General features: G+C 42.5%; 1 protein-coding gene across 1 annotated transcript in view; it reads left to right on the forward strand.

Annotated features, from left to right (window-relative positions):
* The window catches only part of LOC135705587 (uncharacterized), a 561-nt gene extending 390 nt beyond the window's left edge, over positions 1-171 (forward strand). Inside the window, exon 1 of the mRNA XM_065227359.1 lies at positions 1-171. This exon is cut by the window's left edge and continues 390 nt beyond it. Within this exon, the coding sequence (XP_065083431.1) occupies positions 1-171 (171 nt within the window).
* The last annotated feature ends 71918 nt before the right edge of the window (positions 172-72089 follow it).

Raw genomic sequence — 72089 nt, forward strand, 5'->3', positions numbered from 1 at the left:
GTTTTCCGTAACCTGCCGAAGGATATATACACTTTCGTATACGCCGACGATATTGTCCCCGTCACCGTGGGCAGAACACCGAAGGCCTTGAGACGGAAGCTTAAAGCGGCGGTCAATGCTGTAGTAAGAGCTCAACCGGATTTCAACTCTCCGCGGAAAAAAGCGCCGTAACGCACATCTGCAGTTCTAATCACCGTATCATCCCCAGCACGATCACTATCAACGGTAAAACAGTTCCTTTCCGGAAGACAATTAAGATTCTCGGCGTACGCATTGACAGACACCTTACCTTCAAAAACTATTTCCTGGAGGTCAAAGAGAACTGTAAAACGCGGATAAATTTACTAAAGACGCTCTCCAAAGAGCATCGCAGCAACAATCGAGATATAAGACTGCGAGTCGCAAAAGCCATCATCCACAGCAGGCTCCTCTACGGAATTGAGCTTACCTGTAACGCTTCCAATCATCTAACTATAATCCTCGGTTCAGTATACAACAGCTCGCTTCGAATTATATCTGGACTTCTGCCATCCACACCCGCCATCTCCACCTGCATTGAGGTCGGGGAATTGCCTTTCGTCTTCTGTCTAACCACCACCCTATGCAAAAGAGCCGTTTGCTTTCTATAGAGAACCGCTCCCTGCCCCGGAAATGTCTATCTCCTTGACGAGGCTAATCGACACCTGCGTCAAATATCAAACCAGGAGCTACCCCCAGGACTAGAAATTGGGCCGCTCCACAAGTGCGCTACGACAAAACCAATAAAAACAGAACAGAAAAACACCGTTGTTAAACTACAAACCATAAAATACGCTAACCATGCGATCCGTTTCACCGATGGCTCTAAGGCACAAGGGCGCGTAGGCACGAGCATGACTGAAGGAACTTCATTCCAGCACTACCGTCTTCCGGATATTTGCTCGGCTTTTTCCGCTGAGGCCGCAGCTATTACCCTAGCAACGTCTAGTCCATCCACCGGTCCAGTAGTAATTTTTTCCGACTCCGCCAGCGTTCTATCAACTTTATGCAGCCCGACCGCAAGGCATCCCTGGATTCAAGAGATACAGAACAGAATCAATAACAAAATCGTACTCGTTTGGATTCCGGGACACTGTGGAATCATAGGTAACGAAACGGCAAACCAACTAGCCGCGTCTGGAAGATACGCTCCTTTTCTAACACGTGAAGTCCCCGGACAGGACATCAAACGATGGGTTTCAAGTACGGTTCGCGCAGCCTGGGTGGCCGAGTGGAACAGTCTTAGACATTAGAAAATCAAAGGTGATACGCATAAATGGGAGGACCTTCCCATTCTAAAAGACCAAATAAAAGTTTCAAGATTCCGCACTGGCCATGCGCGTTTCTCACACAACATGGGAGACAGTAGAAACTTCAGAACACTGTGTGAGATTTGTCAAACGCGACTTTCCGTTGAACACGCCATCATCGAATGCCCTGCCTACCAATCCCATCGGAAGCTCCATGGTATCCCCAATAGCATTAGGAACGCCTTACAAAATGACAAATCCTCCACATCGGCTCTTATCTGTTTCCTAAAAGACACTCAATTATACGACCAAATATGATCCCGAAAAAAAAATCTAAGTAAGGACAGCACACCATACGGCCCCACAGAAACTGCCACAAACCAATGCTACAACTCCCACACACGATGAACACCCTGCTTTCAACAACGGACATGATCTGGGACGAACAACAATACTTAACATGGCAACGACCCGGCTTTCCGACAGAAACAACGTAAAAAACCCAAATATCTAATTACTGTATTATCGTAACAATTACTCAGGGGGGCCTCAAACGCCCTCTTCTATGAGATAACCGGAGATGAATCAGCCTGCGGCTGAAAATCTCAATAATAAAAAAACAAAAAAAAAGATCCAAGATTTTAGATATTGAGAGAATGAATATTAACTGAACTCGTTTTGGAGGCTAAACAACCTATAATTGAAGCACTCATCAGCAACACTCCTTACATAAATACCAAATTCCATTGAAAGCATGGACATAATTTAAAACTTTTGAAGTAAAACGGCACGTTCCTTCATTATGAATAGTTTGGTGTACCATAGCGGTAAGACCGCTTTGGATAATGAGTAAAATTGGAGTAAATTTTGAGTAACTCTGGGTAACTCGAGTTGCTCAATATTCAATGTCGAGGTGACATAGCAACCTGTTTGTTTTGTGTGCATTCCACAATTCAAGCATAACTTTTCAAAAGGAGGTAAGTCGCAAAAATAAACAAATCGAGTTTTCCCTCTATCCGGTTGTAAATTTCATGCTTTACTCTATAGTAGTTGCGAAACAAAGTTTAATTACTTAATCATCGAAGAAAAAATAAATTTAATTACCAACCTATGTGTTCTTCTTTCAATGTTTTGAAAAAGGTTTAGATACACCCTATTGCCGTCAATATGACGCAACTGTCAAACATTAAAAATAACACGCAAACCACAGATAAGCCAACAGTGAAACGTCACATGTGCAAATGAAAATCGAAAATTTGAATCAGCAGTTGCGTCGTGCTGCTTCCGAATAAATTTAAAATGGAACAACTCACTACCTGATATTAGATCCCGGTATTTTAAACTTCAGTTATCCTCTTGTTCCAGATAACCTGCTCCTGACTAAGGATCTCCTTCTCCGTTTCTCAAAATGACGAATTTCTTTGTGAGAGTTAGCAGACCGACGTATTTCTGCTTCCAAATAAAAACTGGTGTATCTGACGCAGGTGTAAAACGATCTGTCAAATCGACGCATCTCACAAGGTGTATATAACAACTAAGGTACTATAACGACGAATCAATCAAGGTGTATGTGGGAAGTTCAGAACCAAAAGGGTGTGTCTTTTAATTTTATCAAAATTGCTATTAATGTATGCAAAAACCCAACATTTTTCATAATAATCATAAACCACAATCCTGTATGTAACTTTTGACAGCAACAGATCGTGAAAAATAACTAAAACTTTTAAATAGGATTTAATAATATAGTCTGAATATTGCTACCCCATTTTTCTCATTTGCTGTCAAATGTTGCATACGTCCTTTTGAAAAGTTATGCTTGAATTGTCAAGCAAAGATGTTTGCCGAGGAAAATCTTATCATTGGATGGCGATTATATTAGTAGGATTTTTCTAGTTAACATGGAGTAGTGACACAATTTATCAAAGTGATGATACAAACGGTTATTGAACACAGTTATTTAGCACTCCATTGCGAGCATTTTGGCAGATTGCATAGACACGAAAAAGATTATAGGTGGGGGTTATTCGACTTTTGCCACTGGTGAAGTGATTAAAGTCACGTCGTGGTGACGCGTTTCTCCATTTGATTTACACAGAGAGTCACATCACCACGACATGACTTTTCTCACTTGACTGTAATGACTGTATTGTCTTAAAACTGATCGAAGATTTTACTGATGAGACTTTTTCGCTTCTTTCCCAAATGCACCGTACCATCACAATTCAGTCGTGATTTCTGAGGGTAATGTCAAGGAAATTTATTTTAAATAAAACCTTTCCTCTTAGTTTATACCGGGATTGATATATTTGTTCACTTTGAATTGCAGCTCACTCACGATTTCGGATTAGTGGTGTGGCAATAAAATGTTGAAATTTATAATTGAAAGACCACACCGTTTGCCGAAAACTTAAGGCGACCCGTCATAAAGCACACCAAATACGAACTCGTTTTTCGTACCAGGCCTTCTCCGGATCATTTCGGAAATACATATTCCTGATTTTTCAACTGTGTTGTCCTACCATTGTTCTAAGACTACGCTTATAAGAGTAATTCATGCTGAAAAGAAATACACATGGATTATTGAGTATTTGTTTGCAAGAATACAAAACTGGAATAAATAATTACTCTGGCAGCTTATGTTCGTTTATACAGATTTAATTTTATTTTTTTTTACGAATGCGAAACTACTATGATTACTTTTGAGTAATTATGAGTTACTCAAATTTACTCGCTGTGAAAATATTAACTCTGAGTGCAGCCGTCTTGCCCGCTGATGTGTCTGGCGAATCCCCAGGAGTACGCGTACCCCAGGTTGAGAAACGCTGTTTTAAAAAATTGAGCTCACGAGGTATGAAGCAATCCACTAGAAAAACAAATCTTCCATGTCGAGCAATATCGATTATTAGAAATGAGGAAACAAGTTGATAAATTGACCCGCCCTAGAATTCTTTCTCCCCGATTGTCCACTGTCATTGTTGGGATACATTTTTTCCTCTCTCTATCCCACATGCTGCCCAACAACAATCGAACTATCGGCTAGCACAACGGTCGTCGTCCGTGTCGTCCTCGTCATCATCAGCATCATCAATCTGTGGGTGCCTACTAGGATTGACTCGAGAAAAAAAGGACAACGCGCCACACCACACCGCTATCAACCGCCTGCTATGGACCTATCTGAGGTGCGTGAGAAATGAAGCGATAATTGTTGTTATTTTGTAGCTCTATGATGATCCTTTTGTTTGTGCCCTGGCAGGATCAGGTTGTGTCCCTTTTGTCGGTGCGATTCGATCCGTTTCGGATGATTCGAAGTTGGTTTTTTCTTCTTCTTCTTAGAGTTTTCATTCGTCAAAGTGTGGAAGATAAATGATACGCAGAGCAGAGAGACGTTCTGGCTTTTTATGGGATTTTATCGGTGACGGTTACAAGTGTTACGAGCTTGTCGACAAAGTGCAACCGGCTGCTGCTGGATTCCGAGAAGCTAGCTGTAAAGTTTGAATTTATTAGAACGGTGACTTTTCCCAGCGGATGACAAGTTTCGGGTTTTCTCACGATCTGCTCCCACCACGCGCGGTCCGGATGACCTGAGCGATAAAAATCTCTAATTTAATTAGACGTCCATCTCCAGCGGGGCGCTAAAGAGTTGAAGAGTTCAAAAAAGGGCGCCCGAGCGTTTCCGTACTTGGCTACCGGTGCTGGCTCATTATTCATCCAAATTACCCGGGACAGTAAAGTACGCGCCATCCTACGAAGGTGGACGATGAGGTGAGGGTGAGTGGGGGAGGAACTGTGTCTTGTACTTTACTGTTAATGAAGGTTTCAATTGAACCACTCGACCTGAACCCGCGTGCACGCGCACTCTGGCCGGCAGCTGCTTGGAAGGGCCGAAGGTTAGGTCGTAAAAAAACATCACATGCGTAATTAGATGAGCCACTCGAGGAGACTACTTGAAGCGCTTTGTCGATCCAAATCGTACCCAATAGGTCGTCCTAAAGCAGCGGTATTGTGATCACCTGGCGGGCACCTACAACCCACAACCGAACCAAACGATCGCGATGCGGTGTGGGATAGATGACTTTGTTTGATAGTTCCGCTTGTACGAACTGGCCGGGGCTGAAGTTGGTGAACCTTTTTTTTTTTGGTTTCCAAGCGGAATTGGCTTTTCCGCACTGATGCCACGTCGATTGCGGCGACTTCGAGTGAGCACGCTGTACACTTTGTGTGCCATCTCCAAGATCTAAAGAGGGGGAAGGTAAACGGAAAGAGGGTGGTAATTGCTTCGACACGAGAAGGGGGGTAATTAAGAAGTAACGTTATTGACAAGCTGCTTCTGTTGTTGCTCAGAGCGTACCTGCCTAGTTGTTGTTTTATTTTTGCGCGCAAATCCATCAACGGGTTATTAGAGATTCGAAAAAAAAAAACAAAAGGCTAGCAGTGTTTGGGAAGCGTGCAAATGGGACAACACTGTCGTAAATCTGGAGGTTTATTGGAGGCTTCGTCCCGGACGTTTTTCGACGGAGTCGAAGGGGGCTAAGTGGGGTCACTAGCCGCATTTCTTTCAAGCAGCTTTTCTAGCAATTTGATTGATACAGCTACATGTGTCGTGTTGAAAATGGTTTGTGCTTGGATCAGACGCGCGTACACGCGTGGGGTAGGTTTTTGGGTGAATGGAGTAATTGTTTAGACTATGAATGCCATCGACTTATTTGATGATCAATCAATTTTGTATATTTTGAGTCGACCTCATAATTTGATGATCTGCAGTTCTTCAGCTCTTAAGATCTTCTTTCAAGAATGTGTCCTTACTATGTTTCTTTAGTTAAGAGACTTTTAGTCTTGGCATGAGTACTTACGGGTTCAATATGAGGGTCTCTTGTTGCGACAACCACTGGGTCGTGACTGGGAGATTGTGCGACCGGGCGTTCCCTCTTCTTGGTAGAATGACAGATCATATCAGGAGTGTCAACCGTTGAAATTAAAATCAGAGGTGTTTTTCTAAGCACCACGTTAACTTCAAACACAAAGTGAAATTCACCTGCTTGTGGAATTATTTAATATTTCTATGAACCTTCTTTGCCTTAAATTAGTAAGAGAATAGTGTGCTAGATTGGTATGATGTAAAGATTATAAATCCGTAAGCCGTTAACATTATTACATTCAAAATTTGATTTAATTAGCTTCCTAAGTAGAAAACCAAATAATTGGAATCTGAATTCGTTATCCTAATGTCAAAATCGAATCAATTTTTTTTATTGCTGCATGATGAAATCTGATGCGAAGTATTGAAATCTGATTAAAAAAATCAATGGCAAATTTTTTCACCTCATAAAAGTTCACAATACGATGTTTCGTTGAAGCATGTCTTGTGTTTTTAACGTAGGACTACGTCTGTGATTTCTATATGGGGGTACACTTTGTGAAAACCGAAAATGGAACATGTAACAAAATTATGAAAGACTTTGAACGTTAATAACTCTGCTGCCCCTGGACCAATTTTAATAATTTTATCACCAGTCGATCAGCTATATTTCTACGCATCTGTTAAATTTAAGACCTTATAATTTTTCAAATGTAACTATTGAAAATTGCAACTATTGCTATGATAGTTAAAATTATCACTGATTGCCTGCAAAAAGCAATTTCCCTAACACAGATTTCAAAGTTGAATTCCATCCAGTCTCACCAAACGGTGTTTATTGAATCACCACGTGGTGAGCGGTGGTGTTTTCCAGTACACAACGAAAGACTGCCTGCAATCAGGGAGCTGCAGCCCACATGAGCATCCATAGAAAGAGGAAGAAGCCGCACCGCTATTGATCGTAATCAGTAGCTCTTCGTGAGTCGCTGTGGGCCATCTACCTATGTCAAGCGCGTCATACTAAAGAGTATAAACAGAGAGAACCCCGCTCAAATTCCTATTCCGACACAAAACACAAGCTCCTGCTGCAGTAAACAAATAGTATTTATTATATAAGATCAAGTAGTCCTACGTCGCCATTGCTATATGTTGAGTTCCATGTGATTTGAGGTATCGCACAATGCATTTCGGCGCATGTCAGAATCTGTCCACTTCCCGGAGGACCCATCTGAAAGAGGCCATTGTGATCATTGGGTTTTAATATGTTCACCATTGATCTTATAGTAAAATTTTAATGTGATTTCGGTGTCACATGATGAGTTTTTGATATCTCAATCTTTTACGAATTCCCCAGTGGAATCTGGAATTTACATTTTTGTTCATATCTTCCGAACCATAATTCCGATTGACAAAAAAATCAATAGCTATCTATGGGAATCTGAAACACATCTTCTGGAACTTGTTCCACTCAAATTGGTCAAGCCATCTCTGCGAAAATTAAGTGAGTCACTCTCAGGTGAACTTACATACATACATACATAGATATATACATTAGACTGATGCAAAATTTAACTTTTTCGCTCCACAGTGCTTAAATGGTTTCAAATCGGGTCGTGATTAGCCTCCAAAAGTTACAACTCATGTGGTTAGAAACAGACTTCGCACAAACCATTTGAAGTTTACATGTAAATTACTATGGGAAATCTCAACTTTTTGTTCATTTCCTTCTATTCTTTTTCCATATTGAGCTGCAAAACTGTTCGATAACCATTCTTATAGAAAATTTTCTCAGCTACAACATTGCTCAAGATCGTTTCTATGTAAAACGAGACAGGAAATAGTTATTAATTATTTCAGAGATTGGTAAACTTATGACATGATCAAGCAGCTGCTCTGTAGGCAACACTGTATTTTGCAGTGTGACATAGTAGCCATGATTGTTGTGTCCTATTCAACGCCTCAGAAGCACCAATGTTGCCTGCTGAGCAGTTAATTGAGCATGATCATAAGACATCAGCGCATTGCACCATTGATAACTTTCGATCCTTGCATTTAATCAAAAAGTGATCTTGAGCAAAGTTGTAGCTGGGAAAATTAGTACAATTGAAAATTTTTGAAGCAGACCGATATGGTGAATTATTAGATAGACATGAACAAAAATCTTGGTTTTACTATAGTAATTCCCATACAAACTTCAAATGGTTTGTGCCATCTCAGTTTCTCACCAAATGGGTTAAAATTTTGAGAGGTTAGTCAGGATCAGATTTGGAATCGTTTAAGTATTGTGGAGTGAAAATTTCAAATTTTGCATCACTCTAATATACATACATACATACATACATACATACATACATACATACATGCATACATAAACTCGTGACTGCCGAAAGGGCGCTGATCGAGGCCAAGGAGAAAGTAGCAGCTGAAATACAGGAGACGCCAAAGGGACATCGAAATCCACGCTCGCGAAGAGGAAAAGGGAAACGCCAGGAGAGGAGTTGAAAAAAGTTAAGAACGACAAGGAAGACAACAAGGAGGAAGGATGGCGTACCGTCGAGAAGCCGAAGGAGAAGTGGAAAAAAACGGAAGGAAAAAGAAGTGAAGAAAAAGCTGAACAGAAGAAGGAGATACCCAGGACTCGTCGGGAGCGAAGTAAGGGCGATGCTCTGATCGTCAAAGCTAAGGACAAAACGTCGTATGTAGCACTCCTCCGGAAGGTTCGAGAGGATCCGAAGTTGAAGCAACTAGGAGAGAACGTGGTGAAAACCAGACGCACCCAGAAAGGCGAGATGTTCTTTGAGCTGAAGAAGGATCCTGCTATCAAGAGCTCAGCCTTCAAGGAGCTCGTCGAAAAATCTCTTGGCGAAGGGGCAAGCGTAAGAGCTCTATCCCAGGAGACAGTGGTCGAGTGCAGGGACCTGGACGAGATCACCACAGAAGAGGAGCTAAGAAGTGCGGTGAGAGTGCACTGCGATCTGGGAGGTGTCCCGATGTCAATCCGCATGAGGAAGGCGTACGGCGGCATGCAAACGGCGGTTATACGGCTTTCTACAGTTGCAGCGAATAAGCTGTTGGAGACGGGCAAGGTCAAGGTTGGCTGGTCATTGTGCTCGCTGAAAGCCAATCCTCGGGTTACCAAGCAACTGGAGCGATGCTTCAAGTGCATGGGATTCGGTCACCAGGCGAGGAACTGCAATGGCCCTGACAGATCTGATAGGCCATATTGCAAGAGGCTGCACGAAGCAACCGAGGTGTATGATCTGCAAAAAAGAGGACGGTAACGATCATACGACGGGAGGCTTCAAATGCCTAGCATAAAAAAAGGCGATAGCAGGCCAACAGTAATGGAGGTAACCCAAATAAACCTCAATCATTGCAACATTGCTCAGCAACTGTTGTGGCAGTCGACAACAGAAACAAAGTGCGACGTTGCAATCATTGCGGAACCGTATCGAGTGCCCCTCGATAACGGTAACTGGGTGGCGGATAGAGCTGGGATGGCTGATATACAAATTATGGGCAGATACCCCATTCAAGAAGTGGTTGCGAGCTCATACGAAGGTTTCGTGATCGCCAAAATCAACGGAATCTTCATGTGTAGTTGTTACGCAACCCCCAGATGGACGATGGAGAAGTTCCATGAGATGCTGGATGGACTTACCGAAGAGCTGATCGGACGACGACCGGAGGAGACTTCAATGCTTGGGCAGTGGAGTGGGGAAGCGGATGTTCCAATGCAAGAGGGCACAGTCTGCTGGAAGCTTTGGCAAAACTGGAAGTTATGCTGGCCAATAAAGGCACCAGGAGCACTTTTCACAAAGGTGGCCGGGAATCCATTATCGATGTTACTTTCTGCAGTCCGTCGCTGATGGCAAACATGGATTGGAGAGTGTGCGAAGGATATACCCATAGCGACCATCAGGCGATACGATATGGCATCGGCCAACGGAATTCTGTGGCAGTACGGAGGACGAGAACTTGTGACCGAAAGTGGAACACGAAGGCTTTCGACCAGGATCTGTTCGTTGAGACACTTCGTGTGGACAGGAGTCCCGCAGATCTAAATGCGGACGAGCTGACATAAACGTTAGTGAGAGCATGTGACACGACCATGCCGAGGAAACTGGAGGCAAATAACAGACGGCGTCCAGTCTACTGGTGGAACGAGGCACTTAGCATTCTCCGCGCTAGTTGTCTCAGAGCCAGAAGACGAAGGGAAGTGTTTCGAGCGGCCAGGGCCGCTTTTAAACGAGTGATAAAGCAGAGCAAGTCCGAAGCACGACCCAACAACCTGGCCACCTACACCGTACGGAGAAGGAGAGGGAGATAACGTCGAAGTCACCAACGAGGAACTCGTAGCAGTGGCGAAAGGATTGAAGGTGAAGAAAGCTCCCGGTCTGGATGGAATCTCCAACGTAGCGTTGAAAGCGGCGATCCAGTCATCCCCGGAAATGTTCAGGATGGTGCTGCAGAAATGCCTGATCGACGGTCACTTCCCTAACAGGTGGAAGATACAGAAGCTAGTGTTGCTGCCGAAACCAGGAAAACCACCGGGGGATCCAGCATCGTACAGGTCTATATGCGTGCTGGATACACTCGGAAAACTCTTGGAGAGGATCATCCTAAACAGGCTGACGAAATACACGGCGAGTGAGCACGAATTGTCGGAGGGGCAGTTCGGATTCCGGAAAGGGAGATCGACGGTGGATTCAATTCGGACAGTGGTAGAGAGAGCTGAGAAGGCGTCCAAACAGAAGCGGACAGGAGATCGATATTGCACCGTGATAACGATCGACGTCAAGAATGCGTTAAACAGCGCCAGCTGGGAGGCCATCGCCGAAGCACTGCATAGAATGAGGGTCCCTGACTACCTGTGTACCCGGGTTCTGGTCTACGAGACAGACATGGGACTGAGATCGATTAGCATCACAGCGGGAGTTCCACAAGGCTCCATCCTTGGTCCAACACTCTGAACGGGATGTACAACGGCGTGCTAACGCCGAAACTGCTCAAAGGAGTTGAGATCGTTGGCTTTGCGGATGACGTCGTCTTGACAGTAACAGCCCAAGTAACAATTCAAGCTTAACAGTAAGAACAGAAGCTGATTAATGGTTGATTTAAGGTTCTCAAAGCTGATTAACAGCAGGCTGAATATATAGTTGATTAGTAGTATGTGAAGCTAATTGTATCCCCATAATACAACCTCATTAAGCTAGCTGATCTAAAGACTTAATAAGCCTTATTTAAGCTTAACACAACTCCACAAATCAGCAATGCACTACACATATTTTGATAGCCTGATTTGTTAACTGTGGTCGTTGCATTTCCGGCATTTTAGTTCTTCTAAATTCACTGCCTACCTTTCTAATCCCAAGCAGCGGCAGCAGTAGATACAAGGTAGAGGAGCTAGCTTGTTAGGAATAGCTCCAGGTAGAAGTGGGCTGCGACGACGTCGAAAGCATTAACATTTGTATATCTGTGTTTTGACTGCTATATTGTACTGAATTTTCAGACAGAATACCAAAAATATAACTCAATTATGGCACTAAAACAGCTTCCACATGACGATCGGAAACCTACACTTGAAAATGAGAGGAATGTTTTACTGTTTCCAGTTGTTGTTTACAATTCTGCATTGCTTTATAATACTCTTGCGGTTGCTGTTATTCAACTTAAATTTGACGTGTTTCAAGTTAATGATCATACCTTTTGCCACACATATGCTTTAGTGGTCCAGTAGGTATGATTGATGCCTGTGAATCAACGACTGCCGGTTCGAATCCCGAAATTCAAAGGTAATATGTAAATCCTATAAGTTAGTCAGCACCTTGTTGCAGTCCCATAAAAATATATAAGATATGGAGCGGTCTTCAATTTTTTTTTCTAAATAAAACTTGAAGGCTGAACAAAGGTTGGAAAAGACTGTTATTTAATGCCTTAAAAAACTTATAATGTATGTAACTGTTAAGCTTTTGGCTGATTAAAATCACCAGATTTAGATGTTTAAATGCTGAACAAAGGTTAACGTGGTCTATGTAAAACAATTATTCAAACTAAGGCTGAATTAAAATCGATTAAACAACACTTGTTAAGCATCAAATTGTTACCTGGGAGGCGAGACACTACAAGAGGTGGAAGTGTTGTCAACCGAGGCGATCGACATGATTGGTAACTGGATGCAAGGAGCGAAGCTGCAGATAGCCCACCACAAAACGGAAGTGTTATTGGTCAGTAACTGTGAAGCGGTACACCGTCGGGGAGCACACCATAGCCTCGAAGCGTGTGTTAAAATACCTGGGAGTGATGATCGATGACCGGCAAAACTTCAACAGCCACGTCGAATATGCCTGTGAGAAGGCTTCGAAGGCCATCAACGCGATAGCTAGAATCATGCCGAACAACGCTGGTCCCAGCAGTAGCAAGAGGCGTCTTCTGGCCAGCGTGTCATCATAGATACTGAGATATGGAGGTCCAGCCTGGGCTCTAGCGCTGGAAACGAAGCAGAACCAAAGGAAACTGAGCAGTACGTTCCGGCTCATGGCCATGCGAGTCGTGAGTGCGTACAGAACCATCTCGTCGGAAGCAGTATGCGCTATCGCCGGTATGATCCCTAGTTGCGCATTTCATGGACACATAGACTAATACCGATTCTTTCGACCTGGGTGAACAGAAAACACGGAGAAGTCAATTTCCACCTAACGCAGTTCCTGTCTGGCCACGGCTGCTTCAGGAAATACCTGCATCGGTTCGGACACGCAGCGTCACTCCTCTGTTCGGAGTGTGGCAACGTCAATGAAACGCCGGAGCATGTGGTCTTCGACTGTTCAAGGTTCGAGTCAGTGCGAACGGAGATGCCCGTCCTAAACGTGGAGAATGTCGTCGTTGAAATGTGTCGAGAGGAGGGCACTTGGAATGCCGTCAGCACGGCAGTCACGCAGATTATGTCGGAGCTGCAGCGTAAATGGAGAGAAGAGCAGCGATCTAGCAACGCCTGCTAGCGCTGAGAGTACGACAAGTGCATGAGCAGAGCCACCCCCCGAAATAGTCGCTTCACAGTGGTCCCGGGGGATACAGGCAGAGGAGAGAGGAATGGGTTTAAGTGGAGCTGCACTAGAAAATTAGGGGATACCACACCATGCCAACTTCACTACAGGCCAGGCTTCTTGAAGCTTTCCTAAACCTTACTATATATATAAAAAAAAAACACACACACATACCGAATGAGCAAGCGATCCAAATTGTTACAATTTTGAAAGAGCATGAAATTTTCTCAAATCACGCACATTTTTTTTTAATTCCCTCCTCACGATTTTCATATATGTTCAAGGGGGGTGGCAGGGGTTGACAGAAGTTAAAAACTATGATTTGTTCCAGCCTAAAAGGTAATTTTTTCCGTTTCTAAAGCTACGAATTTTGTATGTTTTGGGCCCAATTTCACTTAAATAATTGTTAGCGGAGCGTCATGCTTAGTCTGTCGGTAAAATATTTTGTGCAAGAAAAATACTGTTACCACAAAACGTCCTTCGCAAACTGCGTGTCATTGTTCTCCCAATGATCCTTGAAACCTTGAAACAAGCTGTGGGTGAAAAATGAGCTTACAATCTTCGAACCACTTGACCCATCTCTATCTCAGTCTCAGTATCTACTTTAACGCAAGCATCGGTACCTTTCCCTGGCTAAGTTTATCCATTTCTCTTCACCTAAATGTCACTTTGGCTGATTGCCTGCATTGTTGACGCACGGGATCCGAAAAAAAAGGACAACAGACCGATACGAATCAAATTGCGGAAGGGGACGGCCACTGAAACTGAAAGTCATTCTCCGGCCTCTCGTCTTGTCGTCAACCCTGTAATCATCGTGTTGACACTCGCTTTGTTGTGTTCCTCTATCTCCCTTCGGTGCTGGCTGGGCAGAAAATCATCGATCGGTGATTAGTGCGTGAGTTTGAACTATGCTGTTACGGAGACCGCCGGGCCCAGGCTATAGGGCAAAGCGAAGGGAGATGGTTATCGGCCGGGCGGAGGTCTCTCTGGTCTCGTCGTGTGTTACATTGTGTTCTTTTAATGGCATTTTTATGACTTTCCGGATGGTTGTTGTTGTTTATTGATTTCTTTCGGCGCTCCAGGTCTACCCTGAGCAAGAACAATGATGATGCGGTGATTGGTTCGGTACATCGCTTAATTATACGGTTCAACAAGGAATGACGACAGACACCGCAGCGGAGTGTCGTTTGTCTTAGGGAAATTGATTGCCCTGCTCGGGTTACCTTCCTCTCTGAATACGTTTACCGGGGGGTTCCGGATTGGGAATGGTTTTGACCTATCGAGATGGTTGAATAGGAACAATGCCCGGCTTGGATGCAATTCATAAAGCCGTATTGACAAACATCTATTGCAATCCTCGCCAGCAGCAATCCGATGGAACAATGTTGCACACTATCGGGACCAGAATTTCGTTTCGCGAGCAATCGATGCCTTGAATCGACATTGATCATTTGAATGGCCATTATCTGCGCCGGCAGCGGTCATTCGTTGGCTGCGGTGAATCGATCGGAGATTGAGACAACGCACGAAGTGGGGGAGGCTTTGGTGGGTGAGAATGGAACCGTTTCCTAACAAAGATATCTACCGTCTTCGTCGTCGTCGTCGCCGTCGCCGTCGTTGGTCGATCGTGGAATTGAGTTCAAGAATCAATGCGAGCTTCTGCCTTGGGGGCGTGAAGGAATCTCCAGCCTTAAAGTCGTAATAATAATAACGACGACGACGACGACGATGACGACGGTTCGAAACGTAAACACACAGAACAAAAACCGGTCGCCACAATCACCCCCAATAATCGCACCTTGCTCCACCAGGAAGGCAATCTGCGAAGCGCGAGAGAGGGACCAACCAAATTCGCAGCTTAACATTTTTCTCAGCGCAAACGAGTTCCCTGGCATCGTCGTCATCGTCATCGGCATTGGCTTCAGAGTGCGATCAAGCTGGTCTATAATGCACAAGGCCGAGCATCGGAGGTGCGATAAGACTCCATCCCAAGAATGTGCAGCATTCCTCCCCCTACAGGTTGCCGTGGTCGGCGGCGAGGGGAGCCGGGCTGCGGGACGAAGATTAAGAAGACAATCGAGTGGGGATCGCGAAAAAATGTTACCAATAAACACCCGGAGGGAAGCCATTGTGTTTGGGAAAGAGTCCCACATCAGGACGACCGGCCAAGGAAGGCAACGACCAACGACGACGACGACGATGATGACTGCGCAAAAGGGCAGTGGTGCGCAAACTGGAAAACTGATTGTGCGATATCCGTGTTTGAATGAATTATAACCTCTATCGTGATAACCTTATTTCAATCCGGATTGGTTCTGGTCGTTCTGTTCTGGTGGCGTGGCAACTGCAGCTGCATACTGTTCAATTTTTTTTTTAATCTGAATGTGGCAATATATCGGCTGCATCTGTCTGGTTGCAGGACTGGCAACAGGGGAAAATTTGTTATTTTGGGCTGAAAGTCTACGAAAGTAAAGCTGAAATGTTGCTTAATAACATTCTGAAAACCCGAAGTGATTGCATTTATTCGAATGTTCTAAAAAATTTACAAAAAATACCACTTTTTAGAGATCTCAACAGGTGGTCCCCCTAGAACCGAAACAGTCCAAACAAGCTTGCGAAGACACTCGTAAGCTTTTGAAAACACAATTGGACCCAAAAACACACAACCCAAAACTAGTAACGTTAGAAATGGAATCCAAATCAGATTCTGATAATTCTTCGGAAATTTGAGCTCATTTGGTTGCGATCTCATACTGCACTATGAAGTTTATAGGGGAATTACTATTGGAAAAGTGAATTTTTTTGGTTGCATCCTTCTAGAACCTCGTTGAAATAATCTACGGAAATTTTTGCTATAGATACTTATGCTACAACTTTACTGAAGATCACATTTTTATTGAACGTTAGGATAATTACCGTATGCGTGATAATGTTCGCACCATCGTACAAATAAGGTTCCCGTTTCATCAGTGCATACGATGCCTTGGTTTTCTTTGCATGCACATAACCTATAGCTCATACTGTAGTAGGCTGTGCATGAAAAAAAAAAATGATTTACTTAGTTTGACAGTTGCACCATGACGAAGTGGCAGCGTATTCGTGATTTGTCCACGCGCAAATGTCGCAAAAAGACATTTCAATCGCCGTGGGAGTGTCCCGGTGGACCGTCAAAAGGGTTTTAGACCGAGAAAAGAAAGGACAACTATCTGCGAAGGTGGCCACAGGTCGTCCGAGCTCAGCTCGGGTTCCGAGGGTTATCGCTATCAAAAGGAAGATTCGGGTGAATCCAGTGCGTTCAATAAGGAAAATGGCAAAAGAAAATGGGATCAGTGGCTTTACGGCACGAATGATCGTAAAGGAAGATTGCGGAGCGAAGTCGAGGGCACAGAAAAAAAACTCACATGATTACCAACCGCATCCGGGAGCTACGAGTCGCACGATGCAAGAAAATCTTGAACTTCCTTAAGCGAAAAAAATCCGTTGATCCTGTTCACCGACGAGTGCATGTTTACCGTCGATCCCGTATCAAATTCCAGAACCGACCGGTATATTAGTTCTCTTCCGGTAAAAGACGTGGCCGACGAGCACAAGATCGTGTAATCTGACCAAGCATCCTGCTAGCGTTATGGTGTTTGGATTGGTGGCTTCCGATGGCAAAACAAATGGACCCGGTGTTCATTCCAGAAGGCGACAAGGTCAACACGGAGGTCTACATCGGGTGGTATACCACTCGATGTGTCCTATAAAGAAACTCGTGCTGACTCCGCGGAAGAAGCTTCTGATCTCTTCGCAAAATTCTTCAAGGATGTTTTTTCGACTACCCCTCCCGCTCATTATCCGGATGATCGTCGTGACTGGATGAGCAGCATAGCTCATTACAACTTGCATTTGCCGCAGTTGGATGTATCTGTTGAAGAGGTGATTGTAGAATCACCCGATGCCTCTTGGTTCATTCTGCTTCAACCAGCTACTGTCGTCCACTTCCAGTGATATTCGTATCGCAACTAACTCGATATCGCTTGTGATCATTCTATCGTTCCTGTTGTTCGCCAATACTACTAGACGAATACAGGGATGTATTCTAGTCCAAGCATACAGAGGCGTACCTCTGCATAACGTATAATATTACTGAACTCTACATCCCTTCTCCACTCCAACCAAACAAAACAAAACAAACCACAGGCTAGCACACGTCACATCTGCATATACTGAAAAAAATCAGAAGAACAAAATCAACAAGGCAAGACATACACACAAAACATGAACAATAGTGTAGCTCCAAAATACTCCAACAATCAAGACCATAACATTCTACATCAATCCTACCAGGTGATTTTGTTTTTTTAGGAGAATATAAAACCTACTTATGTTTTATTTTATATGAGCTTCTTATCATTCAGGAGTGTTGTATTGATGGGATTAACAACCTCATAAATAATTTCTGGTAATAGATTGAATACATTAAAATCATGGACGGTTTCTATACGATATGATGGAATTGGGAACTGATGCCGTAGTTGTACTCTTCCCTATTAAGACTGTTAATCGACTTTTACCGCATTATTTCTTACGTTGGAACAATTAAGTCACTTTTCCAATACGAAGAGCACCCCAAGGAGCACACGTGCACCGTAATAAGTTTCATATAAGTAACCGCAACTGTTCAGCGACAAGTGTGCTGCTCGGGATACTTCTTCTTACTTTCCCTGGCTTTTACGCCCTCACACAAGTTTACTTCTGCAATCAAGTACGTATTCTATGGAGCCCTTCCTTAGATATTTATGCCAACCAAAGATCAGCAACACTTATGTCATCCAGACATTTATAAAATGTGCAAGATCACATCCTGAATTTAACTTATTGCTAAGAGTTAGACCATAGAGTCTTATTCCTTTGTCATACCAAAAAGATTAAGAATCAGGTCTCTTCTAATTGGGTTGTTTAACTTCGAAAATATATCGATTTTTTATACATCATCTGATAGAGCTTTGTTTTCTGAGCACAACGATTTTTTTATCGATCTCGATTTTTAAATCAATATTTAACTTTTTTGATCGTTGACAGCTCGCTCCCATACAAAGTTCCACCAAGGGGCGCTAAGATGGTGATTTTTGCTAATGTAATCGTATTTATTTAAAATAGTTTTAGTGTACCAAAATTGATGAAATTTTGGATTTCGGTTCCATTTTTTTTATTGACGTTGGCCTCAGCTCCGCAATCAAGTGCCACATACGGGCATCGATTGACTTTCCTTGACGACCATCGAATTCCATGGGGCTGCTTTCACACCTGGGTAGATATCGCACCCGTTGGACCAGGACCAACGACTTTATTTCTCTTTCAAATGAGAAAACGTTAAACATCACACAAAAACCCAAAGATCTCGAAAGAAATTGAAAGCATTCACACTGGGATAAAAAGCAGTCACGTTTATGACTACACCACGGACGCCGTTTTCATACTGTCTCAGAAAAAGTTTCTCATTGTGTTATGGTTCATCATTTAGATTAGTGTTTGATTCTCAGTCCATCCAACAACAACGGCATCTGTGTGCGTGTTTGAATATATTATCCGTTGGTCTGCAGTAATACCCGGTGTTTGACTTGATCTCAAATAAAAATTTACAAACACACGTGTTGAATAGCAGAATTTAAATAAGGCCCACGATGTTTCCTACAATCAAACGTATAGGATTGATATAAGGATGCTAGTCCCCTGGTTTCCTGTTCTATGCTTCATATTTCTCTGGTCCAGAATTATTTGTGTTTATAGCATGCACCGAAATTTTGTTAAACGTCGTCTCACTCACATATTCTAGCTCTAAAGTTTAAAAGCTACTGAATTCTTCTAAATCCCGGTCTCACAAATCATAATCTTTCCATCCGGAGATAAACCACCTTACGGCTGAAAATCTTTCGTTTTGTTTTCTTTTTTTTTGTCTATTAAAATCCAATTTCCTGAAATCAGTTGCTTTCTGGTCTGTCAGATAGTCCCTAATAATTTGCCCTATGATCTGCAACAACTGATCTTGCTTATTCACTAATTTCACTACGAATCAACAATAATGCACTACATGCACTACTGTGCCTTATTTTTACCAAGCGATTTATTTCATTGCACGTTCGCTCTCGCACTTCAACCCTTCGACTCGCCTTGCGGTCATCTGTTTTAGCTATCATACAATTACCAATACTTTTAGCTTTCCACTCGACCCTTCAGTGCAAAGCTGGTCGAGCCTTGAGTGTAGTATCAAATATGACTTCCATGTGTGCTACGAAGTTATCGTCTCTCACTCTCCCTCGTTTTTCAATCTACGATTGAGCTAAAAATATTCATGTGACTCACACTCCCATGCTATCTCTCTGGTTCTTCAGTAGTGATGTCCTTTTACTTCTCATTTAATTGAGAAAATCGGACATCACTATACTCTTCAGCCACATTTGCTGGTCAATTCCAGATTAGTCATGTGCTACAGTCTGAAACAATTGGTCTCGCTCACTCACTTAAAGGGTGATACGGTCAAAATTTGGTCAATATCAACTTGACGTATTTCTTTCAATTTTGCATTTAAAAAACCTGAACACCCCTCATTTTGAAGGTGTGTGTGTGTAGAATGTTGCTCCTATTTTGATTTTGGAATTCACTCTTCAGTTGTCAAAATGCCGTCCAAGCAAGAAGAGCAGCGTATCAAAATTTTGCTCGCGCATCGCGAAAATCCGAGCTACTCGCACGCAAAGTTGGCAAAATCGCTAAAAGTTGCCAAATCAACCGTTACAAATGTAATTAAAGTGTTTGGGGAACGTTTGTCGACAGCCAGGAAGTCTGGATCGGGGGGAAATCGAAAACCGGAAGCCGCTGAGACGACAAAGAGAGTTGCCGGTAGTTTCAAGCGAAACCCTAACCTCTCTCTCCGAGATGCCGCAAATAAGCTGGGTGTATCGTCTACAACCGTGCATTGAGCCGGACTATCGACTTACAAGAAGGTAGTGACTCCAAATCGCGATGATAAACAAAATACGACGGCCAAAGCGCGATCCCGGAGGCTGTACACGACGATGCTGACGAAGTTTGACTGCGTGGTAATGGACGACGAAACCTACGTCAAAGCCGACTACAAGCAGCTTCCGGGACAGGAGTTTTATACGGCAAAAGGAAGGGGAAAGGTAGCAGATGTTTTCAAGCACATGAAACTGTCAAAGTTCGCAAAGAAATATCTGGTTTGGCAAGCCATCTGTACCTGTGGCTTGAAAAGCAGCATTTTCATAGCTTCCGGGACTGTCAACCAAGAAATTTACGTGAAAGAGTGTTTGAATAAACGTCTGCTGCCTTTCCTGAAGAAACACGGTTGTTCCGTACTGTTTTGGCCGGATTTGGCATCTTGCCATTACGGTAAAAAGGCCATGGAGTGGTACGCCGCCAACAACGTGCAGGTGGTTCCCAAGGACAAGAACCCTCCCAACACGCCAGAGCTCCGCCCAATTGAGAAATACTGGGCTATTGTCAAGCGGAACCTAAAGAAGACCAAAAAAACTGCTAAGGGCGAGCAGCAGTTCAAGGCAAACTGGCTTTCTGCGGCGAAGTGTCCACCTTCTACAGGTGGCTGTACAAAATCTGATGGCAGGGGTCAAGTGTAAGGCCCGGCAATTCGGATTTGGAAAAGCGGAAGCCTAACTGAATATTTTTCCTGAATTTTATACTAATTGAACTTGAAAAAGAAATTTAATTTGATTTTTTAAATAAACGATTTCACCGATTTACACGCGTTTTCCCTTGACCAAATTTTGACCGTATCACCCTTTATCAAACAGCGCTACGGTAGATCACTTGTCTCGCTCTAGCTCTTCAGCCTGTAGGCTGGCGTAGCAATGTAGTAGTAGTAGTAGTGCGCTTCAGTGTTTCACTGGACTCGCTTTTTTTTCTAGCGCTTCGGTTGATAACCGGACTCGCTTGTGCTCTACAGCTCATCAACTGGCCTAGCAATGTGATAGTGCGCTTCAGTGTTTCACTGGACTCGCGTTTTTCTCTAGCGCTTCGGTTGAAAACCGGACTCGCGTAGCACTGCAGCTTCTTAGCTGGACTTGCTTCATCATAATTTGTTGCATCTTTAAACACAATTCATGAAATCCATCAGGTATCCATGCCACAATCAAAAAATCGTACCGGCTGCGCCAAATTGTAGAATCACCCGATGCCTCTTGGTTCATTCTGCTTCAACCCAAGGTTGCAAAGACTCATTTCAGCTAAAATAATGTTTTTCGGAATAATAAAACCAAAAGATGGTATGATGGCATGTTTTACTTGTAACTTACAAGAAGAGGTTACAAAGTATGCGTTGGAAACATAACACCTGTAAATTTTGCTTTCTATGAGTCACAATCAGCGATTTGCTGATCGCTGAGTGAGTGAGTGAGTGAGTGAGTGAGTGAGTGTGTGAAAAATCGCTGATTGTGACTCTCATGAAGTGAAATAAACAGGTTTAATATGTCAAACACATTCTTTGTAACCTCTTCTTGTATCCTACTAATTCAAAATTTGATCATAGCATCTAATTATTTCATAATTTAGAAAAACATTGTTTTAGTTAAAATGAGTCTTTGCAACCTTGTTTCAACCAGCTACTGTCGCCCACTTCCAGTGATATTCGTATCGCAACTAACTCGATATCGCTTGTGATCATTCTATCGTTCCTGTTGTTCGCCAATACTACTAGACGAATACAGGGATGTATTCTAGTCCAAGCATACAGAGGCGTACCTCTGCATAACGTATAATATTACTGAACTCTACAGTGATGAAAGTTCTTTCATCTGTAGATCCCTCTAAAGGTCCTGGTCCAGACTGTTTGCCGCCATCGTTCATTAAGAAATTTTCTGCATCTCTCGCTTCACCTGTGTCCATTATCTTCAATCGTTCGCTAGTTAGTGGTGTTTTCCCCACAATGTGGAAGGTTGCGTCCATCACACCTATTCACAATGCTGGAAATATCCACAACGTTGAAAATTATCGCGAAAATTCGATTCTAAGCTGCCTCCCAAAAGCTCTGGAGAAGATCGTATATGAGGTCGTATATCAAGTGGTTAGGCCAATAATTACCGAACATCAGCACGGCTTCGTGAGGAAACGCTCTACAACAACCAACTTAATGGTGTTTGTCAACTCGCTGATCAACTCCATTGAAAAACGACGACAAGTTGATGCGATCTACGTGGACTTCAGTAAGGCGTTCGATAGGGTTCCACATGTGCTTGCAGTGGAAAAAATGAGGTGTATGGGATTACCTAATTGGGCCACGAAGTGGCTACAGTCTTACTTAACTGACCGCTCAGCCTATGTGAGCATTAACGGTGTTAATTCGCCTAGTTTCGAGATACCCTCTGGTGTTCCCCAAGGTAGCCATTTGGGGCCTTTAATTTTCATCCTGTTCGTGAACGATCTGTGTAGTCGACTGTGTTCTTCGAAACTTATGTTCGCCGATGACTTAAAGATCTTTTTTACAATTAAATCAAGACTTGATTTGACTCCAGAAGGATATTGATTCCCTTTTACGCTGGTGTACATTGCACGGTATGCAGGTTAATGTCACAAAATGCTGCGCAATATCTTTTAGCCGTTCACGCGAGACCTTACGACATGACTATAGGATAGGACTCAGTAGTTTGCTCTTCGTTTCTTCAGTTAAGGATTTGGGTGTTATCATCGACTCTAAAGTCAGATTCAATGAGCACATCTCCATGATAACTGCTAAAGCATTCGCCACATTAGGTTTCTTGAAACGAAACACAAACGCATTCCAGGACATCTACGCGCTGAAATCACTATACTGTGCTCTCGTCCGCAGTCTTCTAGAGTATGCTGTTGTTGTGTGGGCACCCTTTCACGCTATTCAAGCTAACAGAATCGAAGCCATTCAGCGAAACTTCGTAAGATACGCCTTACGTGTTCTGCCCTGGAACGATTCGGTAAATTTGCCACCTTACGAAGAACGGTGCAGGCTGATTGACCTGGACTCGTTGGCAGCAAGGAGGAAACTACTTCAGCGACTCTTCGTGTTTGGATTGCTTAACGGTGACGTCGATTGCAACTCTCTTGTGAGCCAAATCGACATCAATGCTCCTCAACGAGTTCTACGTAGTTACACGCTTCTGTGGCAACCTACCCATCGGACCAACTATTGATTCAACGAACCGTGGACTTTGTGCTGTCGTGTGTTTAATGAAACGTTTGATGTATATGATTTTAACATTAGTAAGTCTACTTACAGACATAGAATTCGACACCTAGCATAGAAAATATCTGTACAACATTATGTTGAAGGTTTAATTAAATAAATTAGAACCTGCCGTGCATTCCGGAAGCGTGTGGAGGTTATAATTGCAGCAAGTGGAAACTCGATCAATGATTAACATAGTTTATGACTCTGAGAAACATCCCCCCTTTGAATAAATAAAAAAACTCGAAAACGAAATTTTTGAGATTTTTTTAATTTTGACATTGCTCAATGGTGAAACATTATAATTCATACGGTAGTGATGACAAAGATGATGTGCTTCTGACAATTTCCATAAACTGACCAGGCAACATTGGTGTGCTTGGCACAAAAAATAAGGCAACACATCCAGGCTAGTATGTCATAAGTGCAAGATACAGTGTTGTCCAGATAGTAGTCGATTAATCATATCAGTTCACTTGTCTCATAGTAATTGCCATATAAACTTAAAAGGGCCAGTGCAGTATGAGTTCACATCCAAATAATCTCAAATTGTGAAAGAATGATCAGGATACAATTTGGAACCGATTGAGTTTGGTGGAGAAAAATCGATATATTGAACCACCCTAACCCTCGTCCCGATATACTTTTTCTTCGGATCTCAATTTTTAGCAGTCGCTCCTATAAGCGAAGAAATGGTGCTCAGCGCATCGTGATAATAACAAACGTTTGTAAAAAATTTCGTCAAATGTAAAGAAAAAAAAAATTACATTGACCCTGCGCCCCATCTAGAACACAGTGTTCAATCGTCTGTCGACAAAAGTAGGCCACTATTGATGTGTGCTACGCGATCGTCTGTTTTCTCGGCAGCAACCATTGTGTGGTCCTCCTCATTGTTCTTCATCAGCGTCGTCAACTTTGGAAAGCAACCGTTTCGTGATGAGTGTGTGAGTGCTGACCACGTTTTGCGTCCATTGCTGCAATGGAAGCGCTTTGCCCCACGCTGGCGTAACTGCCATACAATGAAACCACTGGAAGTGGCTCCAGTTCTGATGGAGGAGGCTTTTTGGATAGCGGAAGATAAAGTGTTTATTGTGTTGTACCTTTTGACTATAGTTTAAAGATGTATTGCATAGTGACCAAGAATCCTCGGCTCTGCAAAGTTAATTCGGTTAAGCCTCATTAAATAAATTAATGAACAAAAAAAAATCATCTAGAACTCAAGCAATATTCCGAGAATTTTAGGAAATTTTCCATAACATTCGAGAAGTTTAGGGAATTAGCTAAGGGGGCCTCACTAAAACAGCTCAGTGGCTAAAGCATGAATGACCGCCCACGGTTGCTACTCTGTTATTGCCAGATCAGCTGTCATTACACAGAGAATCAATAGACGATGCTTGGGACTAGCAATCATCCTCAATGTGTCAAAACTGGTGATCTCAAACTAGGCTATATCAGCTCCGGCCGCGCCCGAACACAGGTCAAGAAAGGAATGGGTAGGAATGTGTTGACGTAACACTCGCTTTGATGGAAGTCGAGAACACCTCTGCACTTCCACGAGGAATCACTGAGATATTGGGTAAGAGAGTAAGGTTTGCAGCAGAGTTCGTTTTGGTAAACGATAAGCTGAATTGATGTCCTAATGATCATGTAACGCATTGGAGCTTGGGATTGAGCTCACGGTCTTCTGCTCAGTAAGCAAAAACGTTCGATACTAGGCAAACGAGCTCCTTTTAATCATCGAGTTGCTGTTATTACAATGTAGTCATATTATCAAATAAAACGATTCACGAATCTTGAATGTGGATGGGCCTGAGATTATACTCATGATGTTCTGATCAGTAAGCAAAAGCGGTCGCTCTAAGGCCACCGAGCCCCTCATATCACATCATACCGTTACTCGAGTTGTTGTGATCATTCAAACCTGGCACCGACGACGACGACTAGTTTCGCAAAATACACGATAAACAAGCTATTTGGCCATACATCTCTTTAATATTAAATACCTTGGATCACGTTTTTCTTCTCAGTAAGCAATCCACTGCAACCGACGATCTTTCAAATTCGAAAACTCAAAGCTACGAAAGAGTACTTAGGCCTTCATTAAGTTCCACTTTCAGACGACGTTCAATGTTTCGATTTGTTTTTACGCATTGTTCAGGCTATCATAACAAGCTACGACCGACGTGACGATTGTTTAAGTCCTGATTAAACATGTTATTCAAATGAAAAACGATCTAACCTGAGTGAAGGCAGAGAAAAACTTATCATTACGGTCTTAAGTATAATTATCAACAGTGAACCGTTCCTCCAATTTCTGTTATTAACAATTTTCTACAATAGTGACCTGGATGATAGATCAACTCAGTAATGTAGGAAGGCTTGGGTTTTAACCCACGATCTTCTAGTAATTAAGCAAAAACGGTTGCTATATAGCCAGCCACCGTGTCCCTACCATTACCACAATCTACGACCGACTTAACAAAAAGCTATTCAAATGATGCGACGTCTCTGAAAGCAGGCAATAATGTCTTTCAAACTAGCTCACGCATACACCGTTTCCAAAACTCATGGTTTAAACAATTCAACTATTGGTTATTTGTTTATTTGTTATGTTTGCATCAACAGACAAGAAATAGTGCCAATGATGTGTTGTAAAAAAAGTACAGATTATACAGACTACATATACTACAGTTACAAATGAAAATAACTAGGAAAGCATTGTCAAGTTACTAAAAATTTATAAGTCTTAAGCTTTACACGTCAAGCGCCTTCGGTCAGCAAAAAAGGCAGAGAATCTTCAGTGAAGCATATTCCGTGCCAAGTGCAAATCGAACATCGACGCTACTCGGTTGAACACTCGCTGCACGCCGTGAATAGCGCTCCCTAAGCTATAATTAGTTCGAAGAAGTGGAAGTCTCAGCATAAGACTGTTGCGTAGTGATCTAGGTTGAACATTAATTTTCACTTGTTGTAGAATTGCTTCGCAGTCGATTATTCCTTGCAGAGTATCGGCGACGGTTAAGGCTCTGAAAACATCCCTTCGGATACGTAAGGGCTCGAAATTGATCAATTGGCAGCGATTCTCGTAGCTTGGAAGACGAAGTGGGTATATCCAAGACAGCTTATGGAGCGCGAAGCGAAGAAAACGTCGTTGCACAGATTCAATTCGCTCGGCCCCATTATTGTAGTTCGGGCTATAGACTGCAGAGCAGTATTCCAACGTAGATCGTACGAGAGAGCAATAAAGGGTGATACGGTCAAAATTTGGTCAAGGGAAAACGCGTGTAAATCGGTGAAATCGTTTATTTAAAAAATCAAATTAAATTTCTTTTTCAAGTTCAATTAGTATAAAATTCAGGAAAAATATTCAGTTAGGCTTCCGCTTTTCCAAATCCGAATTGCCGGGCCTTACGCTTGACCCCTGCCATCAGATTTTGTACAGCCACCTTGTCCACCTTCTTCTCCGCAGAAAGCCAGTTTGCCTTGAACTGCTGCTCGCCCTTAGCAGTTTTTTTGGTCTTCTTTAGGTTCCGCTTGACAATAGCCCAGTATTTCTCAATTGGGCGAAGCTCTGGCGTGTTGGGAGGGTTCTTGTCCTTGGGAACCACCTGCACGTTGTTGGCGGCGTACCACTCCATGGCCTTTTTACCGTAATGGCAAGATGCCAAATCCGGCCAAAACAGTACGGAACAACCGTGTTTCTTCAGGAAAGGCAGCAGACGTTTATTCAAACACTCTTTCACGTAAATTTCTTGGTTGACAGTCCCGGAAGCTATGAAAATGCTGCTTTTCAAGCCACAGGTACAGATGGCTTGCCAAACCAGATATTTCTTTGCGAACTTTGACAGTTTCATGTGCTTGAAAACATCTGCTACCTTTCCCCTTCCTTTTTCCGTATAAAACTCCTGTCCCGGAAGCTGCTTGTAGTCGGCTTTGACGTAGGTTTCGTCGTCCATTACCACGCAGTCAAACTTCGTCAGCATCGTCGTGTACAGCCTCCGGGATCGCGCTTTGGCCGTCGTATTTTGTTTATCATCGCGATTTGGAGTCACTACCTTCTTGTAAGTCGATAGTCCGGCTCGTTTTTTGGCTCGATGCACGGTTGTAGACGATACACCCAGCTTATTTGCGGCATCTCGGAGAGAGAGGTTAGGGTTTCGCTTGAAACTACCGGCAACTCTCTTTGTCGTCTCAGCGGCTTCCGGTTTTCGATTTCCCCCCGATCCAGACTTCCTGGCTGTCGACAAACGTTCCCCAAACACTTTAGTTACATTTGTAACGGTTGATTTGGCAACTTTTAGCGATTTTGCCAACTTTGCGTGCGAGTAGCTCGGATTTTCGCGATGCGCGAGCAAAATTTTGATACGCTGCTCTTCTTGCTTGGACGGCATTTTGACAACTGAAGAGTGAATTCTCGCGTCACTTTTCAAATAGTCCAATATAACAAATGTAAACAAATCGAGTTAAGCGATACAAACTATTGCTCTTCTGTCATTGTATGTGATACAAAAACATCCATCCAAATTTACTTTCATTTATTTAAGATAATCATTGATCAAAAATTGTCCAATGTACAGTTTGAAATGATGGGTACATGATTGTTACTTCGGTCATTCGGACTGCCTAACATGATTGGTGCTCATTTTCCAAAGGCGGGGCCAATCTAAAGTTAGGTACTATACTCTGAAATCTGTGAAAGGGAATCTAGTATCATGTAGACAAAACGTCCAATGTAACAATCATTGATTATGTCATTGAGAAAAATCGTCCAATGTAACATGTCCGATGTACAACTCGACTTGTCAAAACGTCCTATGTGATTTTTTCTATGTTGTAGCATGAAATTCAAAGTAAAATTGTGATTTTACTGTTTCTTCTGAATTTTCAACGTTATTATATGCTGACTACATTAAAAATAGTAATGCAAAATGTATTGTTTTTAAACAGTTAAAATAATAATCTGTCGAACTTCAACTTCGATTTTCTCAAAATGGTGGATATGTTACATTGGTCTATTTGAAAAGTGACGCGAGAATTCCAAAATCAAAATAGGAGCAACATTCTACACACGCACACCTTCAAAATGAGGGGTGGCTACCCGGAGGTATACCGGACTTTGCGCAGAAGCTTGCTGAGCGTCAAGTACCCAAAGTTACTGTCAATTGGCGCTCCGTGAGGTATGAACGAAACCATCTCAAAAGGTTTCCACCGATCCCTAGCCTATAAAGCTTAGCGATCGCAATTTCGTGCTTATCGATGGCTGCCGTAAGATCTGTGTAGATAACGTCAGTTTGGGTCCGAGCAATCAAACTGTCTGTGATGTAAGACGTTAGGCACAGCAGGTTCGTAGTTGTGGAACGCTCAGTTATGAATCCGTGTTGATCTATACTTATAGATATTGCTTGCAATGCGCATTTAGGGAGTCTATGACAACCACTTCAAAAAGTTTTGATACAGCACTCAGGAAACATATCCGCAGTCTTCCAGCAAGACGGAAAGATGCCGCTGAAAAGAGAGAGAGCCGGAAAATGCGGCGCAGTGGGTCTAAAAGACAAGTGATGTTCTTTTTAAGAATAATCGACGGAACACCATCGGGTCCAGCCTTAGCTGAAGTATTAAGTTTAGATGCTGCTCTAGAAATCGTATCTGTAGTGGCGTCGACAACGCTAAGCGTTTGGTTGACCAAAGGAACATTACTGGCCGCGGAAGTAATGAGATTAGCGGAGAGTTGCTCGTCTTCAAACACACTAGGAAATTTGGCTGAGAACAGGTTGCAAATGTCTTGTTGATTGCCAGCAGTTTAACCATAAAAAAAAAATCATGGAAGAGGGTAAGCCGACTTCCCAGCGTTGCTCATTTACGAAGATCCAGAAAAATTTCGGGTGTGATTTTAGCCGCCGTTGAATCCTCCTTTGATAGCGTTGAAAACAGAGACGACTGAACCCAAGTAACAATTTGGGTTTTATGAGGGTTCTGTAACCCTGATTTATAGTTGTAGAGTGCTTTAAAAATTTATAAAAAAAACTTGCAATGTTACTTGGGAACCGCCTATACTCGTGGTTGAGTCTGAGATAGTATCATTTCAGCGGCAGTGTGCGGAATTTAGAAAATCTTCTGCGAGCAGCCTTCTTAGTTCTTTTCAACGAGCGAAGATCTTTCGTCATCCACGGGACGGGAGAGTCGATATGAATGATCTTTTTGGAAACGTGTCTGTCAATGACATATGCCAAGACGTGAGAAAAGGTTTTCGAGCATCTCAAAACCACAACACTCCACGGAAAAATATAATTAAGTTTTCGCTTGGTTAATGGCACGATAATTCATTTAGTTTGTAACGCACGCCTCGCAACCTGCGAGATTTCGACCACTGAATACGCTTCCTGTCTCAAAACGAGTAGCTTAAGCGCCACCTCCGAAGAGGACCACTCGTCACGGTTTGATTTGCCCGGCAAGATGATGATGATGATGGTCCCACCTCTTACCCATACAAAGGATTGAGCTGGACGATTTATCTTTAAGATTAACCAGGTTAGCAAAAAAATCGAACTGGTTTCAGTTACAGATATAAATTCCCTCTAGAGTTTACAGTTGCTTCACAGCGATTTGAATGTGGAAAAGCTCAGGCGTCCACCTCTTAGTTCGCCTTTTTGTCCACCTAAAATATTCATAAGTATTACAAGCAATCAAGAGTTAATGAACAATCAACAAAGCATCCTATTACACTAGCAACCCCGCAATCTGATGCTATCATAATTTTCAACAATGCCAAGAATGCTCATGAACCCCCAACATTTGCCAGAAAACTTACTACTAACTCAAGGTTTCTTCCAAATAAGCTTCAATATTGCATTTTTTTTTTATCAAATGTTAAATTCAGTCCTCTATATCCGTAATACGCGCGCGAGGCTCAAACCTTTGTAGACTACTTTTTTTTAATTAATCTACTAGGGTTAACTACCCCATTTCCGGCCTATTAAGCACAACCCGCACTTAGTCATTCTTAATCTATCGCAGTTTAGCACCAAACGAAATGTTATTATTACTGATGGCTTCCAAATGTATTTACCTATCCGTACGTACCGTAAAATTTGATAAAGAAAAACCAATCGTTGAGATATTGTCAAAAGTCTAACACTGCTTCTTGACGCCAAACTCGGCCTACGAATTCTAAACTCGGCCTACCGCATTGAAACGCCATTAAAATGCCAATGAATTCACTTCGGCCTATCGGATGAAGATAAAAATTGATTCGGTCGGAGCGCTTCTTTTGTTTTTGGGAATAATGGGTGCAAACCTTCATATAACGCGTTCTCATTGACTTCGTTCGGTAGCTTATTAACTAAAGTATCTTACCAAACGCATAATTGACTTTTTAACTCTGAACTCATGGATTTATTTGAAGTATTCTGCTCGATAGGCCCAAAATGGGCGATTAGGCTGAAGTAGTTCTCTACCCTATTAAATCAAATATTAAAAATCCATCATCATCATCGAGGCGAACAGAAATAGTTTTTGCAGTGCTACAATAATTATTAAAAAAAAAAGTCGTTATGACAGCTATCCATATAAAATAATGTAAGAGGTAACTTCGTCAAGATACATTATATGTTAATTAATAAAAAAAATCACTCGATAACTATTCAAAAGACATTTTTAACGTGTGAAATGCAGTGTCTTTTAAATACTGTAAGTGTTGCTGAACGTTTGATATGTTTAGGCATGGAATTGAAAACATTTATTCATTTAAAATATAATGAAGTTTCTAGGCAAACATATGCAAGAACACTCTAAAATTGCTTGGATTTCAGTTTGGAACACAGTTGGCCATCTGCCCATAAGAACCGATATGTCTATCCCTAGGCCAAATATTGCTGCTCACACTTGATTGTTCAATCTTGAACCATTTGTATAAAAACAATCAATCTTGGACGAAGAACCAGACCACCGAATTACCAAAAATTACGAATATTGACCCCCCCCCCACCCCCTTGATCCTGTCTTTGTTGTTCCTTACTAGAGAGTTGATACTATCAGTTTTTAAAATCCTAAGATGTCCTCTAAGGTCTGTTTCAAGGAATTGCACTGACTTTTCAATCCTTAGAGCACACTTTTCGGTTTCTAATTTTAAAAAATTGATTGCGCTTCTATTGTGCCTTTGCCCCACTGGATGAGGCCATAAGCTCGTCAGAACACTATTCAGAAATATTGACCTGTAAGCGAAAGTTGTAAACCTTGAGCTAGGAAATGTAATTTAAGGTTGGGTTTCAAATGTTCAGAGTTTTGAAGTATTAGAACTAATCAACTTTTGCTAGGGGGAGAGGTAGCTCATCGATTCTTCCGGTTCGCCTCCTAGCATCGTGCTATAAGGTACCAGGCGATAACCAGGGTAGTTGATCGATAGCTCGATGACGTCATTTCGTTGACGTCTGCAATGGGAAATTCTCATAGCAGGCGTTGACGATGGGACGTTGTCGAGTGGTTGAATAGCAACCATCGTGGTAACTCACCGATTACCTGTCGATCTGCCAAATTTGGAAAGACGTCTGCATTGAATTGTCTCATATAATAATATTCCGCCCACTATATCACAAGAAATTGCGAGTAGCTGAGTGGAATGGAGATAAGTTAAGCATTGGGTACAGGACCAAGTCTCCCCTGGGTGGTGCCAAAAGATGAGCGCAATAGAATCATCAAGTTGCCATATGGCACGGAATGAGACTATTGCATGGCTGGGTAGTCAAAGTCTTCCATTCGTTAGTCATTTCAGGTGGATTAGAACAGGTTTAGGTGGGCGTTGGCCAGATTTGGATTTTTCAGATGTAATCCTGGATAGGACCCTGTCATTGAACGTCGCGTGAAAGTGGAACTTTTTCGTAGTTTTTAGTTTTCGGATTTGAAAGATCGTCGGTTACAGTGGCCTGGTTACTGAGCAGAAAAACGTGGTCCCAAGTCCTTACATATCAAAGAGATTTATGGTAAAATCGCTTGTGTATCGTGTATTTTGCGAAACTCGTTGTTGTCGTTGGTTCCGGGTTTGAATGGATACACAAATTTGAGCAACGGTATTATATCCTCGTGGAAGTGCAGAGGTGTTCTCGGCTTCCATCAAAGCGAGTGTCATGTCAACACAATCCTTCCCATTCCTTTCTTGACCTGTGTTCGGGCGCGGCCGGCGCTGGTATTGCCTAATTTAAGATCACCAGTTTTTACACATTGAGGATGATTGCTAGTCCCAAGCATCGTCTATTGGTTCTCTGTGTAATTACAGCTGATCTGGCAGTAACAGACTAGCAACCGCGGGCGGTCAATCAAGCTCAAGCTCAAGCTCAATTAGAACTATTAAACTTTTGCTATGTTTTGACCCCTCAAGTAGAATCAGTGAAAAGCAAACGCTGGATACAACTTTCGGAAATGGTTTCAAATATTTTTATTGATTGAGTTTTTAAACCTTAGAAACTTTCAGAAATCTTCAAACCATGGAAACTCACGGAGCCGCAGAAAATTTCGGAACTGTTAGGGGCTGTCCATAAGCTACGTAGACATTTTAAGGGGGGATTGGGAACTATCCACGGCCCATACAAATTTAAAAATAATCAAGAATCCCTGTCTACGCAGTTTTTAAACATCCCCTTAACACTTAATGAACTTTAAGGAACTCTGATAAATCTCGGTGCTTAATTTAAAAAAACACCCGGTACATCAAGTATTGCCTGGTTTGGATGGTTTTAAAACTTTAAGGAAGCTTCAGTATATTCTATTGTTTTGAGATTTCTTTTAAGAAGATCTGAAAGTTTCTGCATATCCGGGTGTTTCCCATGTTTACCGGAGCTTTGAAAGTTTTTGCAGACTCCCAGAGTTGGAAAAGCTCTCAAACTACCAACATGTTTCCCGTTCAGCATCCTCATCAGGATGATCGTTGAGTTTCGATTGTTTCTTCAATTCCGAAACTTTACTCGTTTTTAGAAGATTCAAAAAGTGCCAAGAATTTCAGATCTAGGATAATTACTCAAATAACTGCTGAAACAGCGAGTAGCTTCAACAACTCAGCGTTTCAAAATCTCAATGACATCATAAGAGTTCAAAATCTCTCTGAGTAAATATCTGAATCCACCAAAGATTACCATGAGAACTTTCAATATGATCAATTTTACTCAATCTCAGGATTTTCAAATCTCAACGAGTTGAACTTTTGTACGAGCTCCATAAAATTCTTATACTCTGAGCATATGCAAAACATCCGCAACTACATTCTATTCTTTGTAGTGCTTTCAGTGAACATCAGTACATTCCAATACTCTACTAACTTCAAAAATTGCAATGACTCTCAGAGCTCTAGGTACTTTTGGAACTCTAAGAATGATCGAAACATCCAGCAACGGATCTAAGATTTAGATTCAAATCTCCAGGAGTTTCTCGATCTCAAGCAACTCATAACTCTTGGAAACTCCAGAAAAGTTTTATACTGAATATTAAGAACCGCGAGAAGTCTATGAGATCCATGAGTTTCAGGAATTTCAGTAACAATTAGAACTCTTGGAGACTACGTTACCATAAAACGGGGTAGCTAAGAATACCGAACGACTATCCAACAGACCCTTCGCAGGCTACGAAGCTGACTCCACGTGGCCAGCATTTAATATAGTTTCATAGCTTAGGATCTTCATGGTTTTTTTTATGATCAAAATATTGTTAGATTATTCTTATTGTTCTGAATCCTTGGATATGGAATTCATTACATTCTTTGCCATTTATTTTTTAAGCCTAACATTTCTAAAACAATCAGGGTAAGTGTGTCAGCATAGGGCATCATAGTCTATTTTTTTCCTTGATTTTATTTCCGTCGATCTTGTTTCCGTGCTGAGCACCAATGCTACCGACACCAGGGAGGCAGCTCCCACACCTGGACCCTACATATCGACCCATCAACTCATGAACCGGGGACCAACGGCTTTACTTCCCTTCCGAAGGAAGGCGTGATCAGAGATGTTATGCCTCAGAACATCCCGGCGGTGCCGACTGGGATTGAACCCAGGCCTGCTGGGGTGAGAGATAATCACGCTTATCACTACACCACCGGCACCGCTGGGCATCATAGTCTAGTCAGTGGTGAAAAGAAACTTAGTCAGTTAAGGCGCAGCTGTAAAGCAAGACCATGAAAGCGTCTGGGTGCCGGTCTAGATTTTTTCCGGTTTAAAAAATGTCTCGACTTCACTGGTTTTAGAGAATGATTGTACTTGCCATGCAATTATACTAATGCAAAAATTGAAGTACACCAAGAACACTTAGTTGATTGCTGGTGTCAAGTCCCAGACTGGACGTAATAAAGCCAAAAAAGAATAAGCTTAGTCAGTAAAGGCACGGTGTTCCAAGCAAGAGAGAATAGAGTATCATTGTGTTTGCCTTACAATAAATATACATACAAATTCATGCATTGTAGGGGTTTCAATACCGGTAATAGCGTTATCGAAAACAGATAATACCGGCCTGAATACCGTTAACGACATACTGGTTTCTGATGGCTCAAAACCGGTATGTTCGGAAATAAGTAACAAGGTTTAAAAAAAGTCACAAACTTTAAACGGAAAATCAACTTTCCGTACGTAGATTTGAGCTGGACCCTCTAGCAGGTCAAGCATAGGACAGTGAGGCTTAACCCATTGATCTATACCCAAACGGGCTATAGTACAGGTCACATTAGTAACATGTACTTTGGCATATACTTCTCTAGTAGTGAGGCAAAAGACTGCTTGTGTGTTCAATGTACGTCCACATCTTCTTCTTCTTATTCGCATTTCAAGCTGATTGCTTATAGCATATTAGCTTATTGAGTACTCTCAACTTAGTGTTCTAATTGCTCTTCCACAGTTGTTAATTGAGAGCTTTCGATGGCAATACCAATGTATGCATTTCTATATTGTATGGCAGCACAACGATATTCTATGCCCAGCAAAGTCGATAAAAATTCCAACCAACCCAACCCAATCCAAAAAAAATCCATAATTTGATCGCGAATCGATCAGAAATATTTCTACGCATCTGTTTTATCTGTTTAATCTGTTAAACGACTATATCATTTTTCAATATGTCACTATTGAAAATTGCACGAATGTGCAACTGTTGCTACGATAACTAAGCGATTTTCCTAACACAGATTTCAAAGTTGAATTCCATCCGGTCTCACCAAACGGTGTTCATTCAATCACCACGTGGTGACTGGTAGTGTTCTCCAGTACACAACGAAAAGCTCCCCGCAAGCAGCTAGCTATCAAGGCTGGCCTCAACCAGTTCGGTCTTCTTTTGGCTTTTTGGCTTTTGCTGTACCTGTTGTGAACATTAGTACATCCGTTTCCTTAAACTTGTTGCCTTGCCTCAAAATTTGTCTTTTTTAAAGTAATGATCTTGGCATAACTACAGAGCATGAGATTTGATCAAACTATCCACAGTTCTATTTTTTGAACGCAACACACTCAAACACTGGATCAAAATCTCAAAATTCTTTGAAATATTGCGCTTGATCAAGACTGAGTAAAGTTTCATGTCCAGATGTAACCTAGAGAAGCCACTCCACCACAATAGCTCGTTAAACCTAGTCACGATACGAGAAAGAACCATATCAAACCATTTTTATTATCACTTTGCATGATAAATCTTATCGCAAATGCTTCACTCATCGCATCGCACGCTTCGAGCCAACAGACTTAAGTCGACGAATTGCGCCAAATGCTCACCGTGCTGCAATGACTATGACGCTGACGACGACAACGACGACGACCACAACGCAGCAGCGTCGGATGAATGATACACATCTCGTGTGATGTGATGATTACATTCAACGATCATGAATCATAAATCATAAACGTCTCAGTCCATTCCGCGCAGGCTGCTCTGTGTGATTCGATTTGACTGTGTACCAACAATTACATTTGGCATATCACGTGCCGCGACGACGACGACGACGTTTGTGTGCAATATGAGCGTGTATTTGTTGCTTATGATCTTCGGAGCCGAAACAGCAACAGATATGGATAGTTAGACCACGCGAAAACAAAAACGACTCTCTCGCGTTCGAACAATAATCACTTTCGAAATGCAAATATACACATGCTTCTTAGGGTTTCTAACGGCGAAGATGGTATGCATTCGATGGATAAAATGCGGGTTTGTGCACAGGGGAAATGTAAACGGTACTTGAAATGGTTTGAGGATATTTAACGAAATTGATCGAGGTGATCTAGAAGTTTGCCATTGAATATTACTTGAAATGCAGTAACAGTATTTTGTTAATTTTATCTGAATATCGGACCTACTCACCGCAGTACATAAAATCAAATCATGAAAAAATCCTCGCTACTGCGACTGTGGTGGAGAAAAAGTGACCGTTTTTCGCATGGCCGGTCAACGGTGGCAGCCCGGCTTAAAGGTACCAATGTTTCGGCGGCTGCCGTGACGAACTGCAGTATGTGTCTCTTCGCTTTGCGTCTACAATTGGCAAACAAGCATAGGCCGACATCGAGTAATGGAGGCAGCAAACAAACCAAAAAAAAAAAAGACAATTGAAGCAATTGAGTCACTCAACACTTGCCGTGGGGCACGTAAGTGACGGTTGGGTAACAGCAGACGTCTTCGTCGTCGTCGTCGTCGTCGGTCGGTCGGCCAAGTCACCCAAAAGTCAACTCTAGCATGTACCAATCAATTGTGCACACCGCACAAACGTATGTATACGAACGTACATCGAGGTGTTCAAGGAGACACGTTGGCACCATCCATCGGAGGCTCGTTAGCAAATCGATTAATCGCTTTTTGTGATCGTGTCGCTGGCTGTTAAATGGCTATATAGGGTAATTACGAAAGGTTTTTTTTTTGTTGATGTTTGGGGGATTCGGTTTCTTCATTTCTGAGGGGCCAAAGACTTCGATGGACAACATGCTCTAAATCTACATCACAGATTTAGGTCTTTAACGCTGAAAATAAAATTTAGTTTATACAACGAAATCGCCCGTTTGATCTTTGTTCATTGTTATCTGCAACAAAATAAATTAATACTTTTTATGAATCTAGTTTCGTTATCAATGCCACACTTGCTACTGATTTTATTTCGTATTACGAATGAATAATTCATAAACTAAATACGAAACTTTCGTGTCGATAGGAAAAAGTACAAAACATTACAAAAGTAGAAGAGTCTGTGCATAAGGCACTCAGCACAGTGTGCCGAAAACAAAATAGGGCACACCACGGCACACTCATTAACACTGTTTGGCACCCATGGTACATATTTTTAAGATCTCTAAAGTAACTGGCATCGCTGCACTATTTCTGCGCCTGTGCAGTGTGAATGTGCCAAAATTTGATTGCTGACACAAACAATTTTTGGTATCCACAACAGATAATTTCGCCGGAGACTCCAACTCACCCTGCCGCAACCGGAACAACGGAAGATGCTGACATCACGACGACGACCGGGTGGTTCGTTTCCAAAGCAGTCGCAGTTGTTGCTGCTGCTGCCCAGGGCCCAACAAAGTCACTTTGAATCGAAAATCGTCAAGTGACGACGAAGCTGTCAACCGTCACTTTCAATTGAAAGTCATTCTGTCTTCTCTTCGAGCAGATCCCCTTCAACATCAACAGAACCACTTTCGATGCAGTGTTCATGCTGTTTGTTTTGGCTTGACTCGTGTTCGTTTCGTCTTTCATTGTCGAATGAACTTACTTTCCCATTGTTGCGAAGCTGTTCGATCCAAATTCACGCAGTTTTTCTGACTTTTGTTAATTGTTCACTCGGTTCATGCGCATAGATCTGTGCATGTGGATGTCAAATTTATCACTGTCGGGTGGTTTGTTTACCCATCAACATGGGTATTTTTGGAGTCGGGGTGACGTCTAGAGGCCAGAAATGTATGACCGACGCCATTTTGAAATCCAGGATGGCAGCATCCGATTTCAGAAACAGTTGGAAATACTGACGCCGACCCATTAATAATGGGTATTTTTGGAGTCGGAGTGACGTCTAAAGATCTAAACCGATATGCGACGCAATTTTAAAATCCAAGATAGTGGCTTTCAGTTGAAGAAAAAATTGGGAAATACTGTCAAATACATTAAAAAGGTATTTTTTTTCGAATCGGGATGACGTCTAGATACTTAAAATCGATATCCAACGCAATTTTGAAATCCAAGATGGTGGCTTCCGGTTCTAGAAAATCTGGGAAATACAGTCAAATACCCATCAATATGTTTATATTTGGAATCGGTATGATGCCTAGAGAATGAAAATCGATATCCGACGCCAGTTTTAAGTTCAAGACGGCAGCTTCCGATTGGATGAAAAGTTTCAAATACCCTAAAAATTGGGTATTTTCAGAACGGATTGATCCGTAGATACCAAAAATCGTTATCAGACGCCATCTTGAAATTCAATATGGTGACTTCTGGTGTCAGGAAAAGTTGGAAATACTGTCAAATAATCATCAATGCGAGTATTTTCTAAATCCCAGTAACGTTTAGAGGTCTGAAACCGATGTTTGCCGCCATTTTAAAATCTAAGATGGTGGCTTTTTGGAATAGGGTGGATCCGCAAATACTCATATGGTAGGGTATTTGACACATTTTCTGAGACCACATGGGCACCATATTGGATCCCAAATTGAAATCTGATATCAATTTTCGACAGTGTTCACTCGGCTGTCGACAAAAGCAGGCCACTCTCGATGTGTGTCACGCGATCGTCTGTTGACTCGGCAGCAACCATTGTATGATCCTCTTTATTGTTCATCATCAGCAGTCCTTTCGGTCGATGCGTCGTCGACTTTGGACTTTGCTGACCATGGTTTCCGTCCATTGCTGCAATGGAAGCGCTCTGCCCCGTCCCCCTGGCGTAATTGCCATACAAAGAAACCACTGGAGGCGGCTCCATTTTTGATGGTGGAGGCTTTTTGGATAGCGGAAGATAAAGTGTTTATTGTGTTGTACCTTTTGACTATATTTTTAAGATGTATTGTGTAGTTACCAAGAATCCTCGGCTCTTTAAAGTGAATTCTTTTGAGCCTTATCAAATAAATTAATAAACAAAAAAAAAAAAATTTCTACATCTACGCGTTGTCCTCGTTTTGAAAATACCTATATCTTAGGGTATTAACACTTTTTTCTGACATCCAATGGCCGCCATCTTGGACTCCAGAATGGGCTCGTTAATTTAATTTTCGTTTAATATAAAATAATATTTTATTACTGCATATAATCCGGATGCCATACCTTTAGGCAACCGATATTGTGTGGATACCACCGACAAACCACAGCACAAAACTGACATCTGCCGCCGTGTTCGCGAAAATCGTGTATTCTAGCCACGAACACGCATACAAACTGTATGAGTTGGTTCGTGTATAATCTATTCCGGGCAAATTATTTATATCTAGATAACAAATTTCTATGGTTTTGACAGATGGGATCGCTGCACATTTGAATCTGCCGTTATAGATTCTCGATCAAGAGTTAAGTTTAAGTTTCATGTCGGTTTATCGGTGCGGATACTATCCGGATACTATATTTTGATGTCTGACGACGCAACGCGTGACAAGTCGAATGAACCCCGAATCGAAGGGAACGTTGAAAAAACGATGGAAGCAGATTTCGAGTTATTCATTGGGTCAATTGAAACTAGTCTTTGCTTCAAATGAAGTGAACTGATGCACTTGACGAACGAAACAAGCGATAGTCAAGTCATGTTTGACAGCAGGAATGTTCATCGTGACTCGATAACAAGCAACACAATGACTAACTCGAAAATGATATTGCTCGAAATGAAGCGATTCTCCGGAGAGATCATTTTCTTTTCTTTGTTTCGAAAATGCAAAAACCTGCTGCTGCCTCTGATAGTTACTTTTGCTCAGCCACCAACGCAACTGCTGCTACTGGACATTTTAATGCTACCAGACACTACTCTGCTTACTTTCCGTACACAGCAAAAAATAAATTTTAATATTACATTCAAGAGGATGCACTTCAATCATTTTGAAAATCTTATGTAATTTTTATGGCCACAAAAATAAACAAATGCAGTAAAAGTAGCGTCAGTTCATAAACTGTATTAATGATAATTTTGTCCTTTTTGGCAAGCTACCATATTTTCGACACGATTGACCAGACTAATGCACGTTCCATCCGGTTCCCTTAGATACAGACTCGTGAGACCGGTGGAAAGAATATTCATCTCTCTGCTGGAGATATCGTTAGACCAATCTTCCAGTTCCAGGCTGGAGTAGCGGTTGCCTGTCAACACTTCCGGACTGCTGTACTAGGTCGTGCCGTTGAAGGTAGAAAAGGTTGCCCTTCATGTACGAACGTCACGAACCGAAGTCAATCAGCTTGAAATGGAAATTGTGATCGAAAAACGTTCTCGTCTTTGATGTTCCGGTGCTGAATCTTCATCTTCGAAAGATTCAACAACAATGTTCGGATGCTTCACGTGCGTTAACAGGTACACTTCCATCGAAAATTCCCGGAATTATCCTCGACACAAGCTTCTTCTTCAGTATGAACTTCAATATCACCAGCAACCTATCCGAGTTCCGGTAGCTCAGCTTCACATACCCGTACGCGCCCTTCCCGATGTTCCTCACCAACGTGTAATATTTGCTGTACTCTCCGTGGATCAAATCTCCATCGCCCTAAGCACACACTGCACTGCAACAGTATTCTTGATGGCCTGCCAAAGCGAGTTGTCCACAGTACTAGCAGACCCCCTTCACCCTTTGGAATTTATGGAGACAGATAACAGCGCCGAACGGTTTGTGACGAGACAACGTTGAACTGCAGCGTTGGAAGAAAACACGCACACCAACATCTATGCATGTACGAACCCACACCACTGAGTGGACGGTCCAGAGCAAATGAAAACACGAAGCGGTGTCATCACTCATCGTCATCATTCAGCTTCGGCAGCTTTCGTTTACGTTTGCTTTCACCGGCGTTGATAAATAATTTCCTACGTTATAAAATAGGAAAGTAATCATTATTCGAACGTAATTTTTCAATAGAATCCCAACTAACAATTTTCGCAATGTAAACGCTCTACTCATTTCATTTATACAGCCCCAAGCTGTATTCAAATGTTATACGATATGAGTAAACCTTAACTCAACCTCTATACAAGCAAATCTGGCGAACTTAGTCAGCTATTTATGGCTGTGTTGTGACGGTTGCAACAAGCTCTTATTGCATATCTATTTACTCTTCTATACAGCTGTTATGCTGCTGTTTAGTTGTGTGTGAACTTGAAAGGCGCTTACTTAACCTTTACCCGATTATCCAATAATCACTACACAAGCTTTCTCTTGACGCCAGGTTAAATAATATTGTTTACGTTTTTTTTGTTGGAGGAATTTATCATGTTTTGTTATTGCGAATCAAATTAATCGAAATTAGTTTATTAGCAGCAACACTACCAAATTATTTACACTGTACCGGAACCTGGAATCGAACTCGAGACGACCGCAATGGCTATCCTTGATATTACCAACTTCGCTACGCCAACACTTTGAATTGACGGAAACAAATTTACATGCCCTTCTACAACAAGAACGCTGAGTAGGTGCTTTACAATAGTGCACATGAATCACTTTTCTCGACTAGTTAATTCAGCTTTGTAAAGAAGCAGAGTAAAAGCTGTAAGACTGCACGAGTCTAAAAATAAACCTAGTTGACTGTAAAATAGTTTCCACAGTAGCGCTAACACAGTTTATTAGTTGAGTACAGGTTGCTTAGTTGTTGAAAAAGCACTTTTGACTTTATGTTATTCAGCAAGAGTGGTTGGTTGTGTAGAAGCCATCAAACAAGTAATGTTCTCGCTTTATTAGCTTTGTTTTGAAGCAAAAAGTTGAAAGTTGATTAATATTTGTATAGAAGTGACATAAGCGTTTATTGGCTGATGTTATTCAGAGTGTCTGACAAATTGAATAATGGTTGTGCAAAAGTTGAGTAAACGCTCTCCAAAACTATTTTGCTAGCTTCTGCTTGTAGCTGTGTCTGCAGCTTTGTTTCAGCTATTTACAGCACAACGCTGGAAAAGTTGGCTTATAAAGCTGATACGTTGCATTTCCAGTGACTGAGCTGTTTTTTTTTTCATGATTACTTCTATGCTTATACATATTATTTTGAGCAACAACTTCGCAAATCATTAATGATAATGATGATATTGGAAGCTCTTTCTCTCGAAAGCAAAGATGGGCTTCATGATGCGAGCTCGGATGCGTGATTGTTTTCTCAAGTGTTTCTGTTCCGTAATGATTGACAAACAGAGCAATCATAAAACAATGAATTAAAACAATCTTTGTATCACAATATAATGATGATGCTATCGAGAATAATATCGTCCTCTTCCCTCGGCTGGTGGTGAAGTAGGCGGGGGACGCCCAACATTTTCATTGTGCTCTCACCAGATGGCACTGCGATCACATAAGGGTGGTGTATTCATTGCCTTATTACATAAATTGATTAGTGGGATATCTTGTTAATTAGATATCTTTGGTACTACTCATGCTGTTGAACGTTAACGTTAGATTTAGATGCCTATCCTCATCCTGCAGGTTGTTGTATGCATGCTTGGAAAACACAGTTTTGGTCACGAACTGCTCATTTGCTAATAACTTTGCACACAGTTGACGGAACATAGTTCTTTTTGAAGCAGTAGGTAGAATAGAGTGTAAGCTTGTTGATTTTAATGCTAGTAGTAAACTGTATTTGTATTTGCGTTGTAGAAATGAGGTGAGAAATGCTCACTACACATCTCGGAATTTAAGTGTTGAATTGATTAGTGTTGATTCAAATGTTAAGCTTTACCTAATCTTAGCATATCTATACAGTCATACCTCGATATAAAGCATCCTCGATATAACGTAACTTGATATAACGTAACTCGATATAACGTAACTCGATATAGCGTAACTTCCACCTCGATATAACGTAACATTTTTTTAAGTCTAAAAATTGAAAAATATCAACTCATAATCGATTACTAACGTTACAAATCCATTTTAAATTATTGTATACATAGTACAGTCGTACCTCGATATAAAGCAACGTAACGTTATATCGAGTTACGTTATATCGAAGCAAAAAAAAAATTATTTTTTTAAATCGAAAATTGTTTATTGTAGCCCAAAGATGACCCACATTTTGACGTAGGACTACGTCTTTGATTTCTATATGGGGGTACACTTTGTGAAAACCGAAAATGGAACATGTAACAAATTAAGAAAGATTTTGAACGTTAATAACTCAGCTGCCCCTGGTTCAAATTAAATAATTATTTCACCAATCGATCAGAAATATGGCTACGTATCGATAATAATGCTTTCGAATGTTGATTTTCAATAAGAAACTATTGAAAAATTGATAAATGACCAGCATTGTCCAAAAGCGTCGAATCAACTAACAAATCCACCAATTACCTACATGCATATGCTGCTTCCCCAGCACAGTCGTCAGAGAGTAGTAAGTAGAAGAAACAAGTCGAAGTGGCATTCGCCTTCGATCCTCGGGCGCGTGCGAATAGGGAGGATGGAATTGCGTAATATTTTGCACACTCACCGTGTACGCAAAAGGAAAAGAGCCAGTGTCGCTACTTGATAGCAAACTACTCATAATGGGAGGAGTCTTTGTAGCAGTATTTAGATCTGCAATGGCTGGTCGAGGAAGAGCTACCAGTGGCATCTGGTACCATTTTGTGAAGCAGGATGATGGTAAAGAAAAGTGCCGTTATTGCCATACTGCAATAGCAATGTCTTCCGGTTGCAGTGCTAATTTTAAACGGCATTTGAGAAGCAAACACCCTTCGATTCCTATGGAGAGGAGCAGCACCAGTAACCAAGACGATGTTTCCGAGACAATATCCGAACAGAGCTCCTCATCGAATATTTCTCGAGAGAACAACGCGCAAATTGCATCAAGTGAGGGTGGAAATACTGCTACATGTGTTGCTTCCATGCGTCCGGTTGAACCAGTTTCTCAGAAGTTGCTCACTAACTATTTGGAAGTTATTAAACCTCTTCCAATGAACAAACAACGAAACATCGATATTCAAGTGCTGAAAATGATTTGCAAGGAGTACCATCCACTTTCTTTGGTCGAAGATTCCGAGTTTAGGAAGCTTGTGCATATGTTGTGTTCCTCGTACACTCTTCCAAGTAGGAAAACTTTAACCAATAGCCTGCTGCCAACAATGTTTGAAGATTTGCTCTCTAAAATTAAGTTGAATTTGCATGATACGTCTGCTGTGAGTATTACCTGTGACAAGTTGCAATAACCAAAGCTTTTACTCCATAACTGCACATTTTTTTTTGATAAGAATAACCAAATGACATCTTATTTGCTTGAGTGCTCCGAGTTTGAAGAAAAGCATACGGGTGAGAACATCGCAAATTGGATTAGAAAAGTTTTGGTTTCGTTTGGTATTGATTCAAAAATTACTGCAATTGTTACCGACAATGCAGCTAACATGAAATCTGCTGTGTCTATTATGAACATAGATCACTTGCCTTGCTTTGCTCATATACTTAATCTGCTAGTTCAAGGTGCAATTTCAACCTCAATTTACCCCACGGTTGAAAAGGTTAAACATATTGTCCAGTATTTAAAAAAAGTTCTCATGCTTTGGTTAAATTGCAGGAAATTCAGACCAAGCTTAATGAAAAACCATTAAAATTGAAACAGGATGTAATCACTCGCTGGAACTCTACCTACGAAATGTTGGATCGGATTTTGACTAGCAAAAATTCTGTAATTTCGACGCTGGCATTGTTGAATACTAAACTGGCTTTAAGTACTGACGATTGGCGCATAGTTGAGTACTCTGTTGGTATGCTAAAAGTATTCTATGATGTTACAGTTGAAAATTCTGCTAAACGGAACGTATCACGTCCAAAAGTGTGGTACTGACTAAAATTATGAAGCAACGCGTTCAAAAATATTTGTTAGGTAATGACCTCCCACTGAAAGTAAAGAAGCTTGGAAACGATCTGATGGACGGAATAAACAAGCGATTAGGATCCAGAGTCTCAAATGAATTAGTGTCTCAATCAGTAATTCTAGATCCGCGGTTCAAGAAGCAAGGTTTTGACTCAGATAGCCAGTATGAGGTGGTATATGAGTCTCTGTTACGAAAACTACAAAACCAAATGAAGGATCAGCCGTCTGAAGAAATAAAACTGGATCAACTGGAGATGTTGAAATCAACGCCAAAATCATCACTTTGGGAAGACTTTGACAATTCCATGTGCAAGTTGCAGAATGAGTAAGCCCCCGTTGCTGTTTGTAGTATCGAGCTGGACAAATACTTGGCAGAACCTCTTCTCTCAAGAATCAATGATCCTTTAGCATGGTGGACAGAACTGAAATCGATCTACCTAAGGCTTTATACTGTAATGCAAGAAATTCTTTGCATCCCCGCTACCTCTGTACCATGCGAACGCATTTTTTCTAAAACAGGGCAGATATGCAACGAAAGAAGGAGCAGACTGAAGGCCACGAACGTTTCGAAAATTATTTTCCTTAATCATAACCTTTAAGAAAATCGCGGTATTATATAACTGTAAAAACGATCACCGAATATAAATCATTGAATACAAACCAAAGACTCAAATATGATTTCAAAAATATAGGTTGTTTTATTTAGAAGAAAAAGTTGCTTGGAAATTATTAAATTGATTGAAATTTATTTTTGCCTTTTCTTTTTCTTTTTTTTTTCAAACAAACAACTAACGAAAAAAATCTGTAAGAGCGAAAAACGGTTCCAAAGAACTAGTTCTTTATGCGGAATGGTTCTACAAGGAACGGTTCTGTGAACTGAACTATTTTGCCCATTTCTATTTTATACCACTTGGTTGCGCATCATTCTGCTTTAACCTGAAAAGATATAAAAGAGCGCTGCTGTATGGCAATAGCTCATTTTTGCTTTGGACGGCGTGGTGAACAGCAGCAGCAGTAGGAAAGTGGTGCCTAGTCCACTCCTTCACACCTAACAAGCAACAATTGACTGGTCGTGGCAAAGGAGGAAAAGGTCTGGTAAAGGAGGCGCCAAGCGTCATCGCAAAGTTCTTCGAGATAACCGCCATCGGTCTTCTGGCTCGCCGTGGTGGTGTCAAACGTATCTGCGGTCTGATCTACGAGGTGTGCTGAAGGTGTTCCTGGAAAATGAGGCCCGTGATGCTGTCACCTACACTAAACACGCCAAACGTAAGTGGCCATGGATGTCCTCTTCAATAAAACGGCCCTTTTCAGGGCCATCAAGCTTACATCAGTAAAGAGTTGGAATAGAATTTATCTGTGCTTGTTTGTCCATATTCAGTACCACAAGCCCCCAACGACCACACAAAATGCTCTCCAGAGTTGTAATCTTGTAACCAAACATGGAAGCAGAGGTGCAAGTGATTTTGATTGATTCTCTTAATCAACTTTCCCTTTGAAAAAAAAATACTACAAATTTTGTACGCCTACAATTCAAAAACGGAAAGAGTTGAGATAATAGATAATTGATCAATTAAAAGAACTAAATGCTCTTCACATTTATTCCGTCCACTAGCGGTCCTACGTCAAGCTTCCGTTCGTGCCCCTAGGCACAGACCCTTCTACTTTTTTTCTAGTCATCTAACAGGTCTACAAAACCTTTCTTATATAATTTTCCCCAATTTTATTAGATAAGTTACCAAAGCTTACATGAAAGATATGAAAATGAAAAAAAAAGTATTAAAGTCTGCGCCTAGGGGCACGAACGGTAGGTTGATGTAGGACTGCGATTGGCCGGTACACTTGTTTTTGTGCTTAGTTCTTTTCGTTGTTTAAAATCTATATCCTTAAAACTCTTTAAATATTTCAAATGGTGCCGTTTGTGTGAACATGGAATCGAAACCAACAGTGAATGAATTGCGGCACCGGTGGTTTAGTGGTAAACGTGATTGCCTCTCATCCCAAAAGGCATGGGCTTCAATCCCAGTCGGTGCCTGTGGGGTATTTCTGAGGCATAAAATCTCTGATCACGCCTTCCTTCCAGTAAAGCCGTTGGTCTCCGGTCCATGAGTTTATGGGTCAATATGGTAGGTTCCAGGTGTGGGAGCTGGCTCCCTGGCGTCGGAAGCACTGGTATTCAGTACGGAAAACAAGATCGACGGAAAACAAATGAAGGAAAAAAAAAAGTAAATCAACTTTTTAGTACAACCGCTGCATTATTTTAATATTACCGATGAGTTTTCTACCGGGGTCTCATAGCCTAGTCAGTAAAGGCACGGTATTACCAAGCCAGAGGCGGTGGGTTCGATTCCCGGTCCGGTCGAGGGAATCTTTCGGGTTGAAAATTTTCTCGACTTCCCTGAGCATAGAGTATCATTGTGCTTGCCACACAAATATACGAATTCATGCATTGGAAATGCATTGAGGCGAATCTAGGAACCTAACGGCGCCGGTGGTGTAGTGGTAAGCGTGATTACCTCTCACCCCAGCAGGCCTGGGTTCAATCCCAGTCGGCGCCGCCGGGATGTTCTGAGGCATAACATCTCTGATCACGCCTTCCTTCGGATGGGAAGTAAAGCCGTTGGTCCCCGGTTCATGAGTTGATGGGTCGATAGGTAGGGTCCAGGTGTGGGAGCTGCCTACCTGGCACGTCGGTAGCATTGGTGCTCAGCACGGAAAACAAGATCGACGGAAAAAAACAAACCAAAGGAGCAAATCTAGGAACCTAATGAAACGTGCCACACAAGGAAGAAGTGTTAGTATGTGATGTCCGTGCAAGAGAATATAGATTCATCCCATCCGTTCGCGATTCTGATTAGTACGCGACAGGGACAGCCCTATGGGGTTGTACGCAATTGTGACGTAGGACTACGTGGTCTTATATGAAACATGTTATTTGTTAACTGCAGAAGGAGATTTTTAACAAATTTATTATGGTCCAGAAAAGGACCGTTTTGTCGTGATGATTAAGTAATGTTGAGCTACTATTAGGGTGTTCAACACTGATGAAGCTGATGAGCTGTATGTTGTTTGGAACGAGGTTGACGCACTTGGCATAGATGGCCCACAGCGGCTCACGACGCGCAACTGAATCCGATCAGTAGCGGTGCGGCTTCTTCCTCTTTCTTCGTAGAATCGAAGGCTGAATCGAGAGCATGCAGCTAGCTGCAGGCCGGCAGTCTTTCATTATGTACTGGAGAACGCCAAGCGCCGAAAGCACTGTTGCTGCTGCTGATGACGACCGAACACCACCACTCACCACACGCAGTGATTGAATAAACACCGTTTGGCAAGACCGGAGTGAAATCAATTTTTAAATTTGTGTTAGGAAAAGCGCTTTTCGCAGAAAATCGGTGATAATTTAAATTATGATAGCAACAGTTGCACATTCGTGCAATTTTCAATAGTGACCTATTTACAATTGATAAAGTGTTCATTTTAACAGATTTGTAGATGACTTTCCAATCGATTGGCTTGTTTAGGATTAAAATTTATCCGATATGGACAGAGTTATAACTGTTCAAAATCTTTCATAATTTTGTTACATGTTCCATTTAGGGTTTTCACAAAGTGTACCCCCATATAGAGATCACAGACGTCCTTCGTCAAAATTGCTGGATGCTTTTTCCGTCGAATGAAATATTTCCCAGTATGTATTGGTTTATTTCTCCATTTATAAACTTTTCGTTACAAATCTGAGAGAGAGGAGACAGCTTTGCTATCGATCATGCAAACGTCATCGAGATCCAGTCATGAACTGTCACTGCAAACTAGGCCGAACATTAGAAATAGGGCTATTATCCTTTTGAAAACAACTTTTTTCGTGCGGGCCCAGGCTTGGCTTCGCAAACCAACAACACGATTGGGTAGAAGAGAAAAAAAGGAGACAAAGAAAACAAACCATCCGTCATTGAGCTGGCTTCTCTCTCTAGGAAAAAAAATGATGTTTATTCAAGAAGTCGGCTATGGCGTATTTGGCCCCAACCTAGATACCAGCCGAGGCCTTCCTAAGCCTACATCGATCTTCTCGGCTGAGGCAGCTGCCATCTTCTCAACCGTTACGGAGTCCAGTTTTTCCTGGAAGGCCATCATTACCGATTCGGCCAGTGTGCTGAAGGCCCGAAGAACCGACACCCGTTGGTGCAAGCAATCAGAATGGCTTCGAACAGTAACACCGGATATGTCTGGGTTCCCAGCCACTGCAATATCAGTGGAAACGAGGCTGCGGACAAGCTGGCAGCGATCGGCAGATCGAAAACACCAGTGGAACCGGAAGTCCCTGCAGCGGATTTAAAAATCTGGATCAAAACGATCATCGCTTCGGCATGGGACAAGGAATGGGCTAATACCCGAGACCCTTTCTTACGCAAAATAAAAGGAGATACGAAATGCTGGTCCGACACCAAAAACTGGAAGGACCAGAGAGTACTGTCCAGATTACGCTGCGGCTACACCAGATTCTCACACGATCTCGGATCCCGTGATGGATTCCACAAACAATGTATGGGGAGCTCAACCAAAATGTTAGTTGAGCATCTCATAATAAATTGCCCTGCACATCAAAACCTCCGAGACCAATGCGGAATCGGTCTCAGCATCAGAGACGCATTAGCCAATGACCCAGACAGGGAAAGATCACTTCTCGACTTCTTTAAAGACACAGGCTATTATCAATATACGTAGAACCCTGCAACGAACAATGACACGACAACGGACGAACGGCGGCACTTGGATAACACCAGCTCTCTAAATGACATGTCAAACGGAAGAACAGCGATTACAACCCCGCAGGCTACGGACATTGACTCTCTCTTTCGGAAATTAACCACAACTTCGTTCATCTTCCTTACTGTTAAAACAATCGACACAGAGCTCTGAGATACTTAAGCTCTGTAACAAACACTATGTAATTTATTAATTTTCTCTCTCTGGGACCCCCTCAGGAACCCCAAATCTTTCAAAGAGACGAACAAGTAACAGGCTGAAAGTCTCTATAATAAAGCAAAAAAAAAATAATTGTTTATTCCAGCGTTATATGAAAGATTTTATAATACTATATATGTACAATATATAAAATGGATTTGTAACGTTAATAATCGATTGTGAGCTTATATTTTTCAATTTTAAGACTTAAAAAAATGTTACGTTATATAGAGGTGGAAGTTACGTTATATCGAGCTACGTTATATCGAGTTACGTTATATCGAGTTACGTTATATCGAGGTTGCTTTATATCGAGGTATGACTGTATATATATAATGCTATTGAAATCAAATTGATGTGCGGTCAGTATAATCATCTGGAATTTATTGAAAGTTCCAGAATGTTTATGAATTACATGTTTCAATAAATTATATAAAGCAAATAATTTGTCAAACATCAAAAAGTTTAGAAAAGTATCGGCACAATGTGCCCAAAAAAGTTTAAATAACCATTACGCAGAAATTAAAAAAATGAGTAAATTTTGGGTTCAATACTGAAAATACAGAAAATATTTTTAAACTGTAACTTTTTTTTTAAACTGAGAAGCAAAGAATCAAACAACTTTGATGAGATGGTTTTTTTTTAACTAGGAGTCAATGTAGTCCTTACTATTTGAAGTTCTTAATAATTTTAATATTACCCTAAGGTTTATCAGACTTACAATTTAATTCTTGATATCATAAAACACACAACACTCAGTTGAGCAGAAGGTAATTTTATTTTGATGTAAAATTCACCTGGCTGATGTGAAAATCAAAGCCTGACATCGTGGTACTCACACACAGTGTGCCTAAACTACGGGTAACTATTCGCATGACCATTACGAATAATTTTATGCTGAAGAATAATTGTATCATATAACTAAAATGAAAGTCTCTTCCAGGCATGGAAAATCATTTGCATTCATTTCGTGCATTCATTTGCATTCATTTGCCTCTAACTTTTTTCATCAACAGAATTCCGCAAAATAATGTATCGAACTTTTGTAGGTTTTGTTATAAACTACAGCTTTTGTAAACAACTCAAACCCGTATCTCTTATGTATGACGAACCAGAGCAAACAGAAGCCACTACTGTTTTTCAGTGAATGCATTTTACATTCATTGAAAAACAGTAACAAGTTCTGCCCGCTCTAATTCGTGATGCATAAGATATACAGATTTGAGTTATGGGCAAAAGTTGTAGCTAATAACAAAACCTACTAAAGCTCAATACATCATTTTGCAGATTGCTGTTGATGAAAAAAGTTAGAAGCAAATGAATGTAAATGATTGCATAAAATGAATGTAAATGATTTTCCATGCCTGGTCTCTTCTTCTTGTTATTCGCATTTTCAAGCTTATTGCTTAGCGCATATTAGCTTATGCGTGCTCTCAACTTAGTGTTCTAAATGCACTTCCACAGTTATTAATTGAGAGCTTTCGATGCCAATACTAATGTATGAATTTGTATATTGTGTGGCAAGCACAATGATACTCTATGCCCAGGGAAGTCGAGAAAATTTCCAACCCGAAAGATTCCCTCGACCGGACCGGGAATCGAACCCGCCGCCTCCGGCTTGGTAATACACAATTGGATCTCAAATTCCGAGCTTCATCGTTTGTGCCATCCGAAGCCGATAGAGACATAAATTTGTGAACGGAAGTGGAGGTGGGTCGGCCACACACTACGACGGAGCGGAAACGAAATCTGCAAGCAAGCACTGGACTGGAATCCAGCAGGACATCGCAGCAGAGGCAGACCCAGAGGCTCGTGGTGGCGGAACCTAAACAGTGAAATTAAGAACATTTACCGAAATTTGACTTGGGCACAGGTCAAGGCCAAAGCTAGTAATCGCCCAGGATGGAAATCTTTCACAAAGACCCGTTACACCCCTGGAGGTGCGCAGGATCGTTAAGTAAGTATTACGGGCGGCATCATATTTTTTACTCAAATCGCGATCGGACATAGCTAGGTTGCTTCTAATGGACGTCACGACCTTTCGATGAACCTGACGGGTGGCAGTTCCACTCCAGCATTTACTTTGAGACTTCCAATTCGTCGTCAAGATTTCCCTGTACGTTTTGACGGTGTTGCTAGGAAAGTTCAACACTTCAGCCAGATTGGGCGCGGACCACGATGATTTTTTTTTTCTACGCTCCTTTTGCATGGTGACTGTATCCAGGACAAGAGCGTTTTATGAACTGAAAAACTACACTGTTTTTGTTATTGTTGCCGTCAGCAAATATACGTCAAAAGCTTCCAAAAACGTTCACTGTAATAAGCAAAAGAGTTTGTTCCCCTACTAAGTGGGCCATGGTTTATCTCGCGTAGATCCAGGGAATGCATTGATTTGCATGGTAGGCAATTCAAAGTCAACTGCTTAACAATCGAACACCATGAAAAATGCATTTTCATAATATTTCTCTAGATGATAATATTGAACGGCATCGGCGCTTGTCCCCAGTGATGCTCATGGCCGGTCCCAATCCCAACGCGACAACGAGTTTGTCCACATTCTTGTGCGCGATCGACGAGAGTAAACCACGGACCCTCCCCCGCTGCGATCCGATCCGTGATTAACAACAATTTAGTCGCTGTCCCTGTCCGCTCAAGAACCTCGTGTGCACTCACTCTCCACCTCGCTCGTGGTAATGTTTATAAATATTTTCACCTTTTTATCAATCATCTTAATTATACACTCATAAATCTCGGTAATGTCTTCCCTCCCTGCATGGACCGAGGTGCGTATGTAGCTCCGGCCAAGGCCAAGAACGGGTCCACATTTACGACGACGACGACGACGACGACGACGACGACTTCGAAGCCCACGGAACGCCTCGGGGATGTATGAATAGCTTGACATGATGATGATGATGGACCAAAAGTCGAACGGACATCAGGCATCGTCATTGATGTGTCCCGCGCGTCGGTCCGTCTCGCAGGGAACGCACAACGGTCCGCTTTTGTTTCGGGGTCATCACTCAAAAACCGTATTCAAGTCTCCCCGCTTCGTTCCGTGTGCGTGACGGATGATGGACAATCTTCCACGTTGCTGTATGGTTTTAACTCGTTTTTGTCTTTCGATGGACTCCGCTCAAACGCAAACACACAGTCCGTTTGATGAACAATCGATGGCATTTTCGGTCATTTTCAGATTCAGGCTGATTATCTCGCGCAGTGTGATGTAATATGTAGTATGATGGTGCACTTTTTCCCTGTTGCAGCAGCGGCAGCAGCAGCAGCAGCAGCAGTCATCAACCATCGCTCAAATCTTGTTAGGAAGGGACCGGCTGCTGTGGTGGGGTGGTGCATCGGAGCCCTCCATCACCCTGTCAACGTGCTAACGAGAGACGGTTGCAACCCGTATTCGCCATACAGGAATCGACACCCTCCTAGGCGAGGCAACGAAACGGCTGTCAATTTTCTTTTTCCCTGTGCTGCGCCATACATTTATTACGAGCTATTTGCAGTCACACATGCCGAGGATACAAATTGTGTAAATAAATATGTTCTGCCTTCAATCTTGTTACTGGATTTCAGGATGAACTATGGCTTCTCATCATCGGAATTGCTATTGTGGCAGCTGCGCTAATCGGAGGTAGGATTAGCCTCGTGTTCACCTATTTCAGAAGTAGGTATTCATCTTTTTTTTTGGTTCTTTAAACCACTCAGGGGACATCCAGAAAAAGGTGTACCTACTTTCTGATTAGAAAAATTAGGCATGGTATTTTCAAAAATTCAAAATCGGAGATGAGCCTACCCAAGTGACTTTCCCGAATTTTAAAGACCTTTTCGAAGTTTTACACTATCTTCCTGAAATTTATGGAAATGCCCTATGGTTCTTAAAAGTTGCTCGACATTTACGGATCTTCCCGAAAAAATTTCATTCATAGAACTTCCCAGAAGTTATGAGAATTACCTCGAGGGTTTGACAACTTCTGTAAAGTTCCTGCAATGTTCCTGCAGTTATTGGAATTGGTCCTAAGCTGTCAGATCTCGATTCATGATCTCCATTTTTTTTTCTAAAATCATTGGAAATACCTTGAAGCTATCGGAACATACCCTTAAAGATCATTAAACTTCTCGGCTGGCAAGTCGCATACGGTGTAATAAGTTGTCGCAGTATCCTGAGGTCGGTCTATGCCCTGGTTGTGCATTTGATTTTTCGTATGAACAGCATTCTGTTCCAGAACCACTCAGCCTCCCATGCCGCTCGGATGGTCTGCTTAATTCAGCGCTGGACGTCCTGCAGTGGTACTTGTTTTGCGAAACTGGGCTTCGATGGTTCGGCTCCAGCTAGGTGATCAGCGGTTTCGTTATCTGGTACACCGCAATGTCCAGGAATCCAGGTGTACACCGTGATTGGTGAGGCTTGTTTTACCGAGGCCTGAATCGGAATCGGTGCTTCAGATGTGAAGGCCTGAACTACGCTATACGAATCCGTTAACACCAGTATCGGTTTGTCAGCCGGTGTCGTAGTGGCGGTTAAAATCACAGTGGCTTCGGCGGAGAAAACTGAGCCCTCGGCAGATATCCCTGGATTGCGATCCGTCCATGTAACGATGTGCAGAATTACCGTATTTTGCTCTGAGGAGCTCAGCTACCGATCTACGTAATACTTTTGAGTTGTCTCTTACCCCTTAAACGGTCCTTAATCCGGCTGCCTGTTTTTAATCTTTAGAAGAGCCAACGTTTCTTTCCGTGTCAATGGACTTTGGCCACTCTGGAGGACTATGTTCCCCTCGTCGACGAGAGAGACCAATACGTTGCCGGATGTTTTGGCAGAGCAGGTATTGGCTTTAGTGGCAATGGCTGCGTTAAAACGATGCCGGTAAGGAAGAATTCCAGCCTCTACACACAGAAGTATCAGCTTGGATGGAGGGCAGGAGACCATATACTGTTCTTATATAGGTGTTGTAGACCGGAGCTAGAACTTTTACGAGCTTCTCGTAGGCGATGCAGATAAGAGAGCCTACTGTCAATGACGGCATGAGCTACCCTAAAGCAGATATCACGGTTATTGGAACGATGGGGACGAGAGATGGTCCTAATGAGATTACCTCTGCTGCGACATTCCTTCTTAAACTTGGCTTTGTGAAACCATCAGCTGGTTGCTCCATGGTCGGAATGTACATCAGCTGCGTCGCTCGTTGTTGTAGGCTATCGTGCACAAAGTGGTAGCGAATGCTAACATGCTTAGTGCGAGGGTTGTATGAGCCATTATTATTGAATATCTGCGACCACAAGTTGTTCCACCACATTGCTTCCTGAATTGTTCGAGACAGGGCCATATACTCTGCTTCACAGGATGAAAGAGCAACGGTGGGCTCCTCCCCAATCGGCATCGCAAAATCCGACTAGTTCCGATGATCCTTGCTTGGAATACTCCAACTTCTTCGTCGATGTTCCTTTCAAGTACCGAATTTTCTTCTTGACGGCCTCCCAATGCTGACGTCCCGGATTGGCGCTGAACTGACTAGCTGCATTCACCGCAAAAGCGATGTCCGAACGAGGACAGACATCCAACAGCTTCTTTGAAAGGAACTTTCTTCATCTCCTCGGCTTCGTTCTGGTTTCTCGGTCCCAATGGATTTGTCCAGTCTTAAACTGGGATCAGCTGGCGATGCTACAGGATACGATCCGGTCATTCCAAAACGCTGTAAGATTTCCTCGATGTACGCTTGTTGATCGAGCCAGAGCTTTCTTTCTGCTTGATTCCTCGTAATCCGGATGTCCAAACAATACTTGGCTTCACGGAGATCCTTCATCTTGAATCGTTCGCTCAAATACGGCTTCAGATTCTGATCGTTGGTGAAGATCAAAAAATCGTCTACGTAAATGGTGACGAACATCAGCTTGTCTCCACACATCATCCAGTACAGGCAACAATCTACCGTGGAACGAATCAGTCCGAACTTCTGAAGCACGCCATCCAGCTGCGCATTCCATATTCGGCTTTAAAGAGCTTTCTTCAAGCGATCTCCTCATCGTTCAACTCTCCTTGCAAAAAGTCTGTAACTGCGTCCATCTGATCGATGTCCAGATCGTATTTCACCGACAATGCCATGAGGTAACGAATCGTCGCATGCCGTATTACGGGAGAGTACACCTCGTCGTAATCTAGTCCTTTCGCGACGAGACGAGCTTTGTACCGCTGAATGGTTCCATCAGGTCCACGCTTCGCTTTGAACACCCATTTGTTCCGAATCGCTTTCCGTCCCTCAGGCAGATCCGCAAGCACCCACGTGCTGTTCTCGCTCAGTGACCTCAGCTCATCGTTCATCGCTTGAACCCAATGATCTCTGCCAGGCCATTGCAGAACTTCTTCGTAAGTCGTTGGATCGTCCTTCGCACATTCACCGTTGACTGGGGGGAAATGATATCATCAGAATATGCTCCAAAGCTAATGTAATCATTGTACTAACCTGGATATCCTTGTCATTTAGGATGTTGCTTTCTTCGGCGAAGTTGTTCAGTGGATCAAAACCTTATCGTTGGAGGACAGAAGTTCGGAATGTTCTCACTACGCGGTGCTAATACGCATGTATTTGTGATTTCCTTGTTTATGTGAAATCTTGAAATCTTTGCTTCTTGTTGTCTTCGGCAAAGTTATTCAGTGGATCAAGACCTTATGTTTGGTGGACAGAAGTTTGAACTTTCCTCACTACGCGGTGCTAGTGTGCTTGAATTTGTGATTTCCTTGTTTATGTCATATCCTGAAATAATTTCCATCTAGGAAATTGCTGTCTTCGGCAAAGTTTTTCAGTGAAGCTAGACCTCACGGTTGGTGGACAGAAGTTTGGAATTTTTTTCTCACTACGCGGCGCTAGCGTGCATGTAATAGTGATTTCCTTGTTTTTGTCGATATCTTAAAATTCTTTCCATTTAGGAGATCGCTGTCTTGGGCAAAGTTTTTCAGTGGAACAAGACCTAGTGCTTGGTGGACAAAAGTTCGGTATTTTCTCACAACGTGGCGTTAGTGTATATGTATTGGTGATTTACTATTTTACGTGAAATCTTGAAATCCTTGCCATCTACGAAGTTGCTGTCTTGGGCAATGTTGTCCAGTGGTTTGATTCCTAATAGTTATTGGACAGAAGTTCAAAATTTTCTCACTACGCGGTGCTAGTGTACTTGAATTTTTGATTTCTTTGTTTGTGTCATATCTTGAAATCCTTGCCATCTAGGAAGTTGTTGTCTTCGGCAAAGTTTTTCAGTCGACCAAAACCTTATCATTGATGGACAGAAGTTCGGAATTTTCTCACTACGCGGCGCAAGTTTGCTTGAATTTATGATTTATTTTTTATGTAATATCGTGAAACCCTTGCCATATAGGAAGTTGCTGTCTTCGGCAAAGTTGTTCATAGGATCATTATAATTACAATTGATTATTTTTTACAACATACACTGAATAACTATTATAACGTATAATGTTCGTGCAAGAGTATCAGAAGTCAGGACGAACATAAAATCATATCCACCATCAAAATAATCTATAAATTCGATTCATCAGACCAAACTAAAAATACGTAGCGACTGTAAAAATTTCCGCTCACCACCACCGCTCACCGAGAACGAATAAAGACATCGCAATCATCACCGAGAATTCCCATTGTCCGAAGTCGTCCTCCTGAATATGCTACCGAATGTAGAACCTAGCACGCTTCACTAGTTTTGAACAGGCGGCTTGATTGAAAAATAAATCCTCAAACAGAGAGACAGAACGACGAGGACCATTGCGTCGGCCGCCAGTTCTTCATATTGCACATTCACGCTCCTCTAATCACACTAATCCGACCCGAGCCAGGTCCTCCTACCCCCGGCCTAGCTCCTGTGTTAATGAAAAATTGTTAATAATTCTCCCGGGCATGCAATAGCCTTTCCCCATCCGGACTCATTCCCCGCCTCGCCCGAAAGAATGAATGGAAATATTTCTATTAGTTCACGGTTCAATAACATTTTCGAGAATTGAAGTCCAGTCTGAGGGAGCGCAGGAAGCGCAGGGCGGGGGGCGGGGTCGGAAACATTTTCGTCATTTCGTGCGAAATAGTTTCGTTCTCCCTTTCTGTGATGCGCATATCTCTGATGGTCTTCCTGGGATGGAATCTGAGCCTCCTCTCGTTCGGTCCTCTTTGAAAATGAAGAGCGTAAGCACATGATTGCTTGGCATTGTACCCACAGGGCACGGATCTGTAATCCTGTTGCACTGTGTTGCGTTTGTGTCTTCTCTCTGGCCGCCGGGACTAGATTAGTGCGTGTCCTCTATGACAGGGGACGCAGTGTTACCAGATAGCTGTGCATCGATTTCCAAACTGCGTGACGTCTTCATCAAGGCTCCTGATGGCACTTCCCAGAGCGGATCAGCCTCGAGTGTTCCATTGTTGCTACGACCGACGAGAGCCGAATAAATAGCAATAACATTCCATTCCTGTCCCTCGCAACTAGTTTGTGCGGAATCTGCAGCTGTAATCATGTTGTTCCAGATTCAGAAAATAGATACCTTCATGCCTGTGCGATTTGCTATGCCTACATCCCTTCTGCCATTGAAATTTTCAAGCACCCTTAACGTACCTTGCAAGGGTACGTAATTCAATCCGATTTTCCCCCTTCCAAGAGCCACATCCACATGGTTGACAAAATACGCGGCCCATCGAAGCGCTGCTGTTGCTGAAGCCACTACCTACCACACTCGATTCTATGCCTGCTTCGATGAGTCGCTGGCAGCGCAAACGAGACAGCAACATGTGCTAGGTGGTGGTGGTGACAAAGCGACAGAGCGCAAAACCGGTTCCAGTTTTGTGATTTTCCACTTCCAATCGCATGTCGCAGAGTCAGAGCCATTTAGCAATTTGTCACTGCGCTGCCCTGCCACACACTGGCACTGGCACTGGGAGGGAATGAGATACAGTGCGACGATGAATGGGACTCAAGCGAACGTGAGCGAAGGAGAGGAGCATAGGGAATAGCGAGTGACAATAATTGACGGTGACAAATGACACAGCAGCAGCCGGAGGCGAAGGAGAGAGAAATGAGAGAAACGAAACGATAATCACAACGGCCTGCGACAGATTGATGCGCCGTGATTGGTCGGTCGGGCCAAGTTGGATGGGGATTTGTCACCCGTCGTCGTCGGTGGGCAGTGATTGGTGGTGGGATGGACAATTCGAGAGAATCGGAGTGGGTAAAGTGATGGAAGGCGTTGGTGATAGAAAGTATGGGAATGGTAGCGAGTGATTTTTTTGGCGCAGTGAAAGCTAGTCCAAGCGATGTAATATTTTAAGGAACTTCACAGATTATTAAGAAACATCGTAGAACTTTCGAAAGCATCGTTTACATTTATTGAACTGAGTAGGTATTCTGGAATCTTTCTAGCACATTTTATAGAACTTCATCAAACATTGATGAAAATTAGTGAACGTAAGAGAAATTTGGGGAGCTTCGTTGAAATTCAAGGATTATTTTTTTTTAATTTAATTGCACTTTTTAAAACTTCAGGGGCTTAGCAAATGTTCTGGGGACATCGTAGAAATTTAGGAAATATATATAGGATAAATGGATGTAATATTGGCCTAAATGCCCCTAAGTTGGGCCCATACATTAATTCAGATATCGACTAAATTTAAAAAGCATAGCATAGCATAAACCAGGTTGCACAATGTCTAAGCTTCAAACTGTTGTTAAGAAGGAGACCCACCTTCATCCCTTGCTGTTAGATAGTAATTTGTGATTAATTACTACATCTTAGATAAAGGAAGTGTCTCCCTCCAACAGACCAGAGCTGTCCTGGCCACGTCCTTGCATCTGGTGGTAATAGCGGAGGAATGTTAGTCCGACACTTACTTAAGAGGGATGCAGAGAACTCTACGACCTCTCATAAGTGTCACGGGAAGGGTGGATTTTTGTTAGTAGGGAGGGTAAGCCATAGGATACGCCCAGCCGGCGTTGCTGGCAATCGTTATATCAAGCATTTAATAAATAGAAGCTGTAAGTAGTTTATCGGTCCATTGTTTCTGCCCATTACCTAAACATATTATTCAAAACAGTCTTCCGATTTTGGAATTAAGAAACGTTATCAGCTCGATCCTGTTGCTCCTTTGTGCCTGAAAATGTTTGTTGATCCTTAACACATGCACAATTCATTCTGATGCGTAAAAGGTTATTAATAGTATGTGGAATCGTAGATTAGAATGAAGATTCGCGCTTGACCTATCTTCCAATGTCTGGCAGTGGTATTATGGATAAAATCTGCCTGCAATCATTTCTTATAAATGCAAAGAAGCTTGAACCCGGTAGTTAGAAGGTGACAGCTCTACCGCAGCTACAATAGCCCATTTCAAGAACGCAAGCATTCCAAAGCTATTTTCACACATGATAAGCCCCGCTCCAATACATTATCGATGCAAATATACACCATATAATGTACTGAAACTTTCAATCAAGCAGTATTTTGTATGTTTTGAACTAGTCGTCTTGAATTAAATAGATGGATATTTCCTATCGGGAACAGAAGAACGAAAAGGTAAATAAACTTAGCTGAGCGCAGCTACGCGTAGGTTAGAACAGTCGGCACCACATGTAACGGATAGGAACTTGAAAATTTTCACTTAATGCACTTTTCAACATCACTTCTGTACTTTCAAATTAACACTTTTTAAAACTTAAATTGTAAATTTATAACATTTTCACTAGAACGAAAACTACGCACCAAAACAAAAACACGTCATTTTCGCAGCGCGGCCTACTTCGATCATCAGCAATCGACTAAATTTTCAATAGCGACCAAAAATATCCATTAGTACCGTCCCAATTACAGGTTCATCTAGATAACATAGATAAATAGCAGATTTTTAGCGATCAGCCCAATCTTAGATCCATAGGCCAACATTAGAGCCATTTCCCCTATGAAAATGAATTTCTGTCTGTCTGTCTGTCCCTTATAGACTCGGAAACTACTGAACCGATTGGCGTGAAATTTTTTAGCCAGGGGTTTTTGGGGCCGGGAAAGGTTCTTATGATGGTTCGAGACCCCTCCGAGAACTTCGGGGGGGTACCCCTTTAGATAAGATGGGTGGGGGGGCTACGTACTATATAGCATGATTTTTTTTTTTAAATTGGCGCATAAACTCAAGTTAATATTGAATCCCGAGCCTTGTCCCGAGCAAGGTCGGGTACACTTAGCTAGTTTAATATAATTTCGGGTAGCTGGTAGTGTATTAGAGAAATTTAAAAAAAGTTAAGGTGCTTTGAAAAAAATCGGAAAAACTTTGTAGAATTGAGAACTCTTCGTTCAACAAACCGAACTGTCATAGGTGGAACAATAACTGGCCACGGACATGGCAAAACATAGCATGTAAATAGCTAACATCAGCGCATAGAAGCAGTTTGTATCGGGCGGTGAATGGCAAAATTGAACACCGGAAACTTCTTTTCGTGATGCGAAGAGTGGAAAACTGCAACACAAATTTTGTTCCTGTGATCGTGTCGGTCCAGCTTGGACACTTTTGCAGCAGAAGATACCTGCCATTGTAAATGGGTGGCGACGGCTCTTATTTGACGACCTGATCAACCCAGCCCTGGAGTGAATTGACCGAAGAAGACGTATAGAAATAATGAAATTATTCGCTAAATACACATGTTATGAAGTAATGAAATTGGGTTGTTAGAGGAATGCTTAAAAAAAAACAGCAAAAAAGGGTTATCTTCGATTTAATTCCACTTAAATAAATGTAATATCCATGACATATACCTATTTCGACTACAATGTGCAGTCTTCATCAGTGTCACCCTCTAAAGACTTATCAAAAACCTAACTTAAGTACTCATCCCATAGGTAAAAATGTCAAGATCACAGGTTTAAAAATGAAACTACAATGTGGAGAATCGGAACCCACCTAACTAATAATAACCAAAGGTTTTAGTAACGTAAAAAAGAAAAATCTATTCAAATCTCTAATAAAGAGGATTTCACGATTTGCCTTCGATGAAACTATTGAAGGTTGTTTTACGGAGGCGGCCGTCGTATGAAGCGGCTGCCGTAAAAGATGAACTGGTGAGGCTCGAATTAAAACCAGAGGCAGCTGGAAGCTAACTAAAATTCTTAAAAATAAGTCAAGACCCATTACCCCCCCCCCCTCCCCACCTTTGTGCCGTTGAATCAACCCAATGATTCAGTTGCTCATCTGATAACCCCTGAAGAGAAGGCTGATGCTATAGGTCAACATTTCGTCAACTCGCATAATCTCGCACTGAACATGCCTAGTCCATACGATACTGCAGTTGCGGTAAATGCAACTATGAGATGGATAATAACGAGGTAGGTCATGATCTTTCATACACATTTCCTGACAGTTGGTTGAAAGGTCATTTGGATTCAAGCTGCTGCACGGGTAAGTTGGACTTTGATAAGCTGCGTCGTGGGTGATTTTCCCATAGTTAATATCGGCGGATTTTCACATATCTGGCGATCCTGCCAGGAGACGAACCTGGAATCTTGGAGACCCCCGATAGGTAATAAAATGGCAAATCAAATGCAAAGAGCATTTGCAAGGAAAATAGGATAAGAACGCGACTTCTGAACGCCGGCTCTGAATGCGAGTGACGACGGATTTGCAAAAATCGTCTCCTCGCCGTGGCAAAGCCACAGGAGAGAACGCGACCGGGATGGCCGTTCTGAGAAAACGAGTGTGTCCTTCTTAATGCTGCTAACAGAATTGTGAAGGTCACCACACCGAGGGAACGAAGCTCTCGACGGAGCCAATCTGAATCGCGGTATTTATAAACGCGATCGGAACCGTCAGCAGGGGATAAGTATGCAATTCCGGCAAAACCAAGTAAGGAGAAAAGTTATGAAGGAACAAGCAAATGCAAAGAGAAGGTAGTAGTCAAACGTTGACCACCGATATCTAGATCCTAGATACGCATTTGCATGCTGCTGGAAATTATTTTATGGACGATGAGGATGAACGGCTTAAAAGTAAATAGTTGACAGCCATGAGAATAAAGAAGAGCAGAACTATTTATTTTTGTGTTGTTATTGAACAATCTCAGTGATTTCCAGGATCTCCTGTTTATTTATTAGGCTGTTCAAAAGTTCAAAACCATGGACGCAGTCGATTGACTCTCCCAAACAATTTAAGCAAACATAGATGAATTCAGTACCCAAGTAGCTGAAGGTCTATTGCTGCTTCTACTATCGCCAGTGGGAATTTTAGGTCGAATCCTTCTTGATCTCCAGGTTGTAGCATTGTCCGGGTACTATGATGATAATGTAGAGGTACATTTTCCACTAGCCAGGTGGGTCATAAGTACAAGTTTCGGCAAACGTCTACCAGAATGAGACACGGTAAAGAATTTCTTGTCCTGGATGGACAGCTTCTGTCATCACTCACCCTTCTCTTTCTCGTGGGGGAGTTGAACTTAATGGTTGCCAACGGTCAGCGTATACTGGCTAACAGTTCCAGCAGTGGCCGACGATCTCGCGCTTACCAATCTTATCATTGTTAAAGCAAGAGGAATGAATGTTGTACAAAAAAAAAACTTTTATAACTTTTATACCGAAGGAGAGGGAAGATATGAGATGGATAATAACGAGGTAGGTCATGATCTTTCATACACATTTCCTGACAGTTGGTTGAAAGGTCATTTGGATTCAAGCAACTGCACGGGTAAGTTGGACTTTGATAAGCTGCGGATTTTCACAGCAACCAACCTCCATCGAATTCCTAACAACATTCCTGTGGAATATTTGCAGCACGTAAATTTAAACATAAAAATAAACTGCTATTATTGTGCACTATTTTACCTGGTGTCTCACTTTCCGGCAGGTGCTTCTAAAAATTTAATATTTTGTAATCGTAAAATTGAACATATTTGTTGTTCTTTGGTGAACGTTTCAGCTCAATTGATTATAAGTTAACAAAGTTACATCATGTCAATGTTGACCATTTTGTATGAAAATCTGCATGTGCTGCTATTTTATCGAACCCAGCTGTACACTACGGCTACAAAATGGTGAGTGACAATCTGGAAGGAGCGATATACCTAGATCCGGTCCTCACAAGTTCCTACCTCACGCCTCCACGAGTCATATGATCACAAAAGACTGCCAGCTGAAACATGAACACAGCTGCTTGGCGTAGCCTGGGCAATGTTGTCAATCCGACAATAGCAGCGCGGTAACCACTGGCACTGGCGCGGTAACCATAGCACGTTGATAGAGGAAATGCTTCCCAAACCCAAGCGTCTGTTCACCATGGAGGTGCGGCTCAAACAGCGGCTGAATAAGAAATGCTCTTCCCCTGAAGCTACACCTAAGATGGCAGCCCCATCACGGCGGATAGGAGACCTTAGGCCAACCACCTACTGTCTCTGAAACCTTTACAATTGTTACAGAAACCAACAGAGCAAGACATCGAACTGATTTTTTTTTTTTTTTTATTAATTACTTTATTTGTACACACATCGAACGACTTTTAGCGCAAAACAACGGACACGAATTGGATCATGGAATGTATTGACGTTAGTCCAGCAGGGTAAACTGGCACAACTCGCCAACGAGGCGCGACGCATGAAGCTAGAAATCCTGGGACTGAGTGAAGTTCGTTGGCCAAACTTTGGAGAACACAAACTGCCGTCGGGACAGGTATTACTATACTCTGGTATTCGAGGTGAAAACGCTCCCCACCATCGTGGAGTTGGTCTCCTAATTAGCGTCCAGGCAAGTGCTGCGCTTATCAAGTGGGAGCCTGTTAATGAGAGGATAATCGTTGCCAGATTTAGAACACGGGTTCGTAACCTTACCATAATCCAATGTTATGCGCCAACCGATGCTGCCGAGATACAGGACAAGGAGAATTTTTACAGTCAACTGAATGCCGTCGTGGATAAGGTTCCAAAGGGTGACATCAAAAACTACACTGGCGACTTCAATGCGAAGATCGGCTCCGACAACACGGACTATGAGCGTGTCATGGGACGCCATGGTCTCGGTGAAATGAGTGAGAACGGTGAGCTGTTTGCAGAATTTTGTGGCAATAACGACATGGTGATCGGGGGCTCGCTCTTCCCCCATCGGCCAGTGCACAAAGTCACGTGGGTTTTCCGTGATCGACATACCGAAAATCAGAGCGCCACATCTGCATCAGCCGAAAATGGAGACGGAACCTTCTTGATGTTCGGAATAAACGCAGCGCCGACATCACCGTCTGACCATCACCTTCTAATCGGCGAAATCCAGCGACGGGAGGAGAGACTTGGGCGGCGGTTCAACACACGCCGACTTGAAGATCCAGCGGTAAAAAGGTATTTGGTTGAAGAACTTGAGACTCGAGCTGCGTACGTTCCAGAAGATGGCAGCGTAGAAGAACAATGGACGGCCATCAAGAATGCCTTTATAGAAACAAGCGAGAATAACTTGGGTGAGCTGCGCACCCAGAGGAAAGAGTGGATCACAGATGAAACCTGGCGGAAGATTGAAGAGCGTAGAGAAGCAAAAGCCGCGATCAAGCGTGCGAGAACCAGAGGAGCCAAGAACGAAGCCCGTCAACGGTACTCGGCTCTAGAGAAGGAAGTCAAGCGCTCTTGCAGACGGGACAAGCGAGCGTGGGTGAACTCCCTGGCCGACGAAGGGGAGAAAGCCGCAAACACTGGCGATATACGCCTCCTCTACGATATCTCATGACGCCTGTGTGGAGCAAGGATGAACCCGAGGCTGCCAGTGAAGGACACGACTGGACAATTACTTACCGACCTCACTGACCAGCTGAAACGCTGGGTTGAGCACTTCGAACAACTTCTTCAAGTTTCGACGGCCAACCAGCCATCAACATCTTGACATGATCCGCCATTCCGAGGCCCCATCACTGCAGGAGATTGAAGCAGCTATCCGAAGCATGAAATCCAACAAGGCTCCAGGGGTCGATCGCATATCAGCGGAGATGCTCAAAGCTGACCCCATGCTATCCGCACAAATGTTGCATCAACTATTCTGTAATATCTGGGACACCGCGACTTTTCCGGCCGACTGGATGCAGGGCATCTTAGTGAAGGTCCTAAAGAAGGGGATCCGACTGTGTGCGACAATTGGCGAGGCATCATGTTACTGTGTATTGTTCTCAAAGTTCTGTGCACAGTTATCCTGAATCGGATATAGGAGAAGATCGACGCGACTCTCCGACGGCAGCAGGCAGGATTCCGTGCCGGAATATCTTGTGTGGACCATATTTTCACTTTCAGCATCATCCAGCAGGTCAATGAATTCCAAGAGTCCCTTTATTTGGCATTCATTGACTACGAAAAAGCTTTTGATCGTCTCAATCACGATAATCAGTGGGGCGCCCTGAGACGCAAGTGTGAGACAAGGTGTGAGGCAAGGATGTATACTATCACCGCTACTGTTTCTCATCGTAATCGACGAGATCATGGTAGGTGCAATTGACCATGTACAGAACCGTGGGCTGCTTAGGCAGCCTATCACCATGGAGCATCTCAACGACTTCGATTTGGCTGATGATGTTGCTCTACTAGCACAACGGCGCTCTGATATGCAGAGTACACAGATAAAAATCCTGAATTTTAATAGTCATGTAAACATTCATTCACGTAAACTTGTATTTCATTTCACGCAACCGAGTAGCTTGTAAACAATGTTGTTTACAACAATGGGCCTTTGTATACAATATTTTCTACATTGCATGTAATGTCTCAGAACTTTACATGATATATAATGTAAACTTATATGATATGTGACGCTCCATTTATGTGCATCATACTGAACAGAAATTTACATTACTTTTTCGAACCGTGTAAGCTCAATGACCTAGCTGAACGCTCCTCTGCGGCGGGTCTCACCATCAACGTCAACAAGACCAAATCGTTGGATATCAACACGGGCAACCCTTCCAACTTTACGGTAGCGGGGCAAGCAGTGGAGAAGGTCGAAATTTTCCAATATATTGGCAGCCAAATAGCGTCGGACGGCGGGACCAAGAGCGACATAGGTGCACGAATCAAGAAGGCTAGGGCTGCCTTTGCGAGTTTACGAAACGTATGGAGATCCAACCAGATAAGTCAACGCACCAAAATCCGAATTTTCAACTCGAACGTGAAATCTGTGTTGTTATACGCCAGCGAGACGTGGTGTGTATCAGCGGAGAACGCTCAAAAGCTGCAGGTCTTCATCAACCGATGCCTGCGGTATATAATTCGTGCCTGGTGGCCTCACAACTGGATCTCGAATGCCGAGCTCCATCGTCGATGTCATCAGAAACCGATAGCGACAGAAATTCGAGAGCGAAAGTGGAGGTGGGTCGGCCACACACTTCGACGGGGCGGAAACGAAATCTGCAAGCAAGCGCTGGTGTGCTGTACACGTGATCGTTTAGAGGCATCATCCTAAAATACAAACAATTAGATTTACATTTCAAATTACTTAACAGCCGTAATGAATCACCAACCCAGAGGTAGCATAAAGGCAAGGTCGAGTCTGCCTGGCGCATACTGCATCGGTGCAATCGTGCATGCCACATGTTTCGCTGACTTTACTTTTTACACCGCTGGTGGCCGTTCGTTTTCGACCCGGGTTAAGAATTATATTCAAAACAATGCAGCGTACCCAAGTTAAGTTTATTATTGCCAAAATATTGTCACTGTCGTCCCAGACGTTTCATTCTATCTCTTTCACACATTCATTGACAATTGAAACATATCGATTTGTGAAGATGCAGACATCATCACAAATCGCCTATAAAAGGTCTTTACAGTCACAAAATAAAAGAGTCTTTTTTTATAATCCATTTATTTGTAAAGGCTCAAATGCGGTAGCTTTGCGGAGCCAAATTAATTTAAATGTAATTTTTTTTACAACTAAAGTTAGTAGAATGGGGGCCGAATACTCGCGGTTAACTCGAGATTAATAAATACATTTATTTAGAGGATTGGAAGGGGGCAAAGGGAAAGGGATTTTGGTAAATCTTCTTTCTGCTTCATTCGACGGATGAGTGTCACTGCACTGTATTGGCGGGCATGTGCTGTGGATATCGAAGCATTGAAAGCACAGCTGAAATGATACAAGAGGGGACTTGGGTTGGGATAGTGATGAAAGAATGAAAGAATTAAAACACAAAACACTACTACATACACAAATCAGCACTTTTTAAAAATACGTAAATTAATCTCATAACATCGAGATCACGGCAAGCCAGAACGTCTCTAATTGGTGTATAATGTTGTTTCCCTCGGGCCCTGAGGGATTCAATTAGTTCGGATCTCGCCACATGATGTGAGGTGCAAGACCAGACAACATGCTCAATGTCGTGATAGCCGTTTCCACAGGCACACAAACTGCTATCTACAAGCCCTATGCGGTAGAGGTGTGCGTTTAACGAGTAGTGATTGGACATGAGCCTGGACATTACCCGGATAAAATCGCGATCCACGTCCAATCTCTAGAACCAGGGTTTGATCGACACCTGTGAGAGGATCGAATGTAACCATCTTCCCAGTTCACCATCGTTCCACTTTTGTTGCCAGTTGATGAGGACTTGCTGACGAGCAATTGTGAAAAATTCATTTTAGGCGATTTGTCGCTCGTAAATGTCGCCTTCCATAACGCCCACCTTAGCCAGCAAGTCTGCTTTCTCATTGCCCGGGATAGAGCAATGAGAAGGGACCCATACTAAGGTGATAATATGTGAGCTGGTTGATAAAGCATTCAGTGACGATCGTATTTCGTTCAGGAAATACGTCGAGCGCTTCATCGGCCTCATAGAACGCATAGCCTCCAGAGAACTTAGACTATCCGAAAAAATGAAATAGTGATCAGGGGGACGTGAGGAGATCTGCTCTGTTCTGCAACGTATACCGAACATGGTTTTTTAAGCTGATATGAGGCACTATGGAGATCATTGTATACACCAAAACTAGTGGACGTATTTATTGTGGGCCCATATGTGAAAAATCTCTTCTCGGCATTGACGTGGCGGTATTTGTTCGCGAAGATGGATGGTACAATCAGGGGGCGATGGGGCTCTGGTATTCCTTGAATTTCCTCCCTCATTGAGAAATCGAATCTTACGGAATAACAACTGAATTCGTGGGATACTTCACTGGTATTGAACGGGGAGGGGCTAATTTCCAGAGTCATGTACGAAACGACAATTCCGCGAACCGATCTGGTAAGGGAAGTACGCCCGCAAGTACTTCCAGACTCATTGTATGCGTCGAATGCATACAACCTAGTGCGATTCGTATACAACGATATTGAATCCGTTGCAGCTTCAAGATGTGGGTGTTCGCCGCCGATTGGAAGCAAAAGCTACCATACTCCAAAATCGATAGAATGGTGGTTTTGTAAAGCCTTATCAGATCTTCCGGATGGGCTCCCCACGAAGTGCCGGTAATAAATACAACGAAGAAAATTGGTTCTTTGTTGGCACCTCTGACTCAGATACGCAACGTGTTTTCCCCAAGTGCATTTGGAATCGAACCAGACACCTAAATACTTGAAAGACATGCTGTGAGTGATTGTTTTACCCATAAGTTGAAGCTGCAACTGTGCTGGATAAAACTTCCTAGAAAAAACAACCATCTCAGTTTTCTCCGGAGAGAATTCGATACCCAGATTCATTGCCCATGTAGACAAATTGTCTAAGGTATCTTGCAATGGTCCTTGCAGGTCCGGTGCTTTTGGCCCAACAACGGAGATCACGCCGTCATCTGCAAGCTGCTTTAACGTGCAATTTTCGGCAAGACAATTATCAATGTCTTTAACATAGAAGTTGTACAGAAGGGGACTCAGACATGAGCCCTGAGGGAGGCCCTTGTAGCTAATTCGTGAAATTGCTGAGTTGCTATGAGAGAAGCTCATTTGTTTCTCGGACAATAAATTGTACAAGAAATTATTGATAATTGGTAAAAGCCCACTGGTATGGAGTTTGTCCGAAAGGATGTCGATGCAAACAGAATCAAAAGCTCCTTTAATGTCCCAGAAAACTGAACCCATCTACTGTTTTTCAGCGTAGGTTAACTGGATTTCAGTTGAAAGCAACGCAAGGCAGTCATTCGTTCCTTTGCCCCTTCGAAATCCAAATTGCGTAACTGAGAGTAAGCTATTCGCCTCGACCCACTTGTCCAAACGAAAAAGAATCATTTTCTCCAAAAATTTCCGAATGCACGACAGCATCACGATGGGACGGTACGAGTTATGATCCGACGCGGGTTTACCAAGTTTCTGAATGGCTATAACTCTCACTTGTCTCCAATCGTCCGGAACAACGTTGTGCTCCAGGAATTGATTGAACAAGTTCAACAAGCGCCTCTTAGTGACGTCTGGGAGGTTCTTGAGCAAGTTGAACTTGATTCGATCCATTCCTGGAGCCGAGTTGTTGCATGAAAGAAGAGCAATTGAGAATTCAAACATCGAGAACGGGGAGTCCATGTTCTTTTCCACCGACGTATCGCGAGTGTTGTTTCGAACCGGAACCGAATCAGGGCAAACTTTGCGCGCAAAATCAAAAATTCATCTGTTAGAGTACTCTTTGTCCTCATTGACCGACGATGGCGCGTTACGCATTCTCCTGCCGACATTCCAGAGCGTTTTCATGGAAGTTTCTTGTGTTCACCCTTCGACGAACCGACGCCAATAGCCGCGTTTTTGGCCTTGATCAAGCTCTTAAATTTTTCCTCCAGTGCCGTGTACCGCTCAAAGTATTCGTAGGAACCGTGCTTACGAAGTTGTTTAAACGCAGCTGACTTCTTATTATTCGCGTTGGTGCATTCCTTGTCCCACCACACAGTGGGAGGACGTTTACAAATGGAAGCACCAGGAACTGGCTTCGTTTGAGCTTGAAGCGCGCAATCCACTATGAACCGCGATAGGAAGGAGTACTCATCCAACGGAGAGAGAACGTCGACCGATTCTGAGCCGCCACGGACCGCGTTCGCGTATTTTTCCCAATCGATGTTTCTCGTGAGATCGTATGCGATGTTGATTGGATGTTGCGAAGATGAGCCATTAGAGATCGAGATTTTGATGGGCAAATGATCACTACCATAGGGGTCTTGGATTACCTCCCACATGCAATCCAATGATAGTGAGTTCGAACAAAGTAACAAATCCAATCTGCTCTCTTTTGCTGGAGGTTTGGCTATTCGTGTTACTTCTCTGGTGTTTAAAATAGTTATGTTAAAATTGTTGCATAGGTCATAGATGATTGTAAGAGATGAACTAGCCTATGGCTAAAAATCTCTATAATGAAAAAAAAAAAAAAGGTCATAGATGATGGTTGAGCGATTGTCATCGTACAGCTCTCCCCACCCTGTACCGTGGGAATTAAAATCCCCTAAGATCAAACGCGGCTCAGGTAACACTGAGCAGATGTCCGATAAAGCTCGATGAGAAACAGCCGTTCTCGGAGGGAATAAAATAAAAGAGCCTTGTTTCAACTACGAGACGGGTCTTTTCAATGTGCCCTACGGACACCACATACCGAAAGAACTCCTTCTATTCTAATACTCCGGCTTGGCTGGACACTATTTGAATCAGTCGTGCTAAACAGTATTCTAAGAACAGTTTAGAATGCAGTTTATTGAATGCAACGCTAGAATAGTTTACTGGATTGGAATCTGGCAGGACATCGCAGCAGAGGCAGACCCAGGGGCTCATGGTGGCGGAGCCTCGATAAGGAAATTAAGCAAGTCGATAGGAATCTGACCTGGGCCCAGGTCAAGGCAAAAGCGAGCAGCCGCCCAGG

Source organism: Ochlerotatus camptorhynchus, unplaced genomic scaffold, assembly GCF_037179485.1.
Source record: "Ochlerotatus camptorhynchus isolate MF236.1 unplaced genomic scaffold, CSIRO-AGI_Acam_v1.1 ptg000270l, whole genome shotgun sequence".
Lineage (NCBI taxonomy): Eukaryota > Metazoa > Arthropoda > Insecta > Diptera > Culicidae > Ochlerotatus > Ochlerotatus camptorhynchus.